Source organism: Papaver somniferum, chromosome 8, assembly GCF_003573695.1.
Source record: "Papaver somniferum cultivar HN1 chromosome 8, ASM357369v1, whole genome shotgun sequence".
NCBI classification, from domain to species: Eukaryota; Viridiplantae; Streptophyta; class Magnoliopsida; order Ranunculales; family Papaveraceae; genus Papaver; species Papaver somniferum.
The window spans coordinates 112,505,688-112,577,776 of record NC_039365.1 but is presented as its reverse complement, the minus strand read 5'-3'; the positions used below and the strand labels follow the sequence as shown (position 1 = coordinate 112,577,776).

Sequence of the window (72,089 nt, the reverse complement as noted above, 5' to 3'; positions counted from 1 at the left end):
TCTTCCAGGAATGATGATTCCAGGACTTCTAGGATAAAGGAGGATAAAACCAAGAACATCCCAAATGCTAATGACGAGTTCTTCGTGTTTCAGTACAAACCCGAAAGGCGTCCTCCAGGTTTCGCATTTCGGTTGCTTATAAATCCCCGAAGCACTACTCAGAAAAAGCTGGTAACTCCTCAGGCGATAATTAGGTTCTGTTTGAGTGGGAAACACTATTTGGGTTCTCACGTGGAACTCAAACTTTCTCGAAAACCCCTGACGCATTTCTCCGGATGGGCACGCCATATGTTGGGCTATAGTCATGTAAGAACTATACTGGATCGTGCACAAGTGACACGAGCTATTGAAGCAACTGGGAATTTAGTGATCAATCACGACATACCAGGTATGGTGGCTCTGCTTGCTCGTTGGTGCATTCCTACTCACACATTCATATGCAGATGGGGAGAATTCACTGTCACCTTGAAGATGTAGTCGCTTTATTGCATCTCCCAGTTACTGGTAATTTCCCTGAAGAGCTCTCAACGGAGGAAAATGTAATATCTAGTATTCTAGAAGACAAAATTCAAGAGCTTAATGAGTCGCCCATAGTTTGCTATGCTCGATGGATGAAACACTGGTGGCCGAGAGACGTGATTCCTGAAGAACCTGATACTTTGAACATTGCTGCTCTCCTGTGTTTGTGGCTCTCCCGAGACATTCTTGAAGACAGTGGACATTTATTGAAGCCGTTTGTGATCCCTTTTGCTATAAAAATGGCTAAAGGTGAGAAACTTCCCATTGGTAGTTTGTTTTTGGGTTCATTGTTTGCTAATTTGGATTCTTTAGTCATGGATTCCAGTGTCTCCAATGGTTTCATGAAGATTGAGACATATGCTAATACCGCGTTCCTCCAAGCCTTAATGTGGGAGCACCTTGAGAAATATGCTCCAACTCCTCGTAACGTCTTGCAAGGATCCAAAGTGGATACCCGTCATGTCATCCTTGAGAAAGATAGTGCTAGGATTATACGCTGGTCTACGAAGCGACCACGGAAAAAGACATGCCTTGCTAGTATCTTAGACACTGAATCTGAATTCAATTTTCTTCCATGAACGACAGTTCCTCCTTTCTTCTCGCAATTGATCACTTTCAATGATACTAAAGTGATCATCACTTTGAAGTCTGACATTGAGTTGAATGACAGGGAGAAATATTTTATGCTGAGTTGCACTACTGGTTACATAGTGTCAGTGATGCAAGGAGAATTCCAGGTGGAAGAATACAATATCGACAGAGCAGCTCGACAAATGGGTCTCGACCAGTGCGCTTCAGGTCATCAAATGAGTAAACCATCAGTTGAGTATCTGAAGGCTCATTTAGATAACACACATGTGTAAGGGAATGATTATGTGTCTTCTTTTTTCGACCGGGATGTTTATGTAACTCCAGGTTATGCAGAATTCTGGAATCAACAACTCGAACGCTTATATAATTTTGCGGTGGATGTCAAATCTCCGACACGAGTGTTTCCTTCTGCTGAAATACTCTTGGATCGCCCGCGGTTGAAACCTCTTTCCAGTGGTGATAAAAGGAAGACATCTCTAGAATCTTCACAGGTAAATATTTTCTTATGATTTTGGTAAAAGCATGATAATCGCACCTTTGATTGTTTCGATCAACTCATTGTAGGGCGGTCGTGCTGTGAGGCCTCGAATTCATGTAGACTTCTCTGAATGGAAAGACAGTCCCCAGGGTGGAGAAAGCAGGATTAGAATGAATTATAGAATGATAGCGAATAATACGCAGTCTCCAGCGCTTCTTTGGTAAGTTGTCAGCACTTCCGTTGTGATTTTCTCGTCCATGCAGTTAGGATTCCAAAAGAATGCCGTTAATTTGTTTCATACTTTTGCTCCATCGGTTATTGACGGTCTTCATCTTTCCTCCATACGAACAATTCAGGAATCTAGCATCGATAGAGAGGTTGATGTGAGTATCCTTTCATGTAAATGATTTCGGCATTTCTTCGAATGAAATGATGATAATCATTGTTGTCGGTGTATCCAGGAGGAAATCGTTGTAGATAAGCAGCATGTTAATGAAGCACACTCTTCTTTGGGACATGAGATTATGGAGAATTCCCGAAATCCCGAACCGAATGAAGATAGCAGAGTTACCAATGGAGATTCCGGCATTGCCGAGCCTTCAAATGATTTAGAGACTCCTCTAGTAAGTATATCTCCTGTAATTTCTTCATAGAAGTATGAAATTATTGATTTGTGAATGAATTAATGAGAACCCATGTAAATTTATGGATAACTTTGCCGAAATACGTCACCAGAAAATTTCAGACTTCAGATTTTATTAGAAACGCTATAGAATCCTCGTCTGTAGTCAGATTTTCGCGGTCTGCATATGTATCTTCAATCCCAGGAAATTTCCAAGCTTTAAAGTAGAAGATTTTTGAACTTTGAGCATGTTTAGGGCCTGAAAAAGGCGAATAGTGAACTTCCAGGAGACCTTCAGAACTTTTTCAGATTGCATGTTGTCCGATGTTTTGGACACATCTCCTAACTCGATCATCCGATTGCTATGAAATTTTGATATGTTGTAGATAACATCCATACAAAGAGAATGGTATATGATCCAACCTTAAATTCCTTACCAATTGATCCCAGTTTTCCGTTGAATACAGGTAAGTGTAAAATCTCTTCAGCTGAGCTTGTTTGAAAACGTGTTTCATGACTTCTACACTATTTACGCATTGCTTGGGTGCATAATAAGGAACTTAGATGATGTTGGTTCACTTAAATTCTGAATTTTATGGTTTTCTTTGATTTCCATGCTTGAATCATTCTAGTCCCATATAATCTTCACACAAGGTACCAAATATTGAAGTTGAGAATGGCGGAATCAATATTGATAATTCGAGCAATGTGGTGAATCGAAGCAGTGGAATCACAAGCTCTGCACCTCCATGTTATGAGAATATCGCTGCTAAAGCTGTGGAGGAAACTGAGACTCCAGTTGCTGTCGAAACCGAGTCAAGAACAGAAGAGAATTCTGCACCTCCGGGTTATGAGAATATCGCTGCTAAAGCCGTGGAGGAAACTGAGACTCCAGTTGTTGTTGAAACCGAGCCAAGAAAAGAAGAGACTATCCCAGAAAAGTATGTTGCAATGACAATAGAGGCTTCTCCAGTAGTTGAGAATCGTGTAGTAATACACGAATATCCCAACGCAGGGATTATTTGTGAACCTCCATTTGGTGCTTTACTCCCATATCATGTATTTGTTGGTGGATTCAGCGTTCCCACTGGGTATGCCAGCATGTATAAGAAGTTGTGGAAGATGTATGGACATATTTACGTTACAAGAGATTCTGAACGTAGATACTTCTTGACAATGCAATTAGGAAACATATTGCGTGTTATAGATGATATACGAACCAGGCCAGAAATAATGTTACTCAAGATGTACTCTTTGATTGGGAGTACAACCTGGAGAATTTTGAGAGACTTGGATTTAACTTGAAGTGGCTTCGTCATAAGATCAACACCATCAAGGATGCAGTAGTGAAGAACATCCCTTTTACAAGTGACGTCGTGATGGAGAAAATGACCAAGATTGCTGAGATGACCCAAAAGCTGGAGTTGGAGAGAGTGTCTTTGCAAGTCTTGGAGAATGCTGAGAAGCAGAAATCATACTTTGACGGCTTTCTTTAGTTTTCTTCCGAAAATCTCCGAACATTGAACTTCTGAGAGATGTGAGGTTTTATTTTGGTTTTGAATTTTTTGATTGGGGATTTTCTTTTGAATTTTGGATCTGATAGAGATTTTTTCTTAAATAAATAACTTTGATAAACTGCTGAATTCAAATACTGGATGCAAGTATTGCAAACGTTTTGGAGGAATTGAAAATACATGTGAAAGAAAATCCTAAAAGCAAACCAAATATTTTTGTGTCTGGTAGGGAACGTCTGAATTGACGAATACCTCAGACATCAAAAGCTTTGAGCCAATTCTCATGAATTACTGGTATGGTCCTACCATCCATGTTGATTAGTTTATAGTATCCTCATCTTGCAATCATAGAAGGTCCTTCCCAATTGGAGCTCCTTGCAGAATGGAGATCACGCTTAGCTGCCTTGAGAACTAAATCTCCTTCCTGGAATTTGTTAGGCTTAGTTGTACGTGCCTTGAATATCTTATGCTGATTTGGGATTCCCCGAGCAGTGGGGATCCATGGTTGTGGTACATGTGGACACTCGTGCAGGGAAAAGCATCTAGGATAATGTTTATCAAACTCGGCCATTATTCTGGAGATGACCGTGTCGGTTGAGTGCTGAATTTTGAGAGGTTCTTCATCTAACCACATGGTGAAGTATTGTTGAGGTGAGACTAACCACTCATAACGTTTGGTGATAGCTAGGTTTTGAGCAGAACTTTGTCCCCGAACTAGGGTAGCATATTTGAAAGTTGGTAATACATATGCATCAGGGGGAATGAGACTTTCCTGAGTGCGGAACCTTCTGACGAATTCATGGGCGCTTTCCCCAGATTTTTGTGTGAGTTCCATCAAGGCTTTGACTTTTCCCAAATGCTCAAACGGTTGATCATCTTCTGAGTCAGAGCTTTCTTCAACGGAGAAATGTGCAGCTGAAGATGAAAATATCGCAATAACTTTTCCATCATGAATCCATGCTCTCCCAAGAACCATGTCATATCCTGGATCCTCCTTAATTATGAGAATTTAGTTTCTGTACAGATTGAATCATTCCTTATCTTGAGAATGATGTAACCGTAAGCATCTCTGGAGATTCCTTCATGGTCTCTGGCTGATATAGGAGCATGAGTTGCTTCTTGTCGAGTGATGCCAGCGGCTCTGAGGGTTTTCAAGGGGATGATGTTAACATCAGTGCCAAAGTCAACCAATGCTCGCTTGAATTCATTTCCCTTGAGATGGACTGTAGCGAGAAGTCCCCAGTCATACATCTCTTTTTCTGTTGCTGGAGGTTCAGGGAGCGTCTCCTGAATGGTTAGTCGTTTCCCTGACACAATGTGGTTTAGTGCAGTAAACATGTCATCTCTTTAGTCCTTTGACAAGTACATCAACTCGCGTACATGCTCAATTAAGGATTGAACTGCTTTCTTGACCGGTTGCTCGGAAAGCGCAGTCGTTCTGATAGGGAGAGGATTTATGTGCACTCCTTCAGTCCTCAGTTCTCATGAGTCGGCCTTTTCTTTGAATATGCGCTTCAAAGTTCTGCAATCACTTGTTGGATGACTGATGTACCTATGAAAATGGAAATAGCGTGCATTTTCAATTTGTTCCTCAGTTGGTTCCTTTTTGACTGAAGGTAATTTGATTGCACCATCTTGAATCCAGACTTCTAATAGTTCGATCACTTCTTCAATAGGAAAAGGGAAGTCAGACGCTTCCTGATCGTTCTGTTGAGGCTGAACTGGTGGTTGTGTGTTTCTGGTCTGGTTGTCCTTCCTTCGTGCTTTTGGAGGGTGAGACGCCGGAGGAGCATTCTTGTATTGTTGTGCCTCAGCTTTTCTCTTGCTCCCTTCAGCAACATTCATGGAAGCTTCAACGTTATATTTCTTGTTGATCAAACGCCTGTTGGTGCTACTTTGAGCGTTCGGTTCCTCGACTTTGACAGTTTTTGTTCTTTCTAACAAAGCTGGAGAAGTGGTTGCTGATCTCTTGGCCACTTCATGAAGATTTGAAAAGGTTTGAAATCGGAGATTTTCCAATAAGGCTCTATAGACTGGAATCATTTCGTTGATGCACAAGTCCACCAGTTGTTGCTCAGTAACATTAGGATCATGACAATCCAAAGATTGAATTCTGAATTTCTTCACATAGTCGTTCAGATTTTCAGTATTCTTCTGAGACATCCTTCCTAAGTCGGAAAGGGTAACTTGCTCAGAAACAAATAAGTATTTCATGTAGAAAGCATTAATCATTTCTCCCCAATTCGATATGCTTCCTAGTGCGATGTTTTTGTACCAAGTATATGCTCGACCCGTCAGGGATTTTGAAAAATCCTTCAGACGGATAACATGGTTGTGTTCATGCTCTCATAAGACTTCCAAGAATCGGGAAACGTGTTCTCGAGCATTCCTCGTTCCATTGTAGAGTGTGAACGTTGGAGAAGTGTAGCACTTTGGGAGAGGGATTCTTTGCGTAGCAGCGGGGTATGGAGGTTGATGACGGTGCACGGACGGTGTATGTCCCTTTCCCCGATTCTCCATAAAACGTTTCAGGTCCTCACGAGTGATGAAACCAGCGGGTTCTGTAGCTTTGTGAGCCTCGTCATCGTCATGGACTGGAATAACTTCAGGATCCATGTTTGGAGATGTTTCCTTGTCTTTTCCTTTCTCCTGAGTTTTGTCTGACATCTTGTCAGTAAGAGTTTCGAGGTAGTTACATAGCTCCTTCTGAGTAGCAGCCATATCAGTTTGATTTTTGGCGAGAACTTCCCGGACTTTCATGAGATCAGCGACAGTGGGTGGATTTTCTATGATTTCTTCGGGATGCCGGCCGAAGAGTGGATAACTTTCCACATTGATTTCAGGAGGAGTTATGTCACCACCATTGTTGGAAGCAGGAATGGTTTCTGGAATACCATCATTGTTATTGTTGCTAGTGCTAGCGTCGTTTGCATTTGTGACCAACCCAGACCTAAGACCTGCCATTTTGTGAAAATGAGAGATTGCAACCGAGAGATTAATCTCCCACTGTGGTCGCCAATTTGTGGATGGGAAAAACGGTTCGCTGGTTTTTTTGGGAAAGTGAAGAGTCGAGCGTGTTGTCGAGACTCCTCGACCGAGCAAACTGCTGAACCTCACACAGCTTCACTGCAAAGGGAGTGCTTAGATTCGAGAGATCAATCTGTAGGACTCCGGCCTAAACCAAGTCAATGTCCGTTCCAGAGTCAATTCGGTTGCAAAGAGGGAGATGGGTTGATCTATAGGAGGGAAGCTGAGAATTGTGTGGGATCAACGATGATCAAGGATTTTGGATGTGTTTAAGGTTTCTGCAAATTGATGAACTTCTGAAGTTGAGTTCTGTGAATAAGTTTTTTAATCGAGTTGTTTGACGGATGATGATTCCTCTTTGGTTGTCCTCGATTTAGACTTATTTATATTGCAAGAATGATGAACACCCTTATCCATGTAAGTGTGACGGTTTCTTGAGTGAAAGAGTGGGAAAGTTGAAGATCGTGGTGAAACCAATTCCAGGTCGTGCGAAGACTTGGTTTATCATTCACCCACTACTTTGCTAACTCCTTCAACCGTTGCACGACTTACTCACATTCTCTCATTGTGGATGTATCCACGTGCCGTAGGCCGCCAGACTAAAACCCTAAGTGATATCCCCCATTTGTGATGTGATTGATGTCTCACAAATCGTGGAGTCTGCATGACAGACGTGTGTTTAATTAGTCACGTTGACTGATTTAGACAATGAGTCTAGGTTTTGTTGAATTGAGCATGAATGACAAATTGCTCAGTGGAATATTCGAGTAACTGAGCAAGTGTTGCTCGACGAATTACTGGATATTGATGGTTAGACCGATATTCGAGCAATTGATCAAGTATTGCGAATTACTGAATATTGATAGTTGGATCAATATTCGAGCAATTGCTCAATTCGACGGATTACTGAAAAATTACTGAATATCGATAATTGGATCAATATTCGAGCAACTGAGCAAGTATCGCTCAATTCGACGGATTACTGAATATTAATAATTGGATCAATGTTCGAGCAACTGAGAAAGTATTGCTCATTTTAGCAAATTACTGATAATTTACTGAATTTTGATGGATTGAGCAAGTATTGCTCAATTCAGCAAATTATTTAGGGATATCGTGACCCAGTAAAAATATTGGTAGATTACCAAATATTATATAATTAATCCGCTTTTTGTTTGCTGGATCAACATAAATTTATTCAGTGTGTGAACATGCTCAGAATGATAATTTGTTGAGCGTTTGTTCGAAACCCTAAATTTTGATCGATTTATCATTAATTGACGGATTGGTGAAAATAGGTCATGAACCAAGGAGGGACCAACCACGCGGGACTATGGACGTCCATGTGATGCCCAATTGCTCGATTGAGCGTACACCAGGGTCCCGAGTTGACCGGTTGGTGAAGGAATGACGATTAAATGTTGGTTGCATCATTTATTGAAATAGTGCTCGATTGAGCATTAGGTGATAAAACCTAATAATGAAAAAGTGAGGGACCGGCCAAGGTGGCATGAGACCGGCCCTCGGTGGTCGTGGGACCGCTGATGGGCGTTTGCACAAACTCTGAGTTAATTGTGAAGAGTTTGGACCCAATATGAGCGATTGCGCAAATTAGGTCAAAAGTGTGAAAATGTGTGGGACCGGCTTATTGCAAGCCTTGGGGCCGCCCTTGGTCGGTCAAGGGAGCATGCCCGTGTCTCTATAATTCCCGTGTCTGAGTTATGAGAGTTTCATCATTTTCTGATGTGCGTTTGAGCAATATTTCAGGTTTTCAGAAGAGTTCGATCTTTGACTGAAATCCTCGTTTTTGCTCGAATGAGCAAGTATGCTCGTTCGATCAATATTTTGTGAATATTAAAATAATAATATTTTAATATATTTTTCGTGAGTAGCTTAGTCGGTTAGGTGATCATGTTGACTTTTGGATTTTTCATGATTTACGCAATATTTGAGAAAATATGGAGAAACCATGATTTTTGCTAAAACTGGGGAGTTTCACAAGATGAGAAAAATAACAATTTATGAAAGATTAGGGATTGCAAGGTGTGGGACCGGCCACGGCTAGGGCATGTCCGACCGGCTAAGTTGTCCGGTCCCGCAACACCTTTCCCTATTTTGTATTATTATTTTTTGTGAAACTACACAAAATTGGGGAAACCATGAAAATATGGAGAAACCACGAGTTTTGCTCAAACAAGGAAAGTTGCCAGAATGGAGAAGTCTTCATGATTTTATGAAAATAACAAAAATAAGGAAAAATAATGGAGGAAGCATGGGACCGGCCACGGCTAGGGCACGGCCGGCCAACCGGTTGGCCCGGTCCATTGGCGCTTCTCCATTATTTTAATATTATTATTTTCTCTCTCTTGTTTTGTGTGGGATTCCTCATTTTTCCATATTTTGGATGCACGTTCGCGCATTTGGGTGCTCGTTCGTGCATCATTGTCGAGTACACTTGCACCATTTTATGGGGCTTACTCAGTGGTAGTCCAGATGCCTGATTGCTGAGTATTTATTACTAATTTATGAAATTCAATGGAGAATGATTCATGAAATTGAGCAATAAAAGTGAGTAGTTTATTATTATCAATTCATAGGATCAGTCGTGGATTCGACCATGAATTCGGAATAATAATAAAATAAGTATTACCATTCCATGGGATCATGGATTCGATCACAGAATCGGAGTAATAAGATTGGTGGTGATGTTACCATTTCAAGAGATCAGCCATGGATTCGACCATGAAAATAGGAGTAATATCTATTACCATTTCATGAGATCAAGTCGTGGATTCGATCATGAAATCGGAGCAATACATTTATCTATTACCATTCCATAGAACCAGTCGTGAGTTTGACCATGGAATAGGAGTAATAAGATAAGATAGATTTTTTTCTAGGAATCCAGTGGTGGATGTCATGGTAGAATTAATCTATTGCAGAAGGGATATTATCCAGTTAAAGCGTCATACCCATTCTGAGGTGCATAGTCAGAAAACAGCGTATGTTTGCCGAAGTCCTGAAGACGTTATTGCTCTCAATCTTACGGAGAACCGCCTGGGTCTATACAAGGTCTCTCTACATAGTCAGGGAACAGTTAGTGTCACCGACGTCCTGAAGGAGTTATTGCTCTCAATCTTACGGAGAACCGCCCAATCGTTCTTCTATGTAGAGAGGGATCTCTCTCATGTAGTCAGGGAACTGTGAGTGTCACCGACGTCCTAAAGGCATTATTGCTCTCAATCTTACGGAGAACCGCCCAATTATGTTATTCTACATAGAGGGCATGATGAAATGCGAGGTATCGAATGCTCATCTAGTGGAGGCCTTCCGAAATGCATAATCATCATGGCTTCGTAAAATATGAATCGTCACATGCCTGAAATCCATGCCAGAAACATGTATCATGATTTTACGGTTTTGACCTTTGTTGAAAATCCACCATCTACAACTCTATCTAAGAAATCACGTGCATTTCCCATGTTGGTAGTAGGCATAGGGGTATTGAAGGAACTAGGTAACTAGGGTTAGTTTACTTGGTCTCAAGTATACGAAGTTGGTAGTAGTCTTTGTATAGCGGCTTAATTTTGAGAGTATTCAAAACTAGACTAGGTCCCGGGGTTTTTCCTTATTTATAGTTGTATCGTTAACAAAATCTTTTGTCGTGTTCTTTACTTTACTTCCACATTATTTAGCTTGTCTTTATAATTTAAATAAATACACTTGTATGTTAGTCCAACACTTGGGTTTGATCCCTATAGTTAGTTTCGATTTTGATACTTATTTTATGTACCAAGTTTATACCTTGTGGTTGTTATCTTATTGATAGTCTCTGTTTATATTAGATCACGCAAGTTTCGTGTAATATAGGTTGTTATCAGAAATATTGTGGTGTACTTGGTACCCTCGTCATTTCAATTGGTATCATAGCATGCAAACACGAAAATATCTAACAATATGTGTTTGGTGTAATCCAACCTATAAGACAACGAATCTAAATCGGTTTTGGAAGAACCTGGAATTGATTTAGTTAATATACCATCAAGATTTGATGGCTTAAAAGTTTCGTGGATGAAGACACGATTGAAGAATATGAAAATATCTTTCCAAAATTTCCTTCGAATATGAATTAATGCCTTATGTATCTCAAGTATGTTATTTAAACTTGGAAGAACCATGAGAATTCAAACTAACTTGTGTTGGCACATATATAGTACTGAAAATATTTTCTTGTTTCAGGACGAGTCGGTTTCTTGGAAACGCCTTGAACACGTTGAAAATATGAAACACAATTTTCAGTTAACCACATTGTTAACAAAAGGTTGCTTCATGCTCCCCACGATTGCTTCTATGAGGCACGTGATCTCTTGAGGAAGTTTCATATAAATGATTCTAAAGATATTTTCCTATGAATATTTTCTCATGACCAACTTGTGTTACGCTACTCTCTTCTTTGAAAAAACCATTGTGTTTTTCCTCGCCCTATATGGGTACTGGAAGAATTACTGATAGTGCCTTGTAACAATACTGTAGTTTCAATTTCGTTCATGGAAAAAGAATTAATCCTTTGTGAAAGCCCAATCCAAAAATAAAAATTGACTTTCCTAGTTAAAGATTAGAATCCGATTTTGGATTTATTTCCTAAAAAAATAGTTCTTCCAATTCCGGAACAATTTCCTAAACCTATTAATTTTCGAAAAAGGGTGTTTTTACTTCTTAGTAAAGGAGAATCTCATATGATGTTTTTACATACAATTTTAGAGCTAATTTTTGGAATTAAATCTAGGGTTTATCTTTTGCTTTTGGAACAAGAAAGGTTGTGTATGCCAACCACGGGGAAAAGAAAATCTAGGAGTAGAAAACCTTCTGATTCAACTAATAAGTTTATTTTGAATCCTTATATTCCAAATCTTTATATTGACAAGATCCGTTTTCCCAACATGATGAAAGATAAGCACGAATTTGCTCCTTTCCGTATATTTCATGTTTTGAAAAATATCAAGCTCTTGAAGGAATGGGAATCGTCACTAAAAAAATGTCTGCTTCAGAAGTTTCAGATACAAGCTATGTGAAGTTTGTTCAGGATTAGGACTAGGGAAAACTCTTTGATGCTGACCAGTACTCACCGGATGTGGTAAGAGTCTTTTACGCTAATATTAACAATATTAATCATGAGAAACGTATGTTTGTTAATTACCTTTTTGGATGCAATCTCATTCATGAGAAACTTACGCTTAAAATATTTCTGGTTATGAAAATTCTTTGATGACCAAACTACCTTGGTTTATAAATAGTGAAGTTTGTTCTTCTTACATAGTTATGCTGACGCATGTACTTCATTTTGTAGTCACTGCGATAGACGACTAATAATATTACTTGTAATAATATCTTAGATTTGAGAGTAACCTGATTAGGATAAATTTCTTACATTCGCTAGTTTAAAGACTTATGCGGGATCAATAAACGTATATATAGTACCGTTGGTGGGAAACTAGAATCGTATTGTTATTTTAGTTTTCGATTATTGATTTGATTGACTAACGAAGGTTAAACCATGATTGCACCTAGTTTGATTATTCGTGAGAGCCTTCTCTTCTGACATAATGTCACTCAAACTAGATCAAGGATTGACGGTAGTTCAGACATGTATTTAGATCTGACAATAGACTTTTGATCATCCATCGTTAACAGACTCCGTTTTGTGCCTAATCGATCACAAGGGAATCAAGTTTGTTTGTGCAACTACATTGAAGATTTGAAGACAAGAAGATCTCTTATTGGTTTCTAATTTTCGTGATTTACTTCGTACACACACTTGATCTGCTACAATCCGGCTTAGCTTTGTTTATATTTTGATAGTCATCTTATTGCTAGTCGTATAGATTGGCAATCTATCATTTAGTGGTCATCTTTAAGATCCAAATATGATAATCTAGATCTTGGTTGATCTGCCAAACAAATGAGTTTATATTATTTAAGTGGAAGAGCCTTTGTTTGAATCAACGCTAATCTTAGATTTACTTCTTGAGATTGATAGAGCATTTACCAAATAGAGATTAGTCCTATACTATTTCGGAATACGATCCAACAGAGTTGAGTGCAAGAAATCTTCACGGCTAGTGAAACAACTTAAGATAGTGGACTCTATATTAGGGAGAACGTGCTTTGGGAAAATTTGTTTTAGGCGAAGGGATACTGAAGAAACTAGGTAACTAGGGTTAGTTTTAAAAATGAGAGGGTACCAACTACACCACCAACTTTTTATTTAGACATATAAGATAAAACCCAATACATTTTCAAGTAGACCAACTTAATGATCCTTGAACAATATGTATACATAGTTTATATTTCTTGTACAAGAACTCTTGGACGAACTCAAAAATCAATATCCAAGATCAACCTAGTATGTACCAGAACAATACACGAACCGAATTCTAACAAGAACAAGTCTTATAATCTATATTTCAAGATACGAATTCACAAGAACAAGTCTTGTAGGTTCCATACAGTTTTAGTTTAAAACTGTCCTGGTTGTTTATCGAATCGCTTGATTTTACTTTAATTATATGAGACACAAATATAATGCAGAATTAAAAAGTAAAGCAAGACACATAAAAATTCTGTTAACAAGGAAAACTGCACCTGCAGAAAAACCCCGGGACCTCGTCCAGCTTTGAACACCGAGCCGTATTAATCGCTACAGACACTATCCTACTATCAAACTTCAGACTGAAATTTAGTTGAGACCAAGTCCACCCTCCAAGAAATTCAGTTACAGCTGTGCTCCTGATTCTCTTGAACCACGCAAGGCTCTACGCAATTGATTCCCTTAGATGACATCCTTTACATCATAAGAGTTGCTTCAACCTAAGTAAAGACTTTTTGATATTTTACTTTTACAGAACATCAGTTTGATTTTCCTTTAGATGTGAATCAAGGTTTTGAAAATCTTGAGTTTGTTTTGAACAATTACCACGTAAAAGTAATATCAAAACAAACTTGTAGAATTAGGATTTATGCTCTTCAAAACTTGTAGAGATACCTAATTATTCTAAAACTAGAATAAATCTAGAAGATATCTTGTTAAAACTTCTTAAGGAGCTTATGAGACAACTTGTATGAAGTTTCTTTCTAAGGATTGAGCTGAAAAGTTTATTTATTTTGAATCCATATATTGAATAGTTTTGTCACTAAAATTGACAAAGGGGGAGATTGTTAGGTTGCAAATTTTGTTATATCAAGCTTGTTGTCAATGTTAGATGATCAAAACTATATCTTGATTTCTAGTTTACTAAGTCAAGTATCAGACTAGGTTAGAATTTGATAGCTGAATATCAGACATCACCCTTGAAAACTGAAGATCGACGAAGACAGTTGAAGAACTTCTGTATCAGGTATCTTAAGACTGAACCATTCTATCTATTGAGACGATATCATATGTCTCCTAGTAAAATTTACAAAGAAAAAGTTTTGAGTCGAGCTTGTCTTGTTAAAAATCTCGAAATATGACTTTAGCAAAGATGTTCAACGATCCTTAAATAATATTAGTTTGAAGCAATTTATTGTTTGAATTAATTTGTGGATCAATTGAAAATTGCCCATGCAAATGATTTTATCACGTGAGAATGTTTCAAACATCATAAGAGAGAAATATTGAATTATATAATATTTTTGCTTAGGGTAGGTTGGCGAACCAGTTTGAAAACCATGGATATATGAGTTTCAGAAATACAAAAAGGTTGGCGAACCAGGTCGCAAACCGTGAGTTCAGCTGGGAACAGTTCACGACCAATGTGAACTGAATATTGAAGTTGGCATTATGGGCTAGCAGTTGGCATACCCGGTTCACAAACTATGGTCAACTTAGTTCGGTAATTTTGTAGTGTTGACGAACACGGTTCACAACCGTGCACCCTAACTCGTGAACAAGCCTAACGGTTCACGAACCGTTGTACCAACCATCCTTGTAGATTTTAGCAGATGCTCAAAGACTTATTTTTTAAATATGTTTAGCATTTATAGAACTCTCTCAAACACTTCTAAGAATTCATTGATCACTCAAACACTTATGTGTGAGCATCATGATTAAATTCTTAGGTGTTTAAATGAACATAAAATTGCTTTTAGTTTTTTGGCATACTTTCCAAGACGAACAATCACTATACACGGTTCCAAAACCGGTTCCTAGTATACACTCTTCTATTGTATTTTCAAGACCTAAAAGTGTTTGCTTGATTTTCAAGTTATCTTAGCTTGAATTATTAGCAACCCCTGGTATTTAAAAACTACAAATAGAGATAGTCTTTCAACTGTGAAATTTAATCCCTGACACTTTTCGTCCTAGTTGATTTTAGAGTCGTCCTCTATAGAGCTAGGTTTCCTCTGAGAAACATAATTAGGTCTACGGCCAAAAGATTTCCCTTTGGGGATTCGTGAAGCCAGGTACGACTATCTTTACCTTGATAGTCCTGATCTTGCTTTTCTGTTATGGAGGTTTTCATAATATCTTTCAGGCAAGATATATAGTAATCACAAAGTTCTCTTCGTCTCAGACTTTGTGATTCCTCAATATAGATATTTGAAAACTGATCTTAGTTGATCGTTTCAAGATTATTCTTGAGGGGTGTTTAAGAATCTAGGTTTCTCTTCGGGAGCCATAAGTTCCGGATTTGTGAGGTTTGCTAGCTTTGTCTATTGAAAACAGATTTCCTCACCTTGAATTTTGATCTAAATGAAAATCAAATAGGCTTGTCTGTTAGAGGAAGATTGGTATCGAAAGTCTTCACTTAGGTTGAAGCAACTCTTAGGATGCAAAGGACGTCAGCTAAAAGAATCAATTGTGTAGAGCCTTGCGAGGTTCAAGAGACGAAAGGAGCGCGACTGCAACTGAATCGCTTTGAGAGTGGATTCAGTCTCAACTACATTTTATTTCGAAGTCTAATAGTAGGCTAGTGTCGGTAGCAGCTTGATATAGTTTGGTGTTCAAATCTGGACGAGGTCCCGGGTTTTTTATGCTATTTTGGTTTCCTCGTTAACAAAACTTCTGGTGTCTTGTGTTTTTCCTTTCCCTTATTATATTGTTTATCTTTATAATTGGATTTACACAAGTTGTACATATTCAATCTTAGTAGATATGTCCATCTAATTCTGATCAATTACGAGACTCGTTTCTTGTAGAATTTGTATTTTAAAAGATAGATAAGAAGTTTAATTACTTCGAAGAATTACGATTGGATTATTTGGATACGACTAGATTGATCTTGGATATTGATTTTTGAGATCATCTAAGTAATCTTCTTAACAGTAAGGTTCACGGACTCTTGTCTATTGATTATAGATTTTTTTGTGGGTTGTTGTAGTAATGAGGTTCAAACTCTCGGACTTGTGAAGATTAAATTTAAAGGTTTAATAAAATTATATACAAAATTATTAACAATGGGTGCGAGAGGTAACCAAGAAACTAGATTCCACTATTATGCAAAATTGAATGATAAATATTTCAAAACTCTATTCAATTCTTAAGTCTTCTTTTATCTTTAATTCACTATCAATCATACAGATTCTGAAACATTATTTGTAAACCTTAAGCATAGATTATCAAGAGATTAAACCAAGCATAACCTATCAAACTGAATAACAAATAATTAATACAATCATTCAAATAATTTAAAACTCTGCAAAAGCAGCGATTAGGTGAATTATATAATTAAATGAAATAGTTACCCATTTATGTTGCGTGAATAGCTTCCTCCATTGCCTTGGTTACGAGGGAAATAGCCGCTCATCATGTTGGAAAACCTCTCAAAATATTTCATTGATGCTCAAAAATGGTTTACAAATGATGAGAATATGAGAAATACAATAAAACCGGGTTTGTAACAATTATATTTGTTACAAACCAGAGAACTACGACCCACAGTGACAAAATAAGACTGCTGCAGCTGTGTCGCAAACACTGTAGCAAATAAGTATGCCTTATGTACGACCCACAAGTGTGAGTCGTTATTTATGTAGAAAAACGACTGCCGGTGCAGGTCCGTTCTTCGTGTTCTTCATGTTCTTCAGCAGCAGCAGCAGCAGAAACCGAGTTTGGGAAAAATCGAATTTCTTCTTCTCTGGCTCTCCTCAGCCCCCCAGACTCTCGACACCCTCTCTAGTAGACCCAAAGAGCCTATTTATACCCAACAACAGCTCCAAATCTCGCCAATAACTCCAATATAATTCTTCATTATACGGGCAGTGAATAACAATATTTTCTTACCAAACTTGGAATTTCTTGCGTAAACTTCCTCCCTCCACGCTCCAAATCGATTCTTCACGACCCAAAGTGGTGCTCGAGCCATTCCACATCATCAGAACACGTCCATAACTCTCCATGACGCGTGATTATCATCCTCCAGTGCATGCTTGCCCTGTTTTGAACTCGAGAATCAAAATACGTATTCCATCCAAATTTGATCGAAACCACCACCCAAACTTTGTTCCTTATGCCAAATCACATCTTTCTGCCAATTTTCAGCGATTGAATCGCACTCTAACCCATTCATTTTGACAATCAAAATTATGCCAGTTGAAAACTTCATTTCCCGGCAAAAACACAAATTCAAATTGTTGAAGAAGGTCCCCCTTATCCAGAGTGCTGGGGTGCGAATATCGATTGGGGTGGAAATAGTAATTTTTCTGGGTTCCTCCGGGACATTTCTGGGACGCTTCCGGTGCATTTTTGTGGTGCCTACGGTACATTTCTCCGGGGTGTAACACACAGCTTTTTGAGCCCATTTCGCCGCAATGGCTTATTTCTCTAAAATTTCCTACAAGAACACAAAATAACACAATAAGTACTTAATCGAGTCTAACAATACAAAAAATTGAGAACAAAATAGACACATAAATTCGTCTATCAAATACCCCCAAACTTATTATTTGCTAGTCCTCGAGCAAATTTATTCTAGAAAGGAAAATCATTTGAACCCCTAGGTGGCCCTAGTGGCGGAGTGTTGTCTCCGGAGGGTTTACCAGAGGTGTACCCACAAAACCTTTACTCCAGACCCTAGCTATCTACGCAGAACCTTAGAAGGCACTAAAGAATCTCCTTGGTTGGCTTACAATCACTGACCACAGGAGGAAATACCCTGATGCGAAATTCCAATTGCTGTACACGAGTTTACACTCAAGCATACTAAAATTCATATAAAGTGACAGAGCTCTACTCAGATAGTTGCACTATGGACATCATATTCGGAGTCAAACTAATCATATGGATATAAAAAGGAGATGGAAATAGAAAAATGTAGATGGTTTTGATGTTAACCAAATGATCGATGTTTCACATATCTGTCTGAAGGCCACTGCCAAAATGAACCTATCCTAATGGACTGAGATACCGGTCTGACTAATATCAACACAACTGGCATATACAAGGGAACCAGTGGTCAATAACTTAAATCTAGATCAACAAACTGGCAAATACAAGGGAACCAGCAGTTGACTACACAGAACAATAACCATTTTTTTTTAACTTAACGGCATGAATAGATCTTTTTGATCCAAGCGCATGCTTTTTGTCAGCAGATTACACGATAGTTCCCACGGGTCCTGCATTCCACGCTTGCTTAGGCGACGGAAACAGGGAGAACACACGCATATTGCTATCCAAGTGTTAATACTTATTACGATTGGTCTAACTGGTCCGGTCTCTTCTTTTTTTTTCTTTTTTTTTTTAGTAACTCAGTCACTCTAATTCACCCTAGCAGTGGTAACAACTTGAATCGTGTGCCCCACCTAATCACTTAGAGAAACATAGTTTAAAAGGAAAAAATAAAACAGAAATGAAAAGGACTCAACGAGATATGGTGCAACTATCATGTTATTTCTAACACCTGAGCTCTGTGCTTTTATGAATAGACTCTTTCGATGTTTCCATCTAATCAGATTGGTTCCTCAACTCCTATAACCAAGATGTTCTCATCCACTTAGATTGGTTAGTGAAAACCTTAATAGGCATAAATTTCTAGGCTCTGGAGTTTAATAATTGCAACTAAAAAGTTTCTCCCATACCCCCAAACTTAAATCTAACATTGTCCTCAATGTTCTAAAGATGAAACTAAAAGCATGAACAAGGAGAAACTGTTACCATTTGAAGCGAAAGAGTTAAGGAAAGATATTACCGTGTTGCATGAGCATGGATACCTCCCAAGAAGTTCTAAGTTTAAAGTCTTCAGCCAGACTTAGGAAAGGATTAGTCAACTCGAACCATAAAGTAACAGTCGAAATAAATGTGGGTCTTCAAAACTAAATAGAGCTGACCAAAGGAAACTGCAATGAACCAAGAAAGTGGACAAAAATAGCATGCCCTTACCTAGTTTCCTGAAAACTATCGCTAATTGCGGTTCAGGTTCAGGTTCTATGAAAGGGTCTAAATAGAATATTTTCATTGGATGCGTTTCTTCATAGATGGGATCCGAATCACTAGGTCTTAGAGTCTGTAAAAACTCAAATACGAACTTAGAATCACGAAGTAATAACCTAAATAATTGCGGATCCTCTAAGTCAATCAGATATGACTTACATAGTTGACCACAGTGAGAGTAGTGGTCATTCTTAGGAAAATGTGTCGATTCTATTAACCTAAAGTACTTAGGCTTAGTCTCAGAACTTAATATTCAACTCATTTGAAACGTTCCCACAGTTGGAAGAAAACTATTTGGTGGGAAAACAAAGTCAATCTTGGTATCATAGCCTGGGCAAACCACATCAACCAGAGGATGGGTTTCTAATAACTGAACTCCTTCATGGACATCATTAGGCTCGGGAAAACGAGTATGAAGGTAATCTTGTAAAATGGTCGAGGCACAGATATCAAGTCCTAAGTGTGGGGACTTTCTGAGAGTTAAAGGTAAGGCACTAGGGAAGTGATAATCACCCCCAAACTTAGAGTTTTCAGTGTCTCTAGATAGACCTCTAATTATTTCTTGAATTTCCGTATCTTCAGAGTCCTTAAAATATTCAAGAGATTCTTCCAAGTTATTATCAGGTAGTGCATCTTTACTCATCTCTACGGGTCTATCTTCTTCTTCCAAGACTATTGTTTCTAAGTCGCTAGACTCTAAATCAGTATTTTCGAAATGAACCCGTTCCTCTAAACCACTATCGGCTTCGTAATAAAAAGGAAAATCTACATCGTCTAAAACGGTGGTATCCCTAATCAAATCCTCGTCCTTTTGAATAGGTGAATAATCATAAAAATTATTTGGATTTGAATTAGAAATAATATAATCACTATACAGCTCAATTGGATTACTAGACTCCTGATCACTATGCCTACATATTTCAGATTCTTCATCAATACTATCCTCATCACAGTCCTCATTATAATAACATCAAAAAGGTCGAACCTCATCAAAACAAGTAGTGTTACCAATTCTAACCTCGTCATCTTGATTATGTGAATAACTATCTTCATTCTCAAGGGTATTATTGGATACACTATATTGGCAATTCAAGTAATTTCGATCAATTCTTTCGTTCGTCTCAGCTATCCGCTTGAGGTGGTCTTCTAAAGAAGGTTCACTCATTATTGTAGTTCTTTCGTCTATAATTATACTATTCATCTCAGCTAACTTACGCGTCGACTCAGCTAACTTCCTGAGGGACTCTTCTAAAGGAGGAATAGGAATAGAGGGATCATAAAAAGGACTACTTTTCAATAGTTTGATTGTATCCTCTAGTAACGAAGAACTCGTACTATAATCTTCTTTATCGTAAGACTGATGCATGTGTGGATAGTAATTGGGCTCACCAGGGTATGACCCATATCCTTCCAAGGGATGGAGTTCCCAACCACTATTCCCAACATGGTCATAAAAAAGATGATGTCCATATTCAAATTCAGGTCGATACTCATTGTATTGGATTTTATCATACCAGTTCGACATTCTTAATTGCAAGGGAATTCTACAAAATCACAAACAAGGCTGACTCGACCAAATCAAACCTATAAAATCTAGCAAACAAAAAGCATGATGGCTCCACTTAGATTGTTTCTAGACCAGCTTCTATCTTTCGAAAGGGAATTCGTTGCAATTTGAGCAAACCCCTCTGGAATCAATCCGAGCTAATGTAAATTGAATCGAGGCGAGGGAAGCTTAGTAGAGCTTTGATACCCAAGGCCTCACCGCATTAGAAGGCGGCGCAGTCACGCATTCAACTCACAGAAACCATCATGAACTTTGAAGTGTGCTTACAGAGCAACCAATATTTTTCGAACGAGTTTCCTATTAAGCTCGTTACCCTATCGGTCTCGTTCTATTCCAAATTTTAAAGCTTGGGTTCGCGTTAGGTTTCGTTTTCCTAAGGCGGGCAAGAAGGGAGCGGTGATGAAATCCGAACCCTTATCTTGTATTGGCCAGGCCTTTCCTTTTACTAGGAATTTAAAAACAGTCCAAATTCGTCCTCAATCAATGAATCACCTTAAGGAATACAGTAACTCGCTTACAGGAGATTCGCGAGTGTTTCGATGGACTTACCTCCCGTACCAGACAGGGGATGAACCGTTGAAGTCGACTCGGGCCACGACTCCTATGTCGTGTACGAACCCGAGGGGCCGAGACGATATTGTAATCGTCGTCCTTCCCTGCAAACAGTTTATATTTTTTTTTATATAACCCTTCCGTAGGGTTTAAAATTAAAATAAATTGTCCAAAGTCCAGAATAAAGTCCAAATAAAAAGACCAAAAATTATGACAAATAAAGCCTATTTACAAATTCTAAAAATAAATAAATAAAATCTATATACAAAAAAAAAATAATAATAAAAATAAAAATTAAATCCTAAAAAAAAATTATGTCTTTTTTTTTTTTCTTCTCTTTTAGCTTTTAGCTTTTAGCTTTAAGCTTTTTGTTCCCAAGTCCTTAGTATTCCACTTCGAACCGGTAAATCAAAGACACAAAAAGAAACGTAAAAAGGAACAAATAATAATAAATAAAAAAAAATTAAACCTAAAAATTCTACCTAAGCACAAATCCGCGTCGGCGGCGCCAAAAATCGATTATAGATTTTTTTGTGGGTTGTTGTAGTAATGAGGTTCAAACTCTCAGACTTGTGAAGATTAAATTTAAAGGTTTAATAAAATTATATACAAAATTTAACAATGGGTGCGAGAGGTAACCAAGACACTAGATTCCACTATTATGCAAAATTGAATGATAAATATTTCAAAACTCTATTCAATTCTTAAGTCCTCTTTTATCTTTAATTCACTATCAATCATACAGATTCTCAAACATTATTTGTAAACCTTAAGCATAGATTATCAAGAGGTTAAACCAAGCATAACCTATCAAACTGAATAACAAATAATTAACACAATCATTCAAATAATTTAAAACTCTGCAAAAGCAGCGATTAGGTGAATTATATAATTAAATGAAATAGTTACCCATTTATGTTGCGTGAATAACTTCCTCCATTGCCTTGGTTACGAGGGAATTAGCCGCTCATCATGTTGGAAAACCTCTCAAAATATTTCATTGATGCTCAAAAATGGTTTACAAATGATGAGAATATGAGAAATACAATAAAACCGGGTTTGTAACAATTATATTTGTTACAAACCAGAGAACTACGACCCTCAGTGACAAAATAAGACTGCTGCAGCTGTGTCGCAAACGCTGTAGAAAATAAGTCTGCCTTATGTACGACCCACAAGTGTGAGTCGTTATTTCTCTAGAAAAAAGACTGCTGGTGCAGGTCCGTTCTTCGTGTTCTTCATGTTCTCCAGCAGCAGCAGCAGCAGAAACTGCGTTTGGGAAAACTCGAATTTCTTCTTCTCTGGCTCTCCTCAGCCCCCCAGACTCTCGACACCCTCTCTGGTAGACCCAAAGAGCCTATTTATACCCAACAACAGCTCCAAATCTCGCCAATAACTCCAATATAATTCTTCATTATGCGGGCAGTGAATAACAATATTTTTCGAATATTTTCTTACCAAACTTGGAATTTCTTGCGTAAACTTCCTCCCTCCACGCTCCAAATCGATTCTTCACGACCCAAAGTGGTGCTCGAGCCATTCCACATCATCAGAACACGTCCATAACTCTCCATGACGCGTGATTATCATCCTCCAGTGCATGCTTTCCCTGTTTTGAACTCGAGAATCAAAACACGTATTCCAGCCAAATTTGATCGAAACCACCACCCAAACTTTGTTCCTTATGCCAAATCACATCTTTTGCCAATTTTTAGCGATTGAATCGCACTCTAACCCGTTCATTTTGACAATCAAAATTCTGCCAGTTGAAAACTTCATTTCCCGCCAAAAACACAAATTCAAATTGTTGAAGAAGGTCCCCCTTATCCAGAGTGCTGGGGTGCGAATATCAATTGGGGTGAAAATAGTAATTTTTTTGGGTTCCTCCGGGACATTTCTGGGACGCTTCCGGTGCATTTTTGGGGTGCCTACGGTACATTTCTTCGGGGTGTAAAACACTGCTTTTTGAGCCCATTTCGCCGCAAGGGCTTATTTCTCTAAAATTTCCTACAAGAACACAAAATAACACAATAAGTACTTAATCGAGTCTAACAATACAGAAAATTGAGAACAAAATAGACACATAAATGCATCTATCATCTATATACATAGTAATTAAGAAGAGGTTAAAGATATAAACTCTATATACATATTTTCAAGGATCATTTAGTTGGTCTAATTACAATTATATTAGGTTTTGTCCATTCAGGTTGCCCATACACAAAAAAGTTGGTGGTGTACTTGGTACCCCGACGTTTTCAAGTTTTTATATTTTAGTTTCAAAACTCAAGGTCGCTTAATTAGATTCGTAGAGTCAACTTCTTTAAGTTAGACTAGGAAGTCTAGAAATGTTGAGACATACAAGTATTACTCTGAAGACCTGGAGAATGTAAAGACGTATCGATATCAACGAACAAATCATCCTTTTGTTCGAGGTTAATAATACAAGACTTGACTTTTGTCTATTTCTATATACACTACTTTCAAGTAGTTTAGATTGAAAACATAATACGCGAGGTTATATATATGAAGCCTAGTATTAGAGACTTGATCATCTTGTTATGATCAAAGTGTCAAGCAAAAATATACAAGTTGTATCACAACTTATGTATATTGAATTATGTAGTATAATGCTTATCTTTTAAACTTCGTAACTGTGACATATACACTATCTTTGTAACTTGTTACTAGATTGTGTAATGAACTTAGGATTGATTCCATATCTAGAAAACTATATTTATCTACATGAGTTTAAGGAAATAAGACTTGCGAAACTTGTTTCATAGTTGAAAGGGATCAGTGGGATTGGTGGCCCGGTTCCTGTTGAGGATCTATAGCAGGACCGATCAATATTGGGGATCTATAGAATGACCAATCCCTACTTATTGTTAATAGACTTCGGTCTGTGCATAATCGATCATAAGTAGAATCCAGTTTATTCATGCAGGTGCATTGAAGACATTGAAAATTTGAAGACAAGAAAATTTCTTATTGGTTTCAGATATTTATGATCTACTTCGTGCACATACTTGATCAGTTGGGATCCGACTTAGCTTTGTTTATCTTTTGATAGACAACTTATTACTAGTCGTATAGATCGGCAAGTTACCATTTGATGGTCTTCTTCGGATCCAAATCTCATAGTTTATAAACCTAGATCTTATCTTGATAATCTAGATCTTGGTTGATCTAATCTAAACAAAGAAGTTTATTGGATTAAACGGAAGAACCTTTATTTGACTCAACTAAATCTCTTCTTCACTTTTTGAGAGTGAGAGGGTACCAAGTACACCACCAACTTATTCGTTCGGTAACCTGTATGGAAAAAATCTTACACCACCAACTAATTAGTTCGACAACTTGTATAGAAAAACCTAATACAATTTCAAGTAGACTAACTTAATGATTCTTGATAATATGTATATAGAGTTTATATCTATATATCTTCTCAATCATAAAGTTTAAACGTAGGAGTCCGTGAACCTGATTGTTAAGAAGAATACTTGGATGATCTTAAAAATCAATATCCAAGTTCAATCTATTTGTATCCCAATAATCAAATAGGAATTATTCTAAGTATGACTTGTTATCTATCTTTCAATACGAATTCTACAAGAATGAGTCTCGTAATCGATCACAATTAATATGGACTTGTCTATCAGAATTGAATATGTACTATTTGTGTTATTCATGTTATAAAGGTAAACAATATAATGCGGAAAGGGAAAAACATAAGATACCAAAAGTCTTGTTAACGAGGAAACCACAACTGCAGAAAAACCTCGAGACCTCGTTCAGATTTAAACATCGAACTGTATTAAGCCGCTACAAACACTATCCTACTATCATACTTCATACTAGAATGCAGTTGAGACAGAATTCGCTCTCCAAGAAATCCAGCTACAGTTGTGATCCTTACGTCTCTTGAACATCATAAGGATCTGCGCAATTGATTCCCTTAGCTAACGTCCTTTACGGCCTAAGAGTTGCTTCAGCCCAAGCGAACACTTTTGATACCAATCTGCTTCTAACAGATAAGCCTATTTGATTTTTCTGTAGATCGAATAGATCGAGGCTTGGAAATATGTTTGCAATAGACAAAGCTAGAAAGCCTCACAAATCCTGAACATTTACACTCAGTTAGATGAGAAGCCTGGATTATTAACCACCTCTAAAGAACAATTGTGAACTAATCAATTAAGAATAATTTTCATATATATATCTTGAGGAATCACAAAGTATGAGACGAAGAGAAATTTACGATTTCTATCTATCTCGCTCCTGAAAGAGATTACTAAGACCTCAATAACATAAAGAACAAGATCAGGATAAATGAACTATTAAAGCATTGCTCGGCTGAACCCTTCAAGCGTTGGTATATCAAGATTGGTTATCATAATTTAGTTCCAAAACTCAGGGTCAATTGATTAGATTACTAGAGTCAACTTCTTTAGGATACACTAGGAAGTCTAGAAATGTTGATACATACAAGTATTAGTTTGAAGACCTGGAAAATCCGAAGACGTATCATCGGCAACAACGAATATATCATCCTTCTCCTCAAGGTTAGTGATGCAAGACTTGACTTGTTTCCATTTATATCTACGTTACTTTCAGTTCGTTTAGATTAAAAACATAACATGCAAATTTATATATATGAAACTCTAATATTAGAGAATTGATCATTTTATTAGGTTCAAAGTGTCAGGGAAGAATATACAAGTCGTGTCACAACTTTGGCATATTGAATTACGAAGTATAACACTTATCTTTTGAATTTCATAATTGCGACATAGTCATTATCTTTGTAACTTGTTACAAGATTGTGAAATGAACTTAGGATTAATTTTATACCTAGAAAACTATGTCTAGTTACATGATTTTTGGAAGTAGACTTGCGAAACTTGTTTCGTAGTTGGCAGGAATCAATGGGATTAGTATCCGATTCCTATTAGGGATCTAAAGCATGACCGATCTCTATTGGGGATATATAGAAGGACCAATCCCTATTGGGGATCCTTAGCAGAACCGATCCCTATAGCAAAATTTTATTTTCGGTTTCACCTATTCTCTAAGGTTTGTGTGATTTTTGGAATGTGGGTTTGCTAAATATGGAGTTCAAGATGTCGACATAGTGGCTAATTTGAACATGTGAAAAATTCTATATTTTTCTTGTTCAAAGATATTCCTTGATACTCAAGGTCACATCCTGTTAGAGCACTACTTGGTCGAACTCGCAAGCGTTGCTATCTCAAGCTTGTTTGTCAAGTTTAGTTGATCAAAAATATAAGTCTTGATTTCTAGTTAACTTATAGCTATGTCTCGGATTATGATAGAATGTGTAGTTGAGATTTAGACTTCACGACGTTTATCGATTGAAGACGAAGATCTACTGAGGAGAGCTTGGAGGAACTTCATCAACAAAAGGTATGTGGAGACTAAAACTTATCTATCACTCAGAATTCTATTTTGTTCTATCTCCTATTGAGACTAAGTCGTATAGCTATATAGAATTTTACATTATACACATTTGATACTTCGAGTTGAGTTTAACTCGCTTATAGATCTATCGAAATATGCGTTGGAAGCTTTTTGCTTTAGCTACGTTTAAGGTTGAACATGGTTTCGGTTTTCCGCCGGAACCAGACCAAACCAAACTGATTGGGAGAAATCGAACCAAACCATTTACTAATGGATTGGTTATGGTAAAATAATTTGAAAACCGACATTATTGGTTCGGTTTTGGTCTGACCCAATAACCAATGGCAAACCGATTATGTTCAACCGTTAGAGTAAAACCTAAGATTTAATCTACACCCTTCGTTTTTCTTAACCATAGTGATATCATCGGCCAATTTCTTAACCTAGCTTCAGTTCTCTATTTTTTTTCTTCGCCCCCTTCTCCAGTTCACAGAAGATAACTATGCTTGTGTTAATTACATTCTGCAGGTAGGTTAAAACTTTACTAATGAGTATTTTCTTTTTAAAATTTGAATTGTCAGTTTCAGAAAATTGACATACAATCGGTTTTCCATTAACCCAATGGAACAAACCGAAACCGGCTAAAATCATTAAGAAACCGAACCAATGGTTAATGGTTCGGTGATGGTGAATTTTTTTAGAAACTGATAGCATTGGTATTGGTTTGGTTTGGCGAGAAACCAAGCCAAAACCGACCATGAACAGCCCCGACTACGTTCATTATTATTCTTGACGAGTTTAGTTGGAAATAATTTATTTGTTGGAAACTAAATAATAAGTCATAAGATGATCATGTGGAAATTGCCTTGAAACACCTTACATGATTTGTGTGAGACAATCATTTGATGTCGACTTGGAAGCTTTCGTATTGGTCATTCGATCACTTGAAAATTACTTATAAGCTAATGGTTTATGTGAGACAACCATTATCGTCTTCTAAGGATGTTTTTATGATTGAAATAGGAGTTTAAAACAACTAAATTTGTCTAGATACAACCCAATATGTGTACCTAGTATGCAAACTATTTTGGTATGATTCAAGTCCGGGAACCTTGTTTGCATACCTAGTATGCGAACAGTTTTAACTGTAAAGTCTGAGAACCTTGTTTACATACCTAGTATGCGAATGGTTCTACCTGAGTTAGGTCTGGGACGGATGTTTGCGTACCTGTTTGCAAACGGCTGGACAAGGCCAAAGTCTGGAAGATATAGTTTGCAAACTTAGTGGTTAAACTTCTAAAATCGGTTAAGTATATTTGAAAAAGCGGGGGTATAAAAACCACACCCAATAATTCGTTTGGCAATATGTATGGAGTAACTCCAATATACTTTCAAGAGAATCAACTAGACAGTCAGACTCAATCTTAAAAAAAGTATATCAAAGAGTTATATCTCTATTTCTCAAATCAATCCGCAATCAAACAAATAGGAATTTGCGAGCCCGATTGAATATAAGAATAACTTGGACGGTATCAAAAACCAATATCCAAGTGTCAATCAATTTAATCAACAACCAAAGACTGGATTCCCAATTGATTGAACTTACGCACAACCTGTGATATTTCAATTATATAACAAAATATAATGCGGAAAGGAAATAACACAGACATCAGAATTTTATTAACGAGGAAACCGTAAATGCAGAAAAACCCCGGGACCTAGTCGAGAATAAACACACACTGATTATAAGATGTTACACCAATTTCCTACTACCTATTCGGACTAGATGTAGTGCCTGCTTCAGTTGTATTAAAGAACTTATAAAACTCGTAGCAGAACACCGATTCTCTTTAGGAATTATTCTCGTATAACTTCTAGCAGAACACAAATTCTCTTTAGAAGTTATTCTCGAAAATCCTCTAGGAGAACGAAGTTCTATTCAAAAGATACAACAACACGGTTGATATTTTTCGATCTTTTGTTTTCACAAAACACCGATTTGATTTCCCTTTAGATGTAAATCAATGTTTTGGAAATCTTGTGTTTGTTTCGAACAACTACCAAATAAAAGTATAGATACCGAAAAAAACTTGTAGGTTAGGGTTTTAACTTACAATCAGTATGCGTACACACAAGGAGTCCGTGAACCTGATTTTCGTAAGTGAACTTGGGCGATTCCAAATATCAATTTCCAAGTTAAGAAAATCCTAATAATTCTACAACAAGAACAACTAGAATAAATTTAGAGATATCTTGTTTAAAACTTCTTAAGAATTTTTACGAGATACCTTAATCGAAGTTTTCTTTCTAGCTTCCGATTTCGACTAACAAGTGTTGGTATACGATCGAAAACTGAAATATATCAAAACCTAGGGTTTATGATTAACAACTCTTGAATGGTTTTATATCAGAAGAGAAAACTTAGAATAGACAAGAGGTGAAAAACCTAGATTACAAGTTGTATAATCAATCATGAAGACTAAATCCAACTCGGCTTTGTGATCCCCAATACAAAGACTTTTATCTCACTCTTGTTAACGAAGAACAAAAGACATGGAAAACAACCCTTACGGAGCTTACACCAATTTTCCAAAAGGGGATGAAAACATGTAGCACTCATGAACCCTTTATTTATAGTGAACAATAACTTGGGAGCTACGCAAAGTTATTTTCCTTTTTCAAGACTCTCCTAATTTTGGGAGTCTTTCCTAAGTTACAAATCTTGCCAAAATAATAAAATAAATAATTAATTTAGCAAATATTGTATTTATATGAACCGTTACAAACAGTTCGTGGATAGTTTCCTACTAACGAACTGTAACAATTACATCAACACTTATAATTGTTACTTTAATAAATCACTCATAACTTCATTGTTATAACTCGGATTTTTTTGATTCATGGCTCGTTGAATTCGTAATATCATTCATTATAACATGAGAACCTTTCCAGGGATAAAGGTTATTGTCACAAAATTCGTGGCTCAAATAACCTCGAGTATATATACATAAGTATACATTTACCGTCATAGGAATTGTTCCATAGAGTGAGCATTTGTTTCAATAGATTAGAAAGGTAAAATTGAACAAGAATTTAATGAAATCAATTACCACACACCTTTTTTGATGAAGTCCTTGTTGATGTCTTCTCGTAGTCTTCAAACTTCATCCGTCAAGGATAGCTTCGATTCTACTTCTTAGACTTAATCTAGTCCGAAACTATCTTTAGTATACTAAATCAAGAATGCATTTTGGAAACTAAAATTGGCAACTAACTTGACATACCAACGCTAGTGGGTTCAACCAAGCAATGATCTTCAATTTTAGTGACAACACCTTTTTACATATGGATTATACTTGTTAAAAGCATTATAGCTCCAAAATTCGACATGCTTGATTTCCTTGGTTCTTCAACTATGCGTGTGTTCATCTTTTACTCGTTGAAGATCCATCATAGTATTATTACACAGCATCAAAGTTCAATTGTATCACAAGTTTGACAATGATACTACGGTGATATGTATCACTCCCCCTTAGTCAATACTTCATCTCACAATGAAAACTACTCCCCCTTACATAATGATCCGTAAACCATATGTATATGTAGAGTGAACTACAAAATAATTCACCCCCTTTTTGTTAATATAAATTGGCAAAGGTACGAAAACTAGTGGAATCATAATGAAATTCTCAAGGAGATTATTCATGACTAAAAGAGAACATATAAACTTTACTTTAGATGATATCATAAAATAGTGACTTCATCAAGGAGTTTATTAGGATACAAGTTAACCCTTACATGTTCCACAACCGCCTCTCCCCTCAAAGATTTAAGCACAAGTTCATTTAAGAACTCTCCCTCATAAAATGTCATTCCTGAAAGAACAAAAAGAGTGACCTTTCTCCAAGGAGAAGGATTTAAAAATTGGACTTTAGAAATCCCACAAAGAGATAGAGCTAAGGACCAATCATTGAAAGTCTCTCATGAGATCGTGCTACTAAAAAAATAGATTTATCTCATGGTAACGATACACAATATGTAATCATGAAGATCAAGTATTGTGATCATCTTTTCTAAGATACAAACTTGTATAAACAAGAATTGATATGCTTAGAAGGGAGAATAACCTTTTCCATAAGGATTTACACCAAGAACGGTTACCATAAGTGTATGAAAAAGATTTGTTGACAGTAAAAACCAACATCAAATGGTTTTGATTATTGCTTCTAACATGTTATGCTTAAGAATTTAATCAAAAGTCAAGTTAGGTAATTAACAATCATACGCGTGGTATTTAGCCATATTCATCTTAACCATAATTAGTTCAAATGACTCAAATGAACTAGTTAGAGAGTTGTTCAATTGTTTAGATCTCATAGAAGTATACAAGACACAATTGAAGAAAAATCGATTTTGATTCAATCTAATCAATTCATGAACATTATAACCACGGTTTGCAAAGATTGCATTCCTTATTATATAAATGTTTTAGTTCATGAACAAACCGATTTTAGAAAGTAACCTGCTTAGGTATGCAAACGGGTACGTATACTTAAGTAACCGGATTGAGTTTGTTTTTCACTTTCAAACTCCAGCAGAAATTCACGGACGTGAACTTTCCGCCAGTATGCGTACGGGTACGCATACTCACCCGGATTTCCAACAACCGTCGGTACGCGTACAGGTACGCATACTTTGGGTTCCCGGGTTTGGACTTTTGCACAAATGTGAGAACACACTATGTTTATATCCAAAGATGGTTACATGTTCTAAACTCTCATTTCAATCATTGAAACTTTCTTAGAGGATGTTATATAGTTGTTATTCACAAACTATTTTTCATCAAAGCGATTTTCAAGTTATTGAAATAATCAATATGACTATCGTCACGAGTAAAGATGAACTTGGCTAAAGCGAAAGCTTACCAACACATATTTCGAGAAATATGTAAGCGAGTTAGACTCAGCTCGAAACAATAAATTTTTCCACATATTCAAAAATTACCCAACACAATATGTGCGCCCCAATTATTTTGCAATCCTCACCGCATTTACTAGGGTTTCTTGGTGAGGATGCACTTCCAACACAATCAGGTTGTGTTGAGGTGAACAAAATTTTGCTCACCACAGGTATTTGAAACAAAATAATGCATGGATTCTAGGAATTTAACAACTTCCTTGAAACTTTCAATAATTGTTCCATACCTTTTTAAGATGTAATCCCTTGTCAAACTCTTGTCTGGGAGATCCTTCTTAATAGTACTCGTTGCTTTATTGATCTTCTTTGGTACCCATTTCTGAGCAGCTTTTGGAGCAACGTATTTATTTTTCTCCCCTATATAATTATGAAACTTCTTGGGGGAAATACTGGAAGAACTGATATTATGAGACATAGTTTTTCTCCAGTTTGGAACATCAGATCTTGTCATCTTAACAGAATCAGATATGGTTTTATCTCGTTTAAGAAATCTGCAATTTCTTTGCAAGTGACCTGGTTTTCCACAATAAAAGCAATGTTTAGTATAATGGAAAACGTTATGTTTAGTGTTACCTGAATGCGTATGTGCTTGCTTTGGAGCTTGACAAAATTTCCTATTTTCGTCATTGGCAGTTTGTAGAGATACTTCACTTTTGTCAACCGTGGAAGGTTTTGGTTGAGAAGAAACTTTGCTCTGACAAATTTTACCTCTTTACAAATACCAGAAATGTCTATTCCTTCCTAGCACAATCCTCGTGTATCACGATGAATTCTACATGCTCCCAATATTGAGGTTAATTTATCCGAGTTGCTATTTCTAGACAACCTCTCTTTTAAGCTCGAGTTTTCTTCTTCCAACCTTTTGACCTTTTCAAGCGCAATAACTAGATCATTCTTGGATGATTCACATTGAACTTTGAGATCTTCTTGTTCTGAATCAAATAACAATTTCATCTCAATGTTCTCCAAGTTATCTAGCTTTGCTTGAAGAGTAATTTCAATCTCGACCTCTAGCAATTTCTTCTTTGACATTTCGTATTTCGTTGAGATAATCTCTTGCACCAATAGAATCAAGTTGGTCTTGCAAGTCTTTATTCCGACTACGAAGTCTGTCATACTTAACTTTCTCACTGAAAATGGTGTTTTCAGCTTCCGAGAGTTTCTGATGACATTATTTAAGAAGATTATTAGCAACTGGATCTACATGGAACACACTTCTTCATCAGAATCAGAATCAGTATCCGAAAGAATTTTTTCAGAAGCTAGTGCAACCTCGCCTGTGTGCTCTTGGTGATCATAATGTTCAGGTCCATCATCAAGAATAGGCAAAGCTGTTGCATATGCCGATTTTCTACTACTCCAGCTAGGACATGATGAAGAAAAGTGTCTGAAACCACGACAGTTAAAACATTGTACATCATCATTAGGAGATGTTGCACCTTTAGAAAAACTCTTTTTCCTTTCTCTCAAGATTTTTCTAAATTATCGTGGAGTAACATCCTTAGCATCTGGAGAACCAGATTTATCCCTAGAGGATTCAGAATTGTTTGCAGCTTTAAGAGAAGTCACCTCTTTTCCAGACTGGTGTTCATTATCAATGATCTTTAACTTTCCAACAAGTGTATTCCCGTAGAGTGTAGAAAGATCGTTTGCTTCTTCAATGACATGTTTCTCAGACTCGTATCTTGATGGTGAGACCTGAGAATTTTGCACACAATAACTTTCTCCAGATAGTTTTTCCTAACGAATATGAGGAGTTAACTATTTGAGAAAGTCTTCGGTTAAACCCATCAAAGGTTTCATCATCAGACATGCGAAGGTTTTCCCAGTACGAAGCTAGGTTTTGAAGCCTTGCTTCTTTCTCTGCGGCATTCCCTTCAAATACGGTTTCTAAGATATCCCAAGCATCTTTAGACTTATTACACGTAGTTACATGGTGTTGAAGATCTGGGATAATGGCATGGATGATAGCATTTAATCCGTCAGAATTTTGCCTTACAGCATTAATCTCAACATCACTATAGCTACCAATATCCTTTGAAACAGTTACATCGTCTACTATAACTGTTGGAGGATCATAGCCATTAACAATACGAACCCATGATTGAAAATCTCGTGCTTGTAGAAAAGCACACATAACAATTTTCCACCATAAATATTTCGTGCCATCGAAGGCTGGTGGTGCGTTTATAGAGATATCACTTCTGTCCATAATAATCAGATTGCTTCAAACACAGACTTATAAGGTCTTAGTGTGTTTGCCTGCTCTGATACCAATTGAAAAAGCGGGGGTATAACAACCACACCCAATAATTCGTTTGGAAATATGTATGGACTAACTCCGATATACTTTCAAGAGAATCAACTAGACATTCAAACTCAATCTTAAGAAAAGTATATCAAAGAGTTATATCTCTATTTCTCAATTCAATCCGCAATCAAACAAATAGGAATTTACGAGCCCGATTGAATATAAGAAATAACTTGGACGGTATCAAAAACCAATATCCAAGTGTCAATCAATTTAATCAACAACCAAAGGTTGAATTCCCAATTGATTGAACTTACGCACAACCTGTGATATTTCAATTATATAACAAAATATAACGCGGAAAGGAAATAACACAGACACCAGAATTTTTTTAATGAGGAAACCGCAAATACAGAAAAATCCCGGGACCTAGTCCAGAATAAACACACACTGATTATAAGTTGTTACACCAATTTCCTACAACCTATTCGGACTAGATATAATACCTGCTTCAGTTGTATTCAAGCACTTATAGAACTCGTAGCAGAACACCGATTCTATTTAGGAATTCTTCTCGTATAACTTCTAGCAGCACACAAATTCTCTTTAGAAGTTATTCCCGAAAATCTTCTGGCAGAACTAAGTTCTCTTCAAAAGATACAACAACACGGTTGATATTTTTCGATCTTTTGTTTTCAAAAAACACCGATTTGATTTCCATTTAAATGTAAATCAAGGTTTTGGAAATCTTGTGTTTGTTTCGAACAACTACCGGATAAAAGTAGAGATACCGAAACAAACTTGTAGATTAGGGTTTTAACTTACAATCAGTATGCGTACACACAAGCAGTCCGTGAACCTGATTTTCGTAAGTAAACTTGGGCGATTCCAAAGATCAATTTCCAAGTTAAGAAAACCCTAATAATTCTACAACAAGAAAAACTAGAATAAATCTAGAGATATCTTGTTTAAAACTTCTTAAGGATTTTTACGAGATACCTTAATCGAAGTTTTCTTTCTAGCTTCCGATTTTGACAAACAAGTGTTGTTATAGACCGGAAACTGAAATCTATCAAAACCTAGGGTTTATGATGAACAACTCTTGAATGGTTTTATATCAGAAGAGAAAACCTTAGAATAGACAAGAAGTGAAAAACCTAGGTTACAAGTTGTATAATAAATCACGAAGATTAAATCCAACTCTGCTTTGTCATCCCCAATACAAAGACTTTTATCTCACTCTTATTCACGAAGAACAGAAGACATGGAAAACAATCTTATGAAGCTTACACCAATTTTCCAAAAGGGGATGAAAACATGTAGCACTCATGAACCCTTTATTTATAGTGAACAATAACTTGGGAGCTACGCAAAGCTATTTTCCCTTTTCAAGACTCTCCTAATTTTGGGAGTCTTTCCTAAGTTACAACTCTTGCCAAAATAATTAAATAAATAATTAATTTAGAAAATATTGTATTTATGTAAATAATTCAAAATTTAACTTAGGAAGGAATCACAAACACTTTAATATGGTAATCAAATATGTTTGGAGTAATAGCTATCTTTCCTAGATAAGGAAACATCAAGAACATGACCAAAAATGGCTTCTAGTTATGTAATTGGGCTCAAGTCCGTGAACCGTTACTAACAGTTCGTGGATAGTTTCCTACTAACGAACTGTAACAATTACATCAACACTTATAATTGTTACTTTAATAAATCACTTATAACTTCATTGTTATAACTCAGAATTGAGTGATTCTTGGCTCGTTGAATTTGTAAGCTCATTCACTATAACGTGAGAACCTTTCCAGGGATAAAGGTTATTGTCACAAAAGTAGTGGCTCAAATAGCCTCAAGTATATATACATAAGTATATATTTACCGTCATAGAAATTTTTCCATAGAGTGAGCATTTGTTTCGATAGATTAAAAAGGTACAATTGAACAATAATCCAAATGAAATCCATTACCACATACATTTGTTGATGAAGTCCTTGTTGATTTCTTCTTATAGTCTTCAAACTTCATTCGCCAAGGATAGCTTCGATTCTACTTCTTAGACTTAATCTAGTCTGAAACTATCTTTAGTATACTAAATCTAGAATGCATTTTGGAAACTAAAATTGACAACTGACTTGACATACCAATGCTAGTGGGTTCAACCGAGCAATGCTCTAACAATGTTTTTCATACTCATGAACAAATACATTCATGAATTAAGGAATGCAATCTTTGAAACTGTGGCTTAATGTTCATGAATTGATTCTTGTATAATTACTTTTTACGATTACGAGTCAATCCGATTTTGTTTCAATTGGTTCATATATATTTCTATGAGATAGTGAATAATTGAACAACATTATTTGAAACAAAATTAAATTCATTTGATTATCTTTCATGATTGATTGATCATCATAGTTGATCTAGATGTGTTAGATGAATGTGGTTAAGACAAAAGTATTCATATGGCTAACTTTGGTTAACTGTTATTGAGACAACTCAATATACACGTTTAGGTACGGTTACCCACATAAAAATGAAGGTATATTTCATTTGTATGGAACAAGCTAAGACCATCTAACGGTGGAGAGATATTGATTTAGTTTTAATCAAACTTAGCTTTAATCTTAAATCAGTATTTCATCTACGGTGAATATTGGATGCTTTGTTACTAAGTTATCTTAGATTTGATTGAAAGCAAACCCTGATTTGAAAGAATATATAAGGGAGAACTCTAGCAACTGGAAAACCTAATCCTAACACTTTCCTGTGTCCTAGTTGCAACTAGAGTCGATTCTCCTTTAACCTAGGTTTTTCCAAAACCATTATAGGTTAATGACTTGAAGACTTCATTTGGGATTCGTGAAGCCAGATCCAACTATTTTCTTTATAGTTGCGTATTCTGATCTTACTTGTTCTATCGTATTGAGTACTATCTTCTCTAGGATTTGTTCGAGATTTATCTCCGATAGGTAAGATATAAAAAGTAATCACAAAACTCTTCGTCTAATTCTTTATGATTCCATAGTAACTGCTGCTACCACCATATAGTTAAGTTATTGTGAGGTGATTGATATTTCTAGGCTGCTCTGCGGGAGTCTAACACCGGATTATAAATTGGTTCATGTTCACCTTGATTTATTAAAAGACGGAACAAAAACTTCATAGGTATTTGTGTGAGAGACAGATTTATCTATCAAAATAGAATAAGTCTTCGACTTTGGGTCGTAACAACTCTTAGTTTTGGGTGAGATCAGCTAAGGGAATCAAGTGCGTAGAATCCGGTGTGGTTCTAGAGGCGTAAGGAACGCGACTGTAACTTAATCGATGTGAGACTTTGTTAGGGCTCAACTACATTCCAGTCCGAAGTTAACATGTAGTAGGCTAGTGTTTGTAGTGGCTTAATACAGTATGGTGTTCAAATCTGGACTAGGTCCCAAGTTTTTTCCGTATTTGCGGTTTCCTCGTGCTATTTCTTTTCCGCATTATATTTATATAATTGAAATATCACAGGTTGTGCGTAATTCAATCAATCGGTAAATCCGACCTTGTTTGTTGGATATAAATTGATTGGCACTTGGGCATTGGCCTTCGGTACCGTCCAAGTTTTTCTCATATCAATCGGGCTCACAGATTTCTATCTTTTTGATTGCAGATTGTATTGAGAAAAAGAGATATAACACTTTGATATCTTTCTTGGTTGAGCTCGCTTTACAAGCTGGTGCTCTCGAAATTATATTTGAGTTAGTCCATACAGATTGCCGAACGAATTATTAGGTGTGGTTGTAATATCCCCGCTATTTCATTTGGTATCAGAGCCGACAAACACGTTAAAGACCTCATAAGTCTGTTTTGTAGCAATCTGACTATATGGACAGAAATGCTATCTCAAACAACGAATCACTAGTTCATAAATGATCTGACTTGGTTCAAAGCCGTGTTTCTCCTGAGGAAGCTCTCACGTCTTCTCCATTGACAGAAACTGTATATGACTGGGAAACACGCCTAGACGAACAATTAGATGATCTTTCAGATTAAAGTGATTCAGATGATGGAAAAGATGTTGATGAGGAAGTCTCACAATACATCAAGCTTTTTGACCATCTCATAAATAAAAATAAGTCAAAATCTTGTTTGACTGAGTTTCTGACTCCTCTCTATCAACAAAACAACAAAATGAGAAAACTCTTTAAGGGTTACGATTGTGGATATCAAAACCTATGAGCTCCCACGTCGCACGGTGAACGCGACACCCTCTTGAGAGTTAATGAGAAAAGAGCTTTGGGCATTAGTAAATCTGGTGAGGACACTTTGCGGGAATCTATTGGTCGAAGTATTAGAAATTAAATAACACTATGTTTACACCCGGTATTTAACCGGCCGTTTGTAACACCGTCTGCATAAAGGTGGGTAGACAAAACTTCTGTCAGATTTTGCGCCTAAAAAATTCTTTACACTTTGTTTACACTAGATACTTAACTGGACGTTAAGTAACGTCGTTGGTGTGTCCAATACTTTCATCAAAATCAATATCGACGGAAAACAATTTTTTTTTTTTGAAACTCAAGGAAAAATATATTGATATTTAAGAGTTTACATAAGAAATATCCTCATCCAGTAAACCTTGAGTGTTACCAGGAGGATCAGATAGCCAAACTCTATTAAGTTTATCAATTCTAGCTAGCTTAGACAACACGTCCGCTACTTTATTCTTCTCTTTTTTGCACATAAACACAATGCCAAGAGCTAAAACGCCGAAATAAATTCTTAATATCTCTAATAAGATTGTGTAATCTCCATTCAATTTTGAAATCATCATTGTTAACAGCATCGACCACAAGCTTTGAGTCCAGTTCAAAATAAACCTCCTGCATGTCCAGCTCATTTTCCCACTTAACGGCCTCCCATAGACCACTGCACTCTGCTTGATCCGGTCATAATGCCTCAGCTAGGTAGATGCACTCTGATCCTCTGTGATGACCTGCAAAATCACGAATAATGAGACCAATACCTCCAGAGTTGTTACGATAAGAACCATCAGAATTAATAGTAAAAGCTCCATTTGGAGCAGGAGACCAGTGCAAGTTATTTCTGTTTTCCCTATGTGGGTTGATAGAATTTTTACGAGACTGATAGACGCATTTATGTGTCTATTTTGTTCTCAATGTTCTGTACTGTTAGACTCGATTAAGTACTTATTGTGTTATTTTGTGTTTTTGTAGATGTTTTTAGAAAAATAAGCCTTTGCGGCGAAATGAGCTCGAAAAGTAGTGTTTTACACCCCAGGATAATGTACCGGAGGCACCTCAGAAATGCACCGGAAGCGTCCCAGAAATATACCGGAGGAACCCAGAAAAATTACTATTTCCACCCAAAAATTACTATTTCCACCCCAATTGCTAAAGGGACACCCGTACATGATTAGGGGGAGGACACTTTTCTTCTCATAATTCAAATTTCATTTTTTGCGGGAAAATATATTCTCTCCCTGGCAGATTTTCAAATTGATTTTCGATGGATTTGTGGAGAGACTAAATGGCTGGAATTAATTGGGTCATATCTATTGAGTATAACAAGATTATTCTGAGCGTTGGAATGAGTTAAATTTGGCTAGAATCCGCTAACTTTCAATCGAGAGTTAAACAGGGAAGATACGCTCGAGTTCTCTGTGAGAGGAATTTTTGGGAAGTTTTGTGGACTAAATGGGGAAGATATCTGATCTTCTTAAGTGTTTATGCAACTATGGAAGTATTACAGCTCATATGCGCAGGCAGAGGGGATGGAGAAGATCATATCTCGGCTGACAGTGAAGAAAATGGAAAAAAATATTTTCCGAGTAATGGAGAATTATATGGAGTGAATGAGCGAGATTCGATGGGTATGTTGGTTATAAATAGGTTGCTGGGGTTGAGCAGAGGGGGTGTCGAGAGTTTGGGGAAGTTTTGGAGGCTACAGAATGAAGAACTCACGAGTTGCAGAGCTGCCATTTTTCTGCTGCTTCTGCTGATGAAGAACGCCAAGAACACGAAGAACGGACCTGCACCAGCAGTCGTTTATCGTGGGTCGTAGGTGTGGGTCTTAGAACTACAGTAATAATATCACTTCTTCTGTGTCGTTCATTTTGGACGCTTTCTGTGGGTCGCACATTCACTGTTTTATTATTTCATCTCCATTTTCATCCTTGTAAACACCCTTTGAGCAATAAATAAATATTTTGAGCGTGTTTTTATCATGACGAGCTAAACCCAACACTGGGACGACGGAGGAGGTCGAATTTCATCCATGTGGTAATTTCATTAATTCTTTTATTTACTTTTTGCACAAATTTTAATTGAATTAAGATTTTAAATTAATTACTTGTGATTTCATTCGATGGAGTATGCTTAGTCCTAGGGATTTTTGATATGCCATGCTTAAGAAATACAAGTAATATTTTATAAAATCTATCTTGGCAATAAACTAGAGTTAATATTTGTTTTGTTTTTGAACTATAATTGCTAGAATTAATTTCTGAACCATTTGAAGAAAAAAAACGGCTGAATCTTTAGTCCCAGTACTCTTGCCCATATTGTTAATATTTTTTGTATATATTTTTATTTTTAAATCTTTACAAGTCCGAGCAACGAACTTTTACTACCACTTTCAACACTATAACAGAGACATTTCCTCATATTTTGATATGAACTTCCTGCAAATTACTGTGATAGTATCTGGAGTGACTGTGGTATCCTTGAAGACTTTATTACATCTCTGCATCCAAATACACCAAGAGACTATTATTATTTTGCAGATGATGTCTTCATTGATATTACCAGCTTGAAGGTTATTAAATAAGAAGCAAAACCAGTCGACAAGATTGATATTATCAGGAGAATGAATATCCATAATACCAAACCAGACAAGTTTTACGAGAGAGCATTCTAGAATGCAATGAGAAGCTGTTTCAACCACTTGAGAACAGAAAGCACAACTGAGGTCTCCATTTTGAATAGCATAAGAGAGCTTATCTCTGGTTGGGAGATTATTCTTCACACACTTCCATAAGAATTGAATAATTCTTGGTAGGAGTGGGAGTTTCCATAATTTCTTGAAAATATTCTTCATTCTTGGAGACCACAACATTAGAGTTTTGCTCTTCATACATCTTTTTGTATGCTGGTTTTACTGAGAATTGCCCATTCCTTTCTAAAGTCCATACCATTTTGTCTTCATAGTGAGGAAAAAAACTCATGCTGAGAATGAGTCTTGCTGTGCTGGCTTCAAATAGAGAGAGAACTAAACCAAAATTCCAACTTGTAGTACCAGAAGAAAAATGTTGATATACATACTTGTATTGATCAGCATTTGTGGCACCAATTTTAGGTATAGGAGGAACATGAAGCCCCTGCACCCAGTTATGTTTCCAAATGAGTATACTATGACCATTTCCAATATTCTAAGCACTGTATTTCTGGATGAAATTTAGTTCGAACTAATACTAGTCCAGGACCAAGTTGAGGAAGAACTCTTCTTAATGTTAAAAACATCACCATCTGGGAAGTACTTAGCTTGTAAGGACTTAGAACAAATAGAGCTTTTATCAGTACATAGTCTCCATGCAGACTTTGCTAATAAAGCTCTGTTAAAAATTTGAAGATCTCTAAATCCTAAACCACACTCCTCTTTTGGAGCATTTACACTCTTCCATTTTATAAGCTTTCTACCTTTATTGGTCTTCTTTTTCCTCCAGAACTTTTGTTGAGTAGAATTCATCTTCTTAATGGTTGAACATGGAAGATTGAAGCTTGTCATATGATGAACAAGAATAGCATTAGTGACATTTCTCACCATGAAACACCTGGCAGCTTCAGACATGTTAACACATCTCCACCTTGATAACCTGGTATCCATTTTGTCAACAAGAATAGAAAAAGGGATTCTCTTATTCCTTACAATAAAGAAAGGCAGGACTAAGTATTTTTCATCATTGAGATTTACTGTAATCTTATCACTTACTTATGAGGAATTACTTCTTCAATCGCTTCTTAGCCTGGGGTATAACTCAAATTTTTGGTTTCTACATTCATTTCCTCGTTTATGTGTTACTGGTTTTGCATTTCTGGGTGCGAAGAAGATGTTTGTTCACAGGCCTGATAGGGATAGATTTTTGTTACTACTCTTGTTTGATAGAGTAATTACTATTGAGATTAGCTGTGAAAACCTTGTAAGCTCAAAGTATTTGATCATTATTGACAGCAAATTGAACTGTAAGGACAGTGTTACTCTTCTTTTTGATGATACTCGTTCATTATTTGATCGAGGAAAAGAGATAGAGCTCAGTTTAAGAACTTCTTGGTTTACTAAATGTACTGAAATTATGTCTCAAATTGATGTGTGCTTGGAATTTTTGCCTAGATACTATAGAGTTTCTGTTCCAGAGTTGATTCATGAACAGGGTGTTTCTAGTACACAACTGCTTGGTAAAATGATTCAAATAGATATTGTTTATAAGCTGTTTTTTAGACATGGGTTTCGATTAGATACATTCTCTATGAAGTATATCTTGTTAGCATTCAGAACCGGTGATATTGGTGATGTTTTTATGTGGTGTCTTCGAATGTGGAGAAAAGTATATTTTCTATTGCAGCTTAAGTATGGTTCACTTCATGAGCTTGAAGTTCAAATTCTTGAATCATTGGATGTTCTTGGGATTCATATAGAGAGTTTGGAAAGTTTCTCTGAGTTTATTATGTTCATACTTCACCAGGTATTCTTGTATTTGCAACTTGGTATTCACTCTCCTCTTGTGCTGTTAATTCATACAAAGCATTGTAATTTGTTTGAGATGGATGCTATTAGGAAAATACATGCATTATTCGTTAAAATGTTGCTGCAGAACCATGTCTCCTGGTTTAATTGGATAATGCAGTTTGTTCCCCGGAGGTGTTTTACCTTGCGTTATGTTTATCCTCTATTAGTATATGACCGTGGCAAAGAATTTGAACAATTGTGGGTTTGCTTTTGGTTTGATGTAAGTGCTTCTAATTACCAGAAATATACTTGTTCTCTCATTCTTCATGATCAAGTGCTTGTTCAACAGCCAACTCTTATGTACGGGTATCAATCTGAACTGTTGTTTGTGATATCATATCTGCTGGTGTTTATTACAACCGATGATTGTGGTGCTAGTGGCTATCTGTCTGTGAAAAAGGCGCAGAGAAACAATGTATACGAGAGTACTTTAACCTGTCTGTTTGGTATATGGCTTAGGAGTATAGTGTGGAGTCGGAACCGTGGTGGAACTCATACTCTTTTGCATCTTCAACATGGTTTGATTTATGACACAGGAGACACAGTGGTGACTTGTGCAAGAGAGGAACAATGCAAGACCAATTTATGTACTATGGTTGGTATGTAGTTTTCATCCTTAACACTAAATATGCACATCCACATCCGTTAAATACTTCAGTCATTCTTTCTCATAGTTCCTGCCATTTGCACCTTATTACTTCTCTTCCAAAACACTTTGCAAGCTCCAAGCTGTTATTCAACAGCAAATTGCTCTGTATTGGATGTCTTTTCCTTTCTTTTGGTTATACTCGTACATTATTTGATCGTGGGAAGGAATTCGAATCATTATGTGGCGTTCTTGTTATAAGAAATGGGTTTTTGGATTCGGGTTTGTCTCTGGCATTGGTTTGAATTTAGAGGAGGGTTTTGTTTATGAAATGGTTGCTAAAAATGGGTACCGGTCTGATTGGTTGTTTAATGCTTCTATTGTTTACATGTCAGCTACGGATGGAACAAATATTTTTTCTTATTACTGAAGTATGGTTTGCTTGAGCCCTTATATGGTTTTAACGTTTATTTTGATTGCCTACTCATGGAAATATATACCTCATCAAGCCAGTCATTTGCACTTGGGGTCTATAGAACTGTTGTTGTTCTGGAGGAATTTGAAATGATATGTCAACATTCTATTAGGTTTTATTCTCTGTCCCTGTGTGATGCTCTATATAAATGTTTTTACAGTTATGCGCTATTGCTCCTGGGGTCTCCACCAATGACGAAATGTATTAAGTTGGATTTTTCTGGAGGGAGAATGAGAAAAATGCCTAGACCTCCTGTGGTACTTGACAGAGTACATTTCACGCTCAAATTAGTTTTGGTTATATTAAAATATGGATGCACATGGGTTTTCTTAATGTGTAGGAGCACTAATACTCGAGAGGAGCACATGAAAGCAAGAATATGCTCAGGCTTAACTAGTTTACTAGCTGCTGCGTGTCACCATCTATGTTGCAGACCGCTATGGGGTTCCATGCATAAACCAACTGACGATTAATGCTTGACCGCACTCCTTCCTAGTGTGGTAGGACCTCACTTCATGATTACTGTTGGGAGATAACTGAAATTACAGGAGCACCTGTTATGGTCTGTGGCTATCTTACATTCCAGTTGCATGGACATGGGATTGCGGGCTTGTAGTTGAAGTATAGGAGAGCCTCACAGGGGTATTCATTGGCATAGTGGCGGGTCTGATGTGAGTTGGAGGAACCTGCTACTGCTGTTCCGTCACCAATAAGGACGAGAGTTCTCAAATGACAGCAATCTTTCGTCACAGCGCCTGCGTTGCAACCACATATGAATACCAATAGTTAGTAAAATAGATAGTAAGTATTAATCAGTTAATTGTCTAATTAGTAGTCAATTATCAGTGTAATGGATGGGTGTGATATAACCACCTGGACTATTGAGGGTCGTTAGATGTCAGGTTAAATGTGTATCTATATAAGCAAATAAAGAGTCTGTGATGAAACTTTATGAAAATTATAATCAAGAGTATCGATTTATCGATTTATGCTGTGTTCTTAGGAACCAGTAGGCCTGATCCTTCTGGATTGAGAGAGGTTTATCCTCAAATTGTCTATCAACCTTGTCATCGTACTTAGGTACATGACAAGCTGGTGGTGTTGTTGGAGGTGCGACAGAGGGATGTCTCGGGTTGTGTTATCTCTTCCCAAACGCACTTGTCTAAGCCTTTCTTCTTCTTGATCCAAAGCATACTGGTATTCTGCTCGTTGTTGGGCTCGCCTACGATCTTCTCGCATCATTATCGCTTTTTCGTCAGAGTCCTTTGTGTCTGATGCAGTCATTCCATCCACCATATTCTCTGGTCTCCCTTGGCTCGGGTTGATGCGCAATCTTCTCGGGGAGGAGAGTTGTCTCTGCCCAGGTCAACTTCCTCGTTGACAGTGGACATTCCTCCACCTGGTGCTCGGGATTCTTCCTGCTGGTGTTGTTGGTTGCTATGCTGTCGGGAATCAGTCACTCCTTCCTGCGCACTTGTTCCTGCTACTGTTCGGTTTCTCAGGATCCTGCCTGTCCCTGAAGTGTTGGCCATCAGCTCGGGAACACTTTCTTCTCCGAGATTCGTCTCTACCTACGTCATCAAAACATGCAACACCTCCCTTTGAACTGTTTTCGAAAAAGTTTTACGGATGAAGTACAAGAAGCAACAGTTCTGATATTCAGAAAAGACCCAACCAAGTACAATTTCTTTCTAGTTTGACATGATGAACTCAACAAATTAGGCGGTTTTGACTAATAGGACAACTTTTATAAAAGTGCCTTGCTATGTCGCTTTCGGTACCCTCACCATGCATTAATCACTATTTGTCCTAACATTCCTTGTACTAGAAATCATTAACTTCCCGTGCAATCAATCGGAAAGTTTTTTTCTTCGCAAAGTTTTGATGTGGTGAAATCCCTCCATTGTTTTTCCGGTATCACCACCCACAAAAGTTGCCGGAGTAAAGTTTTCTCTACTCTTCCTTATGAATTTTCCTTAGAGTTCCTCAAGGATTGCTTTACCTTGGGATTCTCTTAGGTTTTATAGCTACGTTGTAAGGCTCTTATGATGGGATCAAAGTGATATCGTCACCGAAGTGCTCATCAGATCCTTTCTAGCCATAATTTTGGTAACCCTAACTCAACGATTTTGAGACGGTTTTACCGGTGCTAACGTCGTGTTTGATATCTTAGCAGTCCTTATTGCTCTAAAACGAAAAACAACCAACGAGATGAAGTTTCATTTTAGCTACAACCAAACATCAAAGATGTTATTTTGGGAGCTTTTGAATCTTTCTAACAACTCGCCGTAGTGAAAGAATGAGAATGGAAGGGAACCATCGTTATCAAACAAAACTCAAAGTCACAATTAAAAGAGAGATTTTGTTTATGATCATTTCAAGAAGTTTTGACGCAAAGAATAAAGAACAATCGATAGTTTATATAAAGGAAAAAATAACAATCTATAAATCTCGTCGACTGACTTGTCTAACCAAAAGAGTTTTCCTTTATCTTCAACTAACACTCAAGGTGATTTAGGAGCTTCGGATTTCTCCCTTTTGGCGACTGATTTCAAGGTATCCGAAGATGTTATACGATCCCCTTAGTCGGCGCCAGAATGTAGATGTGGAGAATCCTACTACTATATCCAATGAATCTCAAGAAAACACAACTTAAGCAAATAAGCAGGAGATGAACATGAACACAATATATACGTGGTTCGGTACGATTATCTACGTCCACGGGGGTGAAAGGATGATCTTATTACTTGATTCAAGGTTACAAGATGGTGTTTCTCATCAACAAGCTCTCTATTCACTCTACAAAGCTCTTAGTGTTCTCTCTCCCTCACTGAATTACTTGGTCTTAGCTCTCTACAAGGCTCCCTATTTATAGCCAACATGTTGATACATCCAGGTTACAGTGTGATTCACAGTATATCTTCTTTGATGTTAATCTCGGGTGATGAGTGACGTCCTTCCCGAGATGTTGAGCCGAGCTTGGTGAAGTTGTCTCCCGATGTTCTTCTACCCGATATTGGTCGTCTAGTAAAGCGTGGTCGATGTCGCCATTTATCCTAGCCCGATGTTATTAGCCGCGAGTCCTGCTTTGACTAGATTCTTCGTATCTTCTCGATTGCTTTGTCAGAGCATTTATTACCCTATCGTCCGACAGACGTCTCTTCCATCACATCCGAGCTTTATCTTTACACGTGTTAGCTTCACGGATTCTTTTGATGTCTCTTTACTCGTGCCAAGCTTAGAAGAAGGTGATACGGTGCCTCGCATCTTTTTTTTTATCGGTACACCATTGTCTAGGATCGCTCCACCTGGAAATGTGGATTATTTACACCTACATTTATAATTGATATTTTGGTGTAGTTTGAAAAATGTCCAAGGTGTATTATTCTAAAATCAGTTTGTTGTTTTCAATTAACAACCAACTTCTCACTTTAATCCGTTTTCTCTTCAGAAAGAGCACCACCACGCATACCACCACATATTTACTCTTCTTTTGGCAGTCTACTTACTTCACAGTCCCAACCTAAAATCTTAATCCTAATTTTTGGTTATATTTTAGTCTGAGTTTGGAATTGTTTATTTTATGGGCCGGGGTTTAGGTTTGTTGTAAGGGATTATGATGCAGGGTTGTTTTGATTTCTGGAATAAACCAGAGAATTGAGTTAAAACCCTAATTTATACTTGGTTTCGCTTGCCTATCAAGATGTTAAGGTAATGCTTCTTGATTAATTGTTTTTCTAAATCTACTTCTTGGAATGTCCAAGTCATTAGTCATGCATTCACCATGTTTCTTTGACTATATAATTAAGATCTCAAATGTTTGATTTAAAATTTTCATTTGTGATGTCAGTTTTTTGGTGTTACTGCAGTAATTTGATGAAGATATTGAGTATATGGCTTGATATCTTCCTAGATATACTTTTTGCCATTTAGGATGAGAGACTATATAACTTTGGGAGGCGCTGTAACAATCTAAAATTATGTTTCCAAATGTTTTGTGTTCTGCACTAATACTCTTCTATGAAAAATCCCATTTACGCCCACCAGCTATTTTCAGCATTTTTTTCTTGAATAGACATAAATGTTGAGGAAGTTACGGATGGGGGACTGGAACTCAAAATCCCAAACTAAGGGTATTAAAGTCGGATTTTGGCTACGATTCAGGCTATGCAATTGTGTTGCTGTTAATTCAATATAATATCATTAAAATTTAATATCTATGCTTTATTGTTTTCTGCTCTTTTGCTAAATATGATTTATGGAGTGAATGGTGTGTATTTACTGTGAATTGTAGGTATTCAAAACCAGTGGATCAAATGAGAGCTACTGTATTTGGCCAGTTGTTAGGTGAAGATAGAGGGGAACAACATCAAGAAATCTGAAGCACCCTTCTAGAAAGTCCTCTTAAGTTGGAAAAGCTCATATACAGAAGTTAAGGTTGGTCATTCTAGGGCTGCACAGGAACCGTCCCGTCCCGTGGAACCGTACCGGTACCGTCCCGGAACCGCAGCCAGATGGGACAGATACAAATACCAAAAATAGATACCGTGTCTAGAGTAGGTACAAGTAACGGTTCTAGGCTATTCCCTTCCCGTCCCGTAGTACCGAGGATTTGAATCCGTTGATACTCGGGTACTGTTGCATTACCAGAATAGAAGTTGTTGTTTTAAAATTAAAGCTAGAAAATCCAAGAGAACACTATACATGCTCTCGAGGGCAGCATGGGAGAAATTGCTGCGGTAGTTATTTTGGAGGTTTTAACAATTCGATCGAGGGGTCGACTTTTAACAGCAATAATGTTTGGGCGACTATTCTTGAAATAAACTGTCCATAAAGTTCTTTCACATTGCTAATCATGTGAAGTATTTTCTCAGAACTATTGCACTTTGAACTTTGCCTTTTAATCAGAAAGCAACCTGCTTAATAGTGTTTGCTTTTGCTCTCATTTTGCATCAAATAAAAACCTGACATGAGAATTTCCTTTTGCATGTGCACTTGTTAAATATTCTTAGCAGCCAATCTGAACCCTGTACTACGACTTACAGTTCACGTAGAGATTTGCATTTTATCACGACAGAGTTGAGTTTTCTTCTTCGTCTTAGACAGCTCAGTTAAAAACTCCACAGATCTATACTTTATAACTTATTGCATCTATAAACGTGACCATAGATATTTTAGTTGAGGACTATGCTTTGCATCTAGAAGTGTTTTTTTTTTTTTTTACATATGCTACAGGTAAAGAACCGGTTCCGTCCCGTCCCGTCCCGATTTAAACAGGTACAGGTCCCGTCCCGTACTTCATGGGGTACAGGTACAAGTACAAGGTACAAGTACCGACCATAGGAAGGTACAGGTACTGAGCCAGGCAAAAACCCGTACCGTCCCGTCCCATGTGCAGCCCTAGGTCATTCTATAACCTTTAAGCACACATCACGTTCTTTTGGTTTGTACGCATCATTGTTACTAAATGAAAGAAATTTAGAAGCTAAATTAGTATAAATGCTCACTTTCTTCTGAAATTGATTATAGGTGTATTGTTTCTATTTAGGCATAATCTTATTAAATAAGCATGAAGATTGTTTTAAATCCTTGCATAGGCAATTGGTATTAAAGATCATGTTCGTCATGGTGACAAGGAATCTGTTGCAATCTGTAGGGTTGTCGGGATCATGATGAGGATGGTTACAGGAGGCAGCATAACCAATGCAAAGCCAATTGCAGCAGAATGTGGATTCTGACTGATATTACTCTCCCGTTTGGTGAAGTCGCTGTTGTGGGTGGCGATGGTTCAAATGACGCTACAACGTCTCATGAAGCAGATATTGGACTCGCAATGGGTACGCCCAAAATTTCAACTTTTTTAATTCTTGGTTCTGTAAAGTAGTTGTGATCTTTAAGTCGCAAACAATACCGAATACCATGTTGCATTCAAGGTACTTATTTAGTTGTAACAGACCTGAAGGTTTACGAATCATTTGTAGATGGAAACGTATTTTCGTATTTGTATCATTTGAACCAATAATGACGGGTGCATTCTATCTTGAAAATAAGTAGAAACAATGACTACAAAAAATAAGTTTATATGTAGCACGAGCTAAGTGCTTTCGAATGCAGTGTTAATCAGGTAATCAGGACTCTATAAGATTTTGCGGATTCTATGGTTAAAAACTTTCGAATGCAGTGTGGAGCACATTGAAAATATAGGAAATCATTATTATGAAGCTCTAATTCGTTCGAGGAATAATTTCATTGTATTAGTATCTGTGATGTTTCGGTTCTTATCTGCACTAAAGCCCATTATACCTTCCAGTTGGTCTTAGTACCTTATCGTGTTCATAATTATGGATTTTCAGGGAAATTATTGCACTATGATGGCGAAAAGTTCATCAGAACATGGGAGTATTACTTTGTAGACTGTGCTGCGGGGTTTAAACACACACTGGGAGTCTATCAGGTAATCAGGACTTTATAAGATTTTTCAATATGCCCGAACCAAAACACCAATTTGTGAAGTACTTGGCCATGTTGTTTGCACACATTGTGTCAAGTTGTCGAGTTCCCTGCTTTAGACTAAAGGAGGTTCATTTATTCAACATCCACAGGTAAAAATGCATTACAACGGGGAGAGGAAAAGCACAAAAAATGTTAACGAACCATATAACAATTGGCATGTTTGGAAGAAAATGTTAATGTTACATTGCGACGGGTAGAGGCGAAGCTGTCCGACACCAAATCAAAAATGCATCGGGATCCGCCTCGCCACACCAAATCATAAATGCATGACGGGGCGAGGCGAAGCCACATCACACCATATCATGGTTAAAAGAAAAGGATGCCCAATACGTAGATGAATGACCGTACATTAAATCTGGAAGAGAAGATGTTTAGATGGAGTTGAGTTTTATAATGAGGATTTGTAGTTGTTAGTGCTGAAAGGATATGATTGAAAGAAGAGTTGAGTTATGGTCAGTGGTTGAGCTGGCTTTGCAGGCATGTTGCATTGCAGCCGGAACAAGGAAGAAATCAAGCAACAATAAAGATAAGGCTGAATGTATATATAAAAATTTATTGATTTGTAAGGATTGAAATTTGCTAGTAATCATATAAAACTGTGGAGCATCAAACTAAAAACATGGTGTATCGTTTGCGGACCCGCCCGGTGCGTAGCACGGGCCAAAAATCTGGTAATCTCTTACAATCCCTTTTTAAAGATTGTGATGAAGATGTGCGTTCAAAGAATTCTGAATGTGAAAATCTTCGTCGAAATCTCTTTGTGTTGAAAGAAGAATTTGCAGAATCGGAAGCAAAATGTAGCTCTCAACAAAGTTGTTTTAATGACAGAGAAAATGCTTTTCTCTCGAGAAAAATAATTGGAGGCTGACCTAACTGCTGCTCACAAGAAAGTCAAACTGCTGGAAGAAAACTTGAATAAGTTTAACGTTAGCTCAACAAAATTGTCCACTATGCTGGGAGCTTGTATAAAACATCGTGATACACGAGGTTTGGGCTATGGAGGAATAGACGCTCCAAGTAGTAGTAAGATTGTTTTTGTTGTTTCTAATAGCAATTTCCAGCAGAGAAATCTCACTGATGGCCAAAGTGAAAATTTACCTTCAGCAGCAGAAGTTTCAAAGAACAAGGGAAGTCAACCTCCAATGACAGCTCATATGAAAACAAATAATAACATTCCATTCAAGTGTTACTATTGCGGAAACAAATGTCACATTGAAAGGAGATGTCATTTTCGTTTGCGGAATGAAAAACTTCATAACATTCTTATATGGATGTCTAAGGAAGTAATCAAACTTGTTTCTCATATTACTGGTTTTAAATGTCCAACTTTCAGGCAAGAAAAGTGCTGTCATGAGCCAATTCTTGCTTGTAAATATAACACAAAACCTTTTTATAGAAGGAATAATGTTATAAGGACAGGAGGCTATTTTGATAATCCAATAAGTAGAAAAGAAATTTTGCGAAAGAAAAAATTTTTAGACGCTCTTTTCATGGTTGAAGAACGTTTTAGATCAAAAGTGTCAACCGTTCCTGAATATATTCATATCAATAATCGTGTTTCGGAGCTCAAGACCAGTATAAATAGACTCAAGCGCAGCATTAAGAAGGCAAGGAAGGCAGCAGCATCAGGTATCTCTTGTCCTCCTTTTAATGATTTCCTTAAGACTAACTCTATTGACTTCTCTGATGTTGTTTAAGAAAGAAAATGAGAGAATGTCAACACCCTTGATGAGAAAAATGCTCATCATATTACAACTTGACTACTTACTTTGAGACCGTGTGAGGATGCACATGATTCTCAAGAAGATATCTTCATCCTTGTCAAAATGGTCTTTATTGTATCTGTTTGTTTTTTTTTTAAATAAAATAATGATCATCTTACCGTTGAGCCTTGCTCCGGTTAATTATTACACTTGGTAATATAAATGATCAATAACTCTTGAGATAATACTCTTTGTTGCTTGCTCCGAAAAGTTTCTTTTTGTCTTTTCTTTAAGACAGTTGATTTGTCGTTTATCAACAAATATCTTGTGCTCTAAATTTAATTTAGCTAAGATATTCTGTCATAAGTTAAGAACTTTTTTTTTGATATTTTATCAAAACATGCTTCTAAAATAGGCTTCATTGGTTCCTTGGTTCTGAATTTTGGTTCATAACGACGAACGGTTCGTGCACCGGTTCCATATCCGAATGGATGGTTCCAACACCGGCGTGTTTGAAAAATATGATATGTAACTCTAGGGTTTTGTCCCTATGATAAACACACACACACACACACACACATATATATATATATATATAAGATTTTTTTCCTTCTTAGATATATATAAGTTCTGTAACTTCAATAATTCTCTTGTGATATCATGAACTGCACGATGGATGGATGCAAAAAGGAAGACAAACTTGAAGATGGAAAGGTGATTGAGTTTCTTAAAGATCGTTTCATCATAACCTGTTTTTATGCATGCGATCTTGAAGACAATCAACATGTTCAGATGTCATCTCAATTGGTTGGAAATCTTCTTCGAGATTTTGGGGTTGTTCGTGATCAACTTGAATAGCAACAAAGAACCTTGTCTTTCTGAAAACTGTACTGAAGAAAGCAACTGATGAACTTGCTCTTGTTCGATCTCTGGTTGCTGATTATGTCTAAGTCTTTTAGTATGGTTTTAGGAGTTGATTTTAGTTTGTCTAGGAAACTTCTTATGAGAATTTATTCTTGTGTTTAAGAAGGATAATTAGGGTTTGGAATAGCAAATATTGTGATTACACATAGCTATTGCCAACAATTTTCATCTTTCAATGTTTTTAGATTTATTTATTTAAATTCTAAGTTATTTGGAAAATGATTTTGCAATACTAATCTGTATTGGTTTTATATATTGAAAAAAAAAATATTTTATGGGATATGTGTGTTTACGACCGTGAACTATGACTATCTCATATATGTTCAAAAGTTAAGTCTATTACGTCTTTATGCAAATATTGATAAAAGACAGAATAAACTTTTGAAATATTCCGCAGTATTGATCTTTCCCTAATCCAATTTTATGTGAAAGTACTGCATGGCTCCGTAAGTTTTCTTATGTTGAGCATTTTCAGTTTTTATAATTAGTTTAATCGATGATATTTGGACATTAACAAATTGCGTCCAAATAAATCCTTATTTTCTTGTAAAAGTAAGGTCGCTCTTGTTGTTCTTTCGGGAATGACATATTATGGGGGAGAGTTCTTCATTGAACTTGTGTTTAATTGTCAAATTTTTGTGGGGAGTACGGCTGTGGAATATTGTAGGAGTTATCTTGTATCCTAATAAACTCCTTGATGAATACACTAAAAGGAGGGGTAGTCCACGGGTGAGTTGGGGGGAGTTTAATGCATTTTGAATCTTGGGAATTTTGAGGGAGTGTAAGAGACTATAGGGAGTTTGAGAGAATTTGGTGTTTTGAGTGTAGGGAGTTTGAGAGACTCTCCCAAAATCTCTACTCTTTTGAAAGATTTGTAGGAGGCAAAAATACACTATAAACTCCCCAGAACTCCTCAAAATCTCTACTCTTTTGAGAGATTTTGTAATCCATATGTATTGATAGTTTTGTCACTAAAATTGACAAAGAGGGAGATTGGTAGAGCACTGCTCGGTTGAACTCGCAAGCGTTGCTATCTCAAGCTTGGTTGTCAGTTTTAGTTAATCAAAACTATAAGTCTTGATTTCTGGTCTACTTATAGCTATGTCATGGATTATGATAGAATATGTAGTTGAGCTTTAGACTTCACGACGTCCATCGATTGAAGACAAAGATCTACTGAGAAGAGCTTGGAGGAACTTCATCAACAAAAGATATGTGGAGACTAAAAATTATCTATCACTCAGAAGTTTATTCAATTTTATTTCCTAATGAGACTAAGTTGTATAGCTATATAGAATTTTATATTATACACATTTGATATTTCGAGCTGAGTTTAACTCACTTATCTATTTCTCAAAATATGTGTTGGAAGCTTTTTGGTTTAGCTACATTCATCATTATTCATGACGAGTTTAGTTGGAACAATTTATTTGTTGGAAACTAAATAATAAGTCATAAGATGATCATGTGAAAATTTCCTTGAAACATCTTACATGATTTATGTGAGACAATCATTTGATGTCGACTTGGAAAGCTTCGTATTAATCATTCGATAACTTGAAAATTACTTATAAGCTAATGGTTTGTGCTAGACAACCATTGTTGTATTCTAAGGATGTTTCAGTGATTAAAATGAGAGTTTAGAACAATCAACCTTTGTCTGGATACATCACAGTATGTGTACGTAGTATGCAAACTATTTTGGTATGATTCAGGTCCGGGAACCTTGTTCGCATACCTAGTATGCGAACGGTTCTACCTGAGTTAGGTCCGGGACGGCTTTTTGCATACTCGTTTGCAAACGGCTGGACAAGACCAAATTCCGGAAGCTATAGTTTGCGTACTGGTTTGCAAACTTAGTGGTTAAAGTTCTAAAATCGGTTAAGTATATTTTTCATACTCATGAACAAATACGTTTATAAATTAAGGAATGCAATCTTTGCAAACCGTGGCTTAATGTTCATGAATTTATTATTGTATAAGTACTTTGTACGATTACGAATCAATCCGATTTTGTTCCAATTGGTTCATATATATTTCTATGAGATAGTGAACAATTGAACAACTCTATTTGAAACACACAATTAGATTCATTTGATTATCTTTAATGATTGATTGATCATCATAGTTGATCTAAATGTGTTAGATGAATGTGGTCAAAACAAAAGTGTTCATATGGCTAACTTCGATTAACTGTTATCGAGCCAACTCAATATACACGTTTAGGTACGATTACCCATATCTAAATGAAGGTATATTTCATTTGTGTGTAACAAGCTAAGACCATCTAACGGTGGAGAGTATTGATTTAGTTTTAAGCAAACTTAGCTTGAATCTTAAATCAGGATTTCATCTAACGATGAATATTGAATGTTGTGTAACTAAGCTATATGTGGACCGCCAACTAGCACCTGGGAAGAATGGATGGATAAACCATTAACCTTCTTGACAAAGGATATCAATCCAGAAGTTGAAATGCACAATGATCCGCTTGTAATTACCATTCCTATCCATGGATGGAATGTTACAAAGGTCTTCATTGACAGGAGCAGCTCTTTGAATGTGTTATTTTATGAACCATTCCAATGCATGGATTTAAAAGACGATCAAGTGGATTAGTTCGGCTTCAACAGAGCGGTCTCCAAACCAAAGGGAAAAATTGTTCTGCGAGTACGTGCGGGACCAAATGTTAATAAACACAAGATTCTGTATAGTGGAGGCACCCTCGCCTTACAATGTAATAATGAGAATACTATAGGTGCATCGCCTGAGAGGAACACTTCGACTTACCATCAATATCTTAGCTTCCAAACACCCATGGGTGAAATGAAAATCAAAGGAGATCAACAAGACGCAAGATTGTGTAACCTAGATGGGTCAGACTCAATGAAAAAAGGGCGGCAGCATATCAAAGTTCGCGAAAGCGAAGAAGGGAAGAATCCAAAGAAACAAAGGATGTAAACACCGTAGCACCTGAAGCTTCCCCAGCACAGGTACCAAGTACCTCAACTACCCCAGCAGTGGATACCTCCGTCAAATGAGAATTAGGGAAAAACACTCGTCCGAAGCCTCAAAAGTTGACCTTCTTACCAATAGAAGCAACGAAGAAAATCAACGTCGGATCGGAAGATGAACCGAAGATGATCACCGTCGGAACATTATTGGAAGAAGACGAGGAAGTGCAGTTGCAAAAATTACTCAAAGAATACGTAGAAATCTTATGGTCAATGGAAGATATGCCAGGAATTGATCCGGAGGTTGTCTCACACCACCTTCGGATAAAACCAGAGGCCACGCCATTTAAGCAGCACATTTGAAAAGTGTTAGAGCATTGCTCAGTCGAACTCGCATGCGTTGCTATCTCAAGCATGTTTGTCAACGTTAGTGATTAAAACTATAACTCTTGATTTCTAGTCTATTATAGATAAGTTTCGGACTATGATAGAAAGTGTAGTTGAGCACAAGGACTTCATGGCGATTCATCATACAAGAAGAAGAACTACTCAAGGAACCGGTGGAACTTCTCGACAAAAAGGTATCTGAAGACTTGAACTTATCTGTCACTCAAAAGTCTATCTACTCTATCTCATACTCTTTGAGACAAGAAGTCGTATGCTATATATATAGACTTGGATTATACACATTTGGTATTTCGAGCTGAGTATACCTCGCCTATCTATATCTCGAAATATATATTGGTAAGCTTTTCGCTTCAATCAATTTCATCTTTATCTAGTGACGAATGTCATGATATGTTTCAATCACTTTGAAAATTGCTTTGACGAGAAATGGTTTGTGAATAAAAACTATATAACGTCCTCTAAGAATATTTCAATGATAGAAATGAGAGTTTAGATTACATAACCAATGGTGGACATAAATATTGTTGTGGAAACACATTTATGTATAAGTCCTATTCCTTGAAACAAAGTTTGTGAACTTTGTTGATTAAGAGAAACCGGAAGAATGGATTGTTTCCAAGTCCGCGAACTGCCGAACTTCTCATCCTGAGAAATTCTGCTGGAGTTGACGAACTATCTGCGTCCGCGAACCCAGTCCGCGAACCGGCGGAAGGTCTTTGCCGATATTTTCTACTGGAGTTTGTAAACTCTACCGGTTGCTTAAGTCCGCGAACCTAGTCTGCGAACTTGAGAAAGGTTATATATCTGAAGATGATTTCTGAACTTAAACTTAAAAAGACTAAGGAATGCAGTATGCAAACCGTGGCTATAAAAGTTCATGAACCGATTCAAGTGAATCAAATCATCTTTGCTTCAATTGTGTCTTGTGTAGTACATAAGATTTCCTTGCAATTGAACAACTCTCTAACTAGTTCATTTGAAGTCATTTGAACTAGTTATGGTGAAGAAGAACATGGTTGACATGAAATGCTCATATGGCTAACCTTTTGGTTAACTATTATTGAACCAACAAGTGCATACGTTTGGGTACGGTTAACAAACCTAGAAGTGTGCATTGTCAAGTGTGTGTAACAAGCTAAGTTTTCGATCTAACGGTTAAGAAATATTAGCTTGAATCTAAATCAGGTTTTCATCTAACGGTGGATATTGTTTGATTTGTGACCAAGGCAAAACCCTAATTTGAAAGACTATATAAAGGAGACATCTAGTATTGTGCAAAACTAATCCCCACACCTTACATGTGATACTAGTTTGCATACTAGAGTCGATTCTCCTTTAACCTCTGGTTTTCTTTTCTCAAACCGGGTTAACTACTTAAAGACTTCATTGGGATTGTGAAGCCAGACCGATACTACTTTTATCGTAGTTGTGTGATATGATCTTGCATCTTCTATCGTACGAGTACAATTAGCTTGATTGGCTGGAGATTGATATCTCCGATAGGCAAGATATAAAAAGTAATCACAAACGCCTTCGTCTCATCGTTTGTGATTCCGCAACATCTTGTTTCGCTACCATACGATTAAGATTGTTGTGAGGTGATTGATTAATCTAGGCTGTTCTTCGGGAATATAAGACCAGATTATCAATTGGTTCCTGTTCACCTTGATTATTATCAAAAGACGGAACAAAACCTTTAGGTTTTATCTGTGGGAGACATATTGATACTTTGATAGACTTGTCTGTGTGAGACAGATTTGTTTATTGTCAAAGCCTACGATTTTGGATCGTAGCAACTCTTAGTTGTGGGTGAGATCATCTAAGGGAATCAAGTGCGCAGTATCCTGCTGGATCAGAGGCGTAGGAGCATAATTTTACCTTGGATCAGTGGGAGATTGTTTGGGGTTCAACTACAGTCCAGTACGAAGTTAGCTTGGAGTAGGCTAGTGTCTATAGCGGCTTAATACAGTGTGTGTTCAATCTGGACTAGTTCCCATGGTTTTTCTGCATTTGCGGTTTCCTCGTTAACAAAATTTCTGGTGTCTGTGTTATTTCAATTTCCGCATTATATTGTTTTATCTTTATAATTGAAATAATACAGGTTGTGCGTTAGATCATCAATTAGAGTAATCCAACCTTTGGTTGTTGATTGTCATTGATTGATCATTGGATATTGGTCTTTGGAACCATCCAAGTTATTCCTTGTGTTTGATTAAAGACTCGCTGATTTCTATTAGATCGAGTAAATCAAAACAAGAGAGGGATATTAACTCCTCAATATACTTTAGTCTAGATTGAGTCTGATTGTCTAGTTGATTCTCTAGCAAGGTATATTGGAGTTAGTACATACAGATTTCTAAGCGAAATATTGGGTGGTGTTGTTAGACCCCCGCCTTTTCAATTGGTATCAGAGCAGGCAAACACGTTCAAGACCTTACAAGTCTGTGTTTGTAGCGATTTGACTCTATGGACAGAGGTGCTATCTCTATTTACGTACCACCAGTCTTCGATGGATCTAATTACTTATGGTGGAAAATTTTTATGCGAGCTTTTCTCCAAGCACGTGATTTTCAATCATGGGTATATGTTGTTAATGGATATGTTGCTCCCGTTGTGGCAGATGGAGATGTAAACGTTCCCAAGAATATTGGTGAATACAGTCCTGCCGAGATACTTGTTGCAAAGAAAAATTCCGACGGTTTGAATGCAATCATACATGCCATTACCCCAAATCTTCAGCACCATGTGTCAAATTGCACAAGGTCTAAAGACGCTTGGGATATCTTAGAAACCGTATTTGAAGGTAACTCCAGTGAAAAGGAAGCTAGACTTCAAAATCTTAATTCTGATTGGGAGAACCTTCGTAAGGCAGATGAAGATACATTTGATGAGTTTAAGCACAGAGTGTCTGAAATTGTTAATGCTTCTTTTGCATTGGGTAAGACTATTCCTGAAAAGGACATTGTGATGAAATTTCTCAGATCGCTGCCATTTATATATGAGTCTAAGAAGCATGCCATCGTTGAGGGAAAAAACCTTGATAAGCTTTCCAGAAAATACATTGGTTGGAAAGCTAAAGATCTTTGATCATGAGCAAACATCCAAAATCGGAAAGGATGTTTCCTTTAAAGCACAGAAGAACACTAAATTACTTTATAAAGGTAAAAGTGTTTATGTCTCTAAGGATGACCGGTCTGAGGATGATTTTTCGGATGAAGATCTTGACAAATCAGTCTCCTTGATCACAAGACAGTTTCGGGATCTTCTATTGAAGAGAAGTAAACGGTTTTCAAGAGACAAACCTAGGTCATCAGATAAACCTCAGAATCGCTCTCCTCCTAAAAACAGGGATGCTGACGAGGCTGATGACGAGGATATTCCACAGTGCTTTAAGTGTAAAGGTTTTGGTCATTTTGAAAACGAGTGCCCAAATCGTATAAAATACACTGGGAACAAAGGTCTTGCTGTAACCCTTGATGAGATGTCTGAGATCTGTGATTCTGATGAAGACAGAAAATCAAGTGTCGGTCTTCTATGTGAAAACATTGATTTTGATGGTTGTAGCAATACATATATCAACCTTGATGGTTCCGGTGAAGAGGAGAATCCAATCAAGCTGGAAGAATCAATTGACCCATCCTTTGGAAACTCTGGTTGTAATGTTTCAGGATCTACTATGTGTCTAGCTGCGTTCACACTACAGATGCCTGAATACTATCCAAGTTTGACGTGCTCGTTTTGTTCTCAGAAAGGTCATGAACAATCAATATGTTACAAGTACAAACATCAAGTGAGGCACGCCAAAAAACTTCAACGAAGAGAAAATCGATTGACAAGGAAGCTTAAACTTGCTCAGAAGACTGCAGAGGTATGTAGAATTTTATCTTCGTCTGAGAAGTTGGTTTCCAAAGACAAAATAAGACCATTAGAGAAGAAGGTATGGTCAAATTGCATTGATAGACAAAAGTCTGAGGGTTCCTCTCTAGAGGAAAAAGGTGGATAAATTGTTGTTCACTACAACACAAATTGATTGTGTTGTTTGACAAATCTTGTCTCATGTGCCTGATTAAAAAAGATAAGATTGTGTACTGCCCAGGCTTTAGGAAAAGTTTTTTGATTTTTTTTTCCTGTCTATCAAATAAAGTAAAGGGTTATTATCGATAACTCTACTCTTTATAGGGTTTAGAGTTGGGCGTCCATGAACCTGTTTAAAGGTTGCTAATCCTACATTCCTTTTTCCTCTCTGATATCCTTTATATCTTAATACTGCTTGATGAGATTGTGAATTCCACTCACAAAAACCAGTTGTTTATAACTGTTCTCCAAGCACCATGTCTTTGGATGGAAAAGATGTCAATATGATTGTTAAGCCATCAATCAAGGAAAAAGAAAAATCTCCAGTAACTCCTTCCTTGAAAAGAAAGAGGAGGAATATAAGAAAGCCAAGGGTTGTCCCTTCTAACTCTCAGAAGTTTTCCGATGTTCTTGATGAGTTGAAGGAAGTAAGAAAGGATATTAGTGAAATAAAGGCTTGCGTTTTAAGATCTTTGGAAATTCAGAAGGCCCTGGTTCGACATCATCAGCCAAGATGGTTCGTTGGTATTGACTCCTTCCTCCATGAACCTTATATTCCAATGGATGTTGACGACAAGGAGTTCGGGAATGATAAGGAATTTCTCAAAGACATTGTTGCCTAGTATGTCTTCTTTTTGATTTAGTTGGAAGAATAACTAGTGCTTGAATAGCAATGATTGTGACTACACATAACTATTATGTTTCATCTTTTTTTTTTTTAGGTCTAATGGTATTAAATTCTAAAAATATTTGGAGGATGATGTTTTTGCAGTATTAATATATATAATTTTTTATATTGCAATTTGTGATGGGATATGTATGTTTACGTCCGTGAACTTGAAGTTCCCATATACTGTCAAAAGTAAAGTCGTTTGTGATCGATATTCACGTACTGGTAAAAGAATGAATAGACTTTTGACAAATAAAAAAGTTAAGACTATATTGTCAATTCTTTGATGGAAGATAGGTTAAAATCTTTTGTTTTCAAGGATTATTTCTATTAATATTGTTATGCAAATAGTGATTGAAGATAGAATGAATCCTTGTGTATTCCGCAGTATTGATCATCCCTGATCCATTTTTTATGTATTACTGTGAGGCTTCGTAATGTGTCTTACGTTGAGCACGATACAACCAAGTTGATTAATTTTTGATTAGCTTTGTTGATTATTCCTTAAGGTACTTTATGTTGAGAATTTTTAAACTAAATTAACCATCTTGTTTGGTTATTTGGTTATTGCTCCATAAGTCTTTTTATGTTGAGCATAAAAAATGACAATTGAATTAATTACTTTTGTAATTAGTTTGCCTGTGTATTCCAATTAGATTAATTACGGGTTCACTTGTAATTAATCTAGTTGAGTATCTTCATACTCCGTAAGATTCTTCTTATGTTGAGTATATGAACGAAAATCCTATTCATTTTCTAATGGTTATGTTAGTCATATGCTCCGTAAGTTCTCTTGTGTCGAGCATAATCAATTAAGTTGATCACTTTTTTGTGTTTAATTTGATTTAGTATTCCGATTAAATTAATCATGGGTTTACTTGTGATTAATTTAATTGAGTTTTTAGATATAGAAAATCATTCTCATGGTTTTTGGTGTCCAATAAAATCTTTCTTTTCTTTTGAAATTAAGGTCGCTCTTGTTGTTCTTTCGGGAATGACATCAAATGGGGGAGAGTTCGTTTGAACTTGTGTTTAATGGTAATATCTTGAGGGGAGTGCGTCTCTGGAATATTAGACGGGTTATCTTGTATCTTTAAACTTCTTGATGAATGCTATTAGCTTCGGCTATATGATTGCATCTAAATTAGATGGTATGCATTTTATTTTAGTCATGAAATGTCTCTTACGGAAATTTCATTATGATCCTGTTCTTGTACCTTTGCCAATTTTATTGACAAAAGGGGGGAGAATTAATATGTAGTTCACACTACACATACATATGGTTTTCGGATCATTGTGTAAGGGGGAGTAGTTTCCATGTGAGATGGAGTATTGACTAAGGGGGAGTGATACATATCACCATAGTATTATCGTTGAAGTTGTGATACAATTGAACTTTCACACTGTGTAATAATACTATGACACTGTGTAATAATACTTTGACATTGTATAACAATGATCGAGACCAATGCTTTCTCATTGTTATAGCTACGGATCTTCAACAACGGTGATACTAAACTTACAACCTTTGGGATCATTGGAGTACTTGGAAGTGACGAAGATTTCGAGGAATGTTGAAGATTAGACATGTGGAATAGGAGATACTAAAGTTTCTTTATATTTTTTGTATTCCATATGTATTTATAGTTTTGTCACTAAAATTGAAAAAGAGGGAGATTGTTAGAGCATTGCTCGGTCGAACTCGCATGCGTTGCTATCTCAAGCATGTTTGTCAATGTTAGTGATCAAAAATATAAGTCTTGATTTCTAGTCTATTATATCTAAGTCTCGGACTAGGATAGAAAGTGTAGTTGAGCTCAAGTACTTCATGGCGATTCATCATACAAGAAGAAGAACTACTCAAGGAACCGGCGGAAGGTCTTTGCCGAGATTTTCTGCTGGAGTTTGTAAACTCTACCGGTTGCTTAAGTCCGCGAATCTAGTATGCGAACTTGAGAAAGGTTATATATCTGAAGATGATTTATGAACTTAAACTTAAAAAGACTAAGGAATGCAGTATGCAAACCGTGGCTATAAAAGTTCATGAACCGATTCAAGTGAATCAAATCATCTTTGCTTCAATTGTTTCTTGTGTAGTACATGAGATTTCCTTGCAATTGAACAACTCTCTAACTAGTTCATTTGAAGTCATTTGAACTAGTTATGGTGAAGAAGAACATGGTTGACATGAAATGCTCATATGGCTAACCTTTTGGTTAACTATTATTGAACCAACAAGTGCATACGTTTGGGTACGGTTAACAAACCTAGAAGTGTGCATTGTCAAGTGTGTGTAACAAACTAAGTTTTCGATCTAACGGTTAAGAAATATTAGCTTGAATCTAAATCAGGTTTTCATCTAACGGTGGATATTGTTTGATTTGTTACCAAGGCAAAACCATGATTTGAAAGACTATATAAAGGAGATATCTAGTATTGTGCAAAACTAATCCCCACACCTTACGTGTGATACTAGTTTGCATACTAGAGTCGATTCTCCTTTAACCTCTGGTTTTCTTTTCTCAAACCGGGTTAACGACTTAAAGACTTCATTGGGATTGTGAAGCCAGACCGATACTACTTTTATCGTAGTTTTGTGATCTAATCTTGCATCTTCTATTGTACGAGTAGAATCAAATTGATTGGCTTGAGATTGATATCTCCGATAGGCAAGATAAAAAAAAGCAATCACAAACGTCTTCGTCTCATCGTTTGTGATTCCGCAATATCTTGTTTCGCTACCATACGATTAAGATTGTTGTGAAGTGATTGATTAATCTAGGCTATTCTTCGGGAATATAAGACCAAATTGTCAATTGGTCCCTGTTCACCTTGATTATTATCAAAAGACGAAACAAAACCTTTAGGGTTTATCTGTGGGAGACAGATTGATCCTTTGATAGACTTGTCTGTGTGAGACAGATTTGTTTATTGTCAAAGCCTGCGATTTTGGATCGTAGCAACTCTTAGTTGTGGGTGAGATCATCTAAGGGAATCAAGTGCTCAGTATCCTGCTGGGATCAGAGGCGTAGGAGCATAACTGTACCTTGGATCAGTGTGATATTCATTGGGGTTCAACTACAGTCCAGTCTGAAGTTAGCTTGGAGTAGGCTAGTGTCTGTAGCAGCTTAATATAGTGTGTGTTCAATCTGGACTAGGTCCCGGGGTTTTTATGTATTTGCGGTTTCCTCGTTAACAAAATTTCTGGTGTCTGTGTTATTTCAATTTCCGCGTTATATTGTTTTATCTTTATAATTGAAATAATACAGGTTGTCCGTTAGATCATCAATTAGAGTAATCCAAACTTTGGTTGTTGATTTCCATTGATTGATCCTTGGATATTGGTCTTTGGTACCATCCAAGTTATTCCTTGTGTTTGATTAAAGACTCGCTGATTTCTATTAGCTCGAGTAAATCAAAACAAGAGAGAGATATTAAAACCTCGATATACTTTAGTCTAGATTGAGTCTGACTGTCTAGTTGATTCTCTAGCAAAGTATATTGGAGTTAGTCCATACAGATTGCTAAGTGAAATATTGGGTGGTATTGTTAGACCCACGCTTTTTCACAAAGTAGCGGAAATTTACCAAGAAGCAGTAGAAAAAGAGTTACAAAAGCTCCTAAAAGCAAGATTCATCAGGGTAGCCAAATATCCCACTTAGGTATCTAACGTGGTGATAGTACCTAAGAAGAATGGAAGGGTGCGCATCTGCATCGATTTCAGCAATATTAACAAAGCCTGCCCTAAGGATAGCTACCCGCTGCCTAACATTGACTAACTAGTCAGCGCGACTGAAGGTCATCGAAGGCTATCCTTCATGGACGACTATTCTGGGTACAACCAGATTGCACTTGCAGAAGAAGATCAGGAGCACACTACGTTCTTCACCCCGCGCGGCTTATATTGTTACACAAGGATGCCTTTCGGACTGAATAACGCGGGGGAAACCTACTAGCGATTAGTGGATAAAATCTTCAAGAAATGGATAGGCAAGATATTGGAAGTTTACGTAGAAGAAATGCTCGTCAAAAGAAAGCAGGCAAAGAACCATCTGGTGGTCCTAAAGGAGATATTCGAAGCTATGAGGATCTGCCACATGAAAGTAAATCCATAAAAATGCACGTTCAGAGTAACCTCATGAAAGTTCTTAGGCTACTTGGTGACCAAAATGGAGATAGAGGTGGACCCCGAAAGAGTTAGAGCAATAATAGAAATCCCATCTCCGAAGGCCCTGAAATGAGTTCAAAAGCTAAATGGAATTTTAAAGGTGTTGGTAAGATTAGTGCCAAGGTCAGGTATGTGCAAGAACAATTACTTGTGACTGCTACCAAGTTCCCAGAAATCAAGGATGACATGGATAAGATTCAAGCCACTCTTATTATCTCCGATGATGAAGATGGTGATTAGTTTTTCGTGCTTTATCAAGTTTTGGCTTTAGAGTCTGTTTTGATTTTGTCTAGGAAACTTCTTATGAGAACTTATTCTTGTGTTTTAAGAAGGATAACTAGGGTTTGGAAGCCATTATTTGTGAGTATACATAGCTATGTCCAACGATTTTCATCTTGCAATGTTTTTAGATTTATTTATTTAAATTCTAAAGTTTATTTGGAAGATGATTTCGCAGTATTAATCTTTATGATTTTATATATTACAACTTGTTACGGGATATATGTATTTGCGTCCGTGAACTATGATTGTCCCATACGTGGTCAAAAGTTAAGTCTTTCATATGTCGATATGAAAGTATTGATAAAAGATTGAATGAACTTTTGACAAAAAAAAAATTAAGCCTATTATGTCATTACGAAAATATTGATGGAAGATAGGATGAGATTTTGTTTACAAATATTAAGTCTATTATATGTCATTGTGCAAATAGTGATGAAGAATAGAATGAATCTTTGTTTATTCCGCAGTATTGATCTTCCCTGATCTATATTTTTTATGTATATACTGTGCGGCTCCATTCCCTGATCTATATTTTTTATGTATATACTGTGCGGCTCCATAAGTTCTCTTATTTGAGCATTTCCGATTAAATTAATCATAGGTACCCTTGTGGTTAATTTAATTGAGATTTTTGGAAACAAATTCAAGTTTCATGTGATTTTTTAATGTCCAAAGAAATCCTTTCTTTCTTGTGAAAGTAAGGTCGCTCTTGTTGTTCTCTCGGGAATGACATTTTATGGGGTATAGTTCTTAATTGAATTTGTGCTTAATTGCCAAATCTTTGTGGGGAGTGCAGTTGTGGAATATTATAGGGGTTATCTTGTATCTTTATAAACTCCTTGATGAATGCATTTAGTTTCGTCTATATGATTGCATCTAAAAAGTTGATATGTGCTTTATTTTGGTCATGAAATGTCTCTATGGAAATTTCATTAGGATCCCACTAGTTTTCGCACCTTTGCCAATTTTATTGACAAAAAAGGGGAGAATTAATGTTTAGTTCACACTACAAATACATATGGTTTTCGGATCATTATGTAAGGGGGAGTGGTTTTCATGTGAGATGGAGTATTGACTAAGGGGAGTGATACATATCACCATAGTATTGTTGTCAAAGTTTTGATACAATTGAACTTTGATGATGTGTAATAATACTATGATATTGTATAACAATGATTGAGAGTTATTGTTTCTCATTGTTATGGCTACGGATCTTCAACAACGATGATGCTGAATTGAATACCTTTGGAATCATTGGAGTACTTGGAAGTGACGAAGATTTCGAGTAATGTTGAAGAACCAAGGAGATCAAGCATTTGGATGAGAAGATACAAAGTTTATTTATTTTGTATTCAATATGTATTAATAGTTTTTTCACTAAAATTGACAAAGGGGTAGATTGTTAGAGCACTGCTCGGTCGAACTCGCAAGCGTTGCTATCTCAAACTTGTTTGTCAAGTTTATTTTCAAAAACTATAAGTATTGATTCCTAGTATACTTATAGCTAAGTCTTGGGCTAGGATAGTAAGTGTAGTTGAGCTCTAGACTCCACGACATTCATCATGCAAAGACGAAGAACTACTCAAGGAACTGGTGGAAATTCATCGACAAAAAGGTATGTGGAGACTTGAACTTATCTATCACTTAAAGTTTTATCTCTTCTATCTCCTATCTTGAGACAAAAGTCGTATTGCTATATAGACTTCGATTATACACATTTGCTATTTCGAGCCGAGTTTATCTCGCTTATCTATTTATCGAAATATGTGTTGGTAAGCTTTCGTTTTGGTCAAGTTCATCTTTACTCGTGACGAAAGTCATGTTGATTATTTCAATAACTTCAAAATCGCTTTGAAGAAAAATAGTTTGTGAATAACAACTATATAGCATCCTCTAAGAAAGTTTCAATGATTGAAATGAGAGTTTAGAACATGTAACCATCTTTGGATATAAACATGGTGTGTTTTCACATTTGTGTAAAAGTCCAAAATCGGGAACCCAAAGTATGCATACCCGTACGTGTACTGGCGGTTGTTGGAAATCCGAGAGAGTATGCGTACCCATATGTGTACTAACGGAAATTTCACGTCCGTGAATTTGTACTGGAGTTTGAAAGTGAAACCAAACTCAATCCGGTTACTTAAGTACGCGTACCTGTTTGCATACTTAGGTAGGTTACTTTCTAAAATCGGTTTTTTCATGAACTAAAACATTTATATATTAAGGAATGTAATCTTTGCAAACCGTGGCTATAATGTTCATGAATCTATTCGATTGAATCGAAACCGATTTTGCTTCAATTCTGTCTTGTATACTTCTATGAGATCTAAGCAATTGAACAACTCTCTAACTAGTTCATTTGAGTCATTTGAGCTAGTTATGGTGAAGATGAATAAGGTTGATATGAAAGTGCTCATATGACTAACCATTGGTTAACTACTGTTGAACCAACTAAGTGTACACGTTTAGGTACGGTTACTCAAACCTAAATGAAGTTACATTTCATTTGTGTATAACAAGATAAGATCGATCTAACGGTTAAAATATATTAGCTTGAATCTAATCAGGTTTTCATCTAACGGTGAATATTAACTTAGAGTGCAAACCTGATTTGAAATGTATATAAAAGAGAACTCTAGCAACTGGGAAACCTAATCTCCACACCTCATGTATGATACTAGTTGTATAAGCTGGATTCAATTCTCCTTTAACCTTAGGTTTCTCCCGAGACCCTGTAGGTTAACGACTTCATTGGGATTGTGAAGCCAGACCCAACTATTTTCTCCGTAATTGCGTGATCTGATCTTGTTGTTTCTATCGTGATTGAGTACAATCGTAAGATTGGCTTAAGATTTATATCTCCAATAGGAAAGATAGAAAAATAGTCACAAACACCTTCGTCTCATCGTTTGTGATTCCACAATATCTTGTTTCGCTAATCGATTAAGATTATTGTGAGGTGCCGGGATCAGAGACGTAAGGAGCGCAACTGTACCTTTAATCAGTGTGAGATTGATTGGGGTTCAACTACAGTCCATACCGAAGTTAGTTTGTGGTAGGATAGTATCCGTAGCGGCTTAATACAGTGTGGTGTTCAATCTGGACTAGGTCCCGGGGTTTTTCTGCATTTGCGGTTTCCTCGTTAACAGAACTTCTGGTGTCTGTGTTATTTCTTTTCCGCATTATATTTTGTTATATAATTGAAAGATTACAGGTTGTGAGTTGAATCGATCAATTGGTAAATCCAACCTTTGGTTGTTGATTGAAATTGGTTGACCCTTGAACATTGGTCTTTGGTACTGTTCAGGTTATTTCTCTTGTATTCAATCAGGCTCGCAGATTTCTATTTGTTTGAGTGAGGATTGAATCGAGAAATTGAGATATAACTCTTTGATATACTTCTTATTAAGATTGAGTCTGACTGTCTAGTTTATTCTCTTAAAAGTATATTAGAGTTAGTTTATACAGATTGCTAAGCGAAATATTGGGTGAGGTTGTTAGACCCCCGCTTTTTTACAATCCACCAATACCTGGAAGAAGGCAACTTACCAGCGGACATAAAGGAATCAAGGAAGACTATTGCTAAAGCATCCACCTATCATCTTTGAGATGGAATACTCTACAAAAAGTCATTTCTCGGACCACTAATGCGCTGCCTCTCAAAAATAAAATGAAAAAGAATACTTAACGACATACACTACGGTGACGCTGGAAATCACAGCGGAAGAAGGTCGTTGGTGGTTAAAGCAAAGATGCAAGGATACTATTGGCCTAGCATGGATGAAGATTCAAACAACATGGCTAAGAATTGTGAAGAATGCCAATGCTTCGCCAAGAAGATAAAAGCACCGGTAATGAAGCTCAACTTAGTTATTATCCCTTGGAAATTTGTAAAATGGGGGGTTGATATAGTAGGACCCTTAGTAGAGGGCACACTGAAAAGAAAATACTTCACCGTAGCCACTGACTACTTCACTAAGTGGGTAGAGTCTACACCCTTGGCAAGGAATCGAGACAAAGACGTCTTAAAATTTCTCTTCGAACAAATCATATTCAGGTTTGGGATACCAGCCGCAATAGTCTCTGAAAATGGTAAACAATTACAAAGCGAAAACATAGACATGTTATTTTACGCCTACAACATCCAGGAGAACAAGTCAACACCAATCTACCCAAAAAGAAACGGTCAAGTGGATACGACCAACAAGACCATAACAATGAATCTTAAGAAGAAAATGGATGAACATAAAGGGAGGTGGTGTGAGCAACTACAAAATGTCATGTGGGCCTACCACACGACAAGAAGATCATCTACGGAGGAATCACCGTTCTTACTGACCTACAGAGCCGAAGCAGTCCTCCCCACGAAAATAATACTCCTTATAATCAAAACGGAGGCATGGGAGAAAAATCTAGTAACGAGCCTAATGTTCAAGAAACTAGATGACCTTGAAGAAATAAGGGAGGTATCCTTACAAAGAATGGTAAATTATCAGCGGAGGTTAGCACGGGAATAAAACAAGAAGGTTATTCCTCGGAATTTTGCAGTAGAAGAATACATACTACGGCAGATACCACCGTATCAAAGGAAGAAGGAGTGGGGCAAGCTCTCACCTACATGGGACAGACCCTATATCATACACGACATCTCCGGGAAAGGATCCTACTACCTACGAACAGTAAAAGGAGGAGTATTACAACACCCGTAGAACGTGATGTACCTAAAGAAGTACTACCCATAAGAGAATGGTAACAACCCAGGAGAAGAAGGGTAGCGACAATAACCTACCATGTTTTTTCCCTGGAAAAATGTATTAAAAACCTTACTAATAAATATAAGAAGCTTTAATTATTAACGTTGCTTCCTCGTGCATAAGATACATAATTTATTTAAGGTTAGAATGTACACCCGCCGTCATGAATGACGATGAGGCAGGGCCATAAGTGCGCATATGTCAATATCGAATCCTCGAGGAAAAAGCCTCTTTCATGAGGCATAAGAAAAAAAAAAGATATCCACCAAAGAGATACCCTGTCGAAGTAAATCAACCTTTGAGTTGAACGCGAAGGGTTACAGGAAAATTTTTACCCATGTAGGGACCCTCGCCACCACGGTACCTTTTGGCCAAAGGATATCCCGGTAGACGTTGAATGTTCCACCAAGTCTAATCATGCTTTAGCATCAAGTAAAAACTTGAAAGTCCAAAATAAGCAAACTAAGTCTAAATATATAATTCAAGATCAAAAGGTGAAATACTACACTTAACATTCGGTTTGCTCAAAATGTGTGACAGATTTTCAAAGGAGTCTACGAAGTATCAAGCATTGTTTCAAATGAAACATCTCAGCTAAGGAAGATATCTTAAGTCGAGGACACAAACAACATAGAAGAGGTACTACTCAAACAAAGTATGAAAAAGTCTAACAAGATCGGGGATAAGGAAAATGATCGAAGACAACACTTCAACTTGTCTCTCAATTTCAACAAAGGCCGCGCTAATATGATCAATGGCCGCGCGCTCAAACTGCACCTTCATTCGAGAAGCTTGGTTCTCTAAATCCTGAGCTGACTTCTGACGGATATCAGTCAATTGGGAACCCAACTGAGCGTTAGCCTCCTGAAGTGACCCCGCATAAAACTTTGAAGCATTATCAAACTAACGCTTCCTTTCCAGAAGAAACGCTTTATTTTCAAGCTGGGAAACCTTGGAATGCAAGCCAACAACCTGTTCTTGCAAGCCTGGGGGGAAAAGAAAAGAAGAATAAGAAGGATGAAAAACATGAGAAGATGTCTAAGGAGAATTAAATATATCCTAAGCTACCTCCGGCATGTTTCATGGATTCTTCTAAGCTATGTTCAGCTTCAGCACGTTCTTCTTCAGCGGTATTGAGGTCCTCAGTCAAGGTCTCACATTCGGTCTGGATATCCTCGACGTCAATCCGGAGCGAATAATTCTCGGAAGATAAGACTTGGGTCACATTCTCAAGCTCCTCTAACTTTCTAAGCATGGAAACGCGGGAATCAGAAGTAGAAGGATGGTATATCTCAGTAAGTTTATCTTTAAGGGAACGAACTTCTAAAGGCAACACATTACGCCTAGTAGTCACCTTAGCTAAGGAAGTGCAGGCATCTTCGAAATCAGAGTGATATTTCTTACGAATAATCTCTTGGGGGGGAGACGTTTTTCCAGTAGAGAAATATCCTCATTTTGCTTCAATACGAGACTCTCTTTCCATCTAAGGATTTCGTCACAATCTTCACGAAGGCGTGACATTTAATTTACAAGGTCGGAGTTATGGGAAGACTCAACGAAAAGTTGGGCCTCATTATGAACAGTCATGCTCATTAACATATCAGATTTTCTTCGGTAGTACCATACATCGGAGGTCAATTTGACCACTTGCTCCAGAAGATGTTGAAGTTCACCGAGACTACCCACTGATAAGGCGTAGGCATTCTCAGAATGCGGCAGCAAGAGCAAACGAAAAATCAGTTAAGGGAAGGGAAGATGAACCTATGACTTTGGAAGATTCAAAAACTAGAGCAGTGTCAGCCTCTTTGCGTTCCTCTTCAGCGATCTTCATCATTGGCCTTTCTGAGAGCCAACAAG

General features: G+C 36.9%; 1 protein-coding gene and 1 long non-coding RNA gene across 4 annotated transcripts; both read left to right on the top strand.

Moving 5' to 3' along the window:
- The first annotated feature begins 41,560 nt into the window (after nucleotides 1–41,560).
- Nucleotides 41,561–44,700, top strand: LOC113306696. The gene is made up of 2 exons (XM_026555603.1): nucleotides 41,561–43,320; nucleotides 43,943–44,700. Exons 1-2 carry the CDS (start codon nucleotides 41,760–41,762, stop codon nucleotides 43,975–43,977), a joined length of 1,596 nt encoding a protein of 531 aa, XP_026411388.1. The 5' UTR covers nucleotides 41,561–41,759; the 3' UTR covers nucleotides 43,978–44,700.
- Nucleotides 44,701–47,191: 2,491 nt separating this feature from the next.
- LOC113302639 lies at nucleotides 47,192–50,935 on the top strand. 3 transcript variants are annotated; one of them, XR_003336990.1, is made up of 5 exons: nucleotides 47,192–47,493; nucleotides 48,077–48,639; nucleotides 49,439–49,619; nucleotides 50,136–50,236; nucleotides 50,385–50,935. It is a non-coding gene; the product is annotated as an uncharacterized LOC113302639 (long non-coding RNA). The 3 variants fall into 3 exon arrangements; XR_003336989.1 differs by having other exon boundaries at nucleotides 48,077–49,186; XR_003336988.1 differs by having other exon boundaries at nucleotides 48,077–49,619.
- The last annotated feature ends 21,154 nt before the right edge of the window (nucleotides 50,936–72,089 follow it).

Excerpts from the sequence above, each read along its gene's own strand:
- LOC113306696 (XM_026555603.1), top strand. The coding sequence starts at position 41,760 with ATGAAACACCTGGCAGCTTCAGACATGTTAACACATCTCCACCTTGAT. Across the intron at positions 43,321-43,942 it reads CAATTTATGTACTATGGTTG|TTATGCGCTATTGCTCCTGG; the intron begins GTATGTAGTTTT and ends ATGTTTTTACAG.